Below are 72,089 nucleotides of genomic sequence, written 5' to 3'. Positions count from 1 at the left end.
CTGGGTGGGTGGTTGGCAGGGTGGATGGGTGGCAGAGTGGATAGGTGGCAAGGTGGATGGGTGGCAGGGTGGATGGTTGGTAGGGTGTGTGGGTGTCAGGGTGGATGAGTGGATGGGTGTCAGGGTGGATGGGTGGCAGGGTGGGTGGGTGGCAAGGTCGGTGGGTGTCAGGGTGCATGGGTGGCAGGGTAGATGGGTGGATAGGTGGCAGGGTAGATAGGTGGCATGGTGGATGAGAGGCAGGGTGGGTGGGTGTCAGGGTGGATGGGTGGAAGGGTGGGTGGGTGGCAGGGTTAGTGGCTGGCAGGGTTAGTGACTGGCAGGTCAGTGGGTGACAGTTTTGTTGGGTGGCAGGGTAGGTGGTTGGTTGGTTGGATGGATGGTATGGTGGGTGGGTGGTAGGGTGCGTTTGTGGTAGGGGGATGGGTGGCAGGGTGGATGGGTGGCAGGGTGGTAGGTGGGTGAGTAGATGGGCTGGGTAGGTGGTTGGCAGGGTGGATGGGTGGCAGGGTGGATAGATGGCAAGATGGATGGGTGGCAGGGTGGATGGTTGGTAGGGTGAGTGGGTGGCAGGGTGGATGGTTGGTAAGGTGTGTGGGTGGCAGGGTGGATGAGTGGATGGGTGGCAGGGCGGATGCATAGCAGGGTGGGTGGGTGGCAAGGTCGGTGGGTGTCAGGGTGGATGGGTGGCAGGGTTAGTGGCTGGCAGCTTAGTGGGTGGCAGGGTAGGAGGTTGATTAGTTGGATGGATGGTAGGGTGGGTGGGTGGTAGGGTGCGTTTGTAGTAGGATGGATGGGTGGCAGGGTGGATGGATGGCAGGATGGATGGATGACAGGGTGGGTGAGTGGCAGGGTGGATATGTAGCAGAGTGGATGGGTGGCAGGGTGGATGGATGACAGGGTGGGTGAGTGGCAGGATAGATATGTGGCAGGGTGGATATGTGGCAGGGTGGATATGTGGTAGGGTGGATGGGTGGCAGGGTGGATATGTGGCAGGGTGGATGGGTGGCAGGGTGGATGGGAGGCAGGGTGGATGGGCAGGAGGGTGAATATGTGGCAGGGTGGATGGGTGGATAGGTGGCAGGGTGGGTGGGAGGCAGGGTGGATGGGTGGCATGGTGGACGGCAGGCAGGGTGGGTGGGTGTCAGGGTGGATGGGTGGCAGGGTGGATGGGTGGAAGGGTGGGTGGGTGGCAGGGTTAGTGGCTGCCAGGATTAGTGGCTGGCAGATTAGTGGGTGACAGGGTTGATGGGTAGCAGGGTAGGTGGTTGGTTGGTTGGATGGATGGTAGGGTGGGTGGGTGGTAGGGTGCGTTTGTGGCAGGATGGGTGGGTGGCAGGGTGGGTATGTGGCAGGGTGGATAGGTGGCAAAGTGGATAGGGGCAGGGTGGATGAGTGGCAGGGTGGATGGATGGCAGGGTGGGTGGGTGGCAGGGTGGATATGTGGCAGGGTGGATGGATGGCAGGGTGGATGGCTGGCAGGGTGGATGGCTGGCAGGATAGATGGGTGACAGGGTGGATGGGTGGCAAGGTGGATGGGAGGCAGGGTGGATGGGTGGCAGGGTGGATAGATGGCAGGGTGGATGGATGGCAGGGTGGATGAGTGGCAAGGAGGATGGATGGCAGGGTGGATGAGTGGCATGTTGGATGGGTGGCAGGGTTGATGGGTGGCAGGATGGATGTGGAAGGGTGGGGGGTGGCGGGGTGGGGGGTGGCAGGGTGGATGGGTGGCAGGATGGATAGGTGACAGGGTGGATGGCTGGCAGGGTGGATGGATGGCAGGGTGGATGGGTGGCAGAGTGGATGGTTGGATGGGTGGCAGGGTGGGTGGGTGGCAGGGTGGATGGGTGGCAGGGTGGATGGGAGGCAGGGTGGGTGGGTGGCAAGGTGGATGGGTGGCAGGGAGGATGGGTGGCAGGGAGGATGGGTGGCAGGGTTAATGGGTGGCAGGGTGGATAGATGGCAGGGTGGATGGATGGCAGGGTGGATGGATGGCAGGTTGGATGAGTGGCAGGGTGGATAGATAGCAGGGAGGATGTGCGGAGGGGGAATGGGTGGCAGGGTGGATGGGTGGCATGATGGATGGGTGGCAGGGTTGATGGGTGGCAGGATGGATGTTTGGAAGGGTGGGGGGTGGCGGGGTGGGGGGTGGCAGGGTGGATGGGTGGCAGGATGGATAGGTGACAGGGTGGATGCCTGGCAGGGTGGATGGATGGCAGGGTGGATGGGTGGCAGGGTGGATGGTTGGATGGGTGGCAGGGTGGATGGTTGGATGGGTGGATGGGTGGCATGGTGGATGGGAGGCAGAGTGGGTGGATGTCGGGGTGGATGGGTGGAAGGGTGGGTGGGTGGCAGGATTAGTGGCTGGCAGGTCAGTGGGTGACAGGGTTGATAGGTGGCAGGGTAGGTGGTTGGTTGGTTGGATGGATGGTAGGATGGGGGTGGTAGGGTGCATTTGTGGTAGAGGGGTTGGGTGGCAGGGTGGATAGGTGGCAGGGTGGATGGTTGGTAGGGTGTGTGGGTGGCAGGGTGGATGGGTGGCAAGGTCGGTGGGTGGAAGGGTGGATGGGTGGAAGGGTGGGTGGGTGGCAGGGTTGGTGGCTGGCATGGTTAGTGGCTGGCAGGTTAGTGGGTGGCAGGGTTGATGGGTGGCAGGGCAGGTGGTTGGTTAGTTGGATGGATGGTAGGGTGGGTGTTTGGTAGGGTGCGTTTGTGGTAGGGTGGAGGGGTGGCAGGGTGGATATGTGGCAGGGTGGGTGGGTGGCATAGTGGATGGGTGGCAGGGTGGATGGGTGGCAGGGTGGATGGGTGACAGAGTGGATGGATGACAGGGTGGATGGGTGGCAGGGTGGATGGGTGGCAGGGTGGATGGGAAGCAGGGTGGATGGGAGGCAGGGTTAATATGTGGCAAGGTGGATGGGTGGCAGTGTGGATATGTAGCAGGGTGGATGGGTGGCACGGTGGATGGGTGGAAGAGTGGGTGGGTGGCAGGCTTAGTGGCTGGCAGGGTTAGTGACTGGCAGGTTAGTGGGTGACAGGGTTGATGGGTGGCAGGGTAGATGGTTGGTTGGTAGGATGGATGGTAGGGTGGGTGGGTGGTAGGGTGCATTTGTGGTAGGGTGGATATGTGGCAGGGTGGATAGGTGGCAGAGTGGATGAATGGCAGTGTAGATGGATGGCAGGGTCGGTAGGTGGCAGGATGGATATGTGATAGGGTGGATGGGTGGCAGGGTGGATGGGCAGCAGGGTGAATATATGGCAGGGTGGATGGGCAGCAGGGTGAATATATGGCAGGGTGGATGGATGGCAGGGTGGATGGGTGGCAGGGTGGATGGGTGGAAGGGCGCATGGGTGGTAGGGTGGGTGGGTGGCGGGGAGGACGGGTGGTAGTGTGGTTGGGTGGGAGGGTTGCAGGAACGATGGGTGGCAGGATGGATGGGAGGCAGGGTGGATGAGTGGCAGGGTGGATAGATGGCAGGGAGGATGAGTAGGAGAGTGCATGGGTGGTAGGGTGGATGGGTGGCTGGGTTGATGGGTGGCAGGGTGGATGGGTGGAAGAGTGGGTGGGTGGTGGGGTGGTGGCGTGGCAGGGTGGGTGGGTGGCAGGATGGATAGGTGACAGGGTGGATGGGTGGCAGGGTGGATGGGTGGCAAGGTGGATGGGTGGCTTGGTGGATGGGAGGCAGGGTTGGTGTGTGGATGGGTGGCAGGGTGGCCAGGTGGATGGGTGGGTGGGTGGCAGAGTGGATAGGTGGAAGGGTGGGTGGGTGGCAGGGTTAGTGGCTGGCAGGTTAGTGGGTGACAGGGTTGATGGGCAGCAGGGTAGGTGGTTGGTTGGTTAGATGGATGGTAGGGTGGGTGGGTGGTAGGGTGCATTCGTGGTAGGGGGCTGGTTGGTAGGGTGGGTAGGTGGCAGGGAGGATGGGTGGCAGGGTGGATGGGTGGCAGGTTGGTAGGTGGGTGAGTAGATGGGCTGGGTGGGTGGTTGGCAGGGTGGATAGGTGGCAAGGTGGATGGGTGGCAGGGTGGATGGTTGGTAGGGTGTGTGGGTGGCAGGGTGGATGAGTGGCTGGGTGGCAGGGCGGATGCATAGCAGGGTGGGTGGGTGGCAAGGTCGGTGGGTGTCAGGGTGGATGGGTGGGTGGGTGGCAGAGTTAGTGGCTGGCAGGGTTAGTGGCTGGCAGGTTAGTGGCTGGCTGGGTTGATGGGTGGCAGGGTAGGTCGTTGGTTAGTTGGATGGATGATAGGGTGTGTGTGTGTGGTAGGGTGCGTTTGTGGTTGGGTGGATGGGTGGCAGGGTGGATGGGTGGCAAGGTGTATGGGTGGCAGGGTTCGTGGTTGGCAGGGTGGATATGTGGCAGGGTGGATGGGTGGCAGAGTGGATGGGTGGCAGGGTGGATGGGTGGCAGGGTGGATGAATGACAGGGTGGGTGGGTGGCAGGGTGGATGGGTGGCAGGGTGGATGGGTGGCAGGGAGGATGGAAGGCAGGATGAATATATGGCAGGGTGGATGGGTGGCAGGGTGGGTGGGTGGATGGGTGGCAGGGTGGATATGTTGCAGGGTGGATGGGTGGCAGGGGGGATGGGTGGCAGGGAGGATGGGAGGCAGGGTGGATGGGCAGCAGGGTGAATATATGGCAGGGTGGATGGATGGCAGGTTGGATGGGTAGATGGGTGGCAGGGTGGATGGGTGGCATGGTGGATGGGAGGCAGGGTGGGTGGGTGTCAGGGTGGATGGGTGGCAGAGTAGATGGGTGGAATGGTGGGTGGCTGGCAGGGTTAGTGGCTGGCAGGGTTAGTGGCTGGCAGGGTTAGTGGCTAGCAGGTTAGTGGGTGACAGGGTTGATGGGTGGCAGGGTAGGTGGTTGGTTGATTGGATGGATGGTAGGGTGGATGGGTGGCTGGGTTGATGGGTGGCAGGGTGGATGGGTGGTAGAGTGGGTGGGTGGTAGAGTGGGTGGGTGGTGGGGTGGTGTCGTGGCAGGGTGGGTGGGTGGCAGGATGGATAGGTGACAGGGTGGATGGGTGGCAAGGTGGATGGGAGGCAGGGTGGGTGGGTCTCAAGGTGGATGGGTGGCAGGGTGGGTGGGTCTCAATGAGGATGGGTGGTAGGGTGGCCAGGTGGAAGGGTGGATAGGTTGAAGGGTGGGTGGGTGGCAGGGTTAGCGGCTGGCAGGTTAGTGGGCGACAGGGTTGATGGGCAGCAGGGTAGGTGGTTGGTTGGTTGGATGGATGGTAGGGTGGGTGGGTGGTAGGGTGCATTCGTGGTAGGGGGCTGGGTTGTAGGGTGGGTAGGTGGCAGGGAGGATGGGTGGCAGGGTGGATGGGTGGCAGATTGGTAGGTGGGTGAGTAGATGGGCTGCGTGGGTGGTTGGCAGGGTGGATGGGTGGCAGGGTGGATAGGTGACAAGGTGGATGGGTGGATAGGTGGCAAGGTGGATGGGTGACAGGGTGGATGGTTGGTAGGGTGGATAGGTGACAAGGTGGATGGGTGGATAGGTGGCAAGGTGGATGGGTGACAGGGTGGATGGTTGGTAGGGTGTGTGGGTGGCAGGGTGGATTAGTGGCTGAGTGGCAGGGCGGATGCATAGCAGGGTGGGAGGGTGGCAAGGTCGGTGGGTGTCAGGGTGGATGGGTGGAAGGGTGGGTGGGTGGCACGGTTGGTGGCTGGCAGGGTTAGTGGGTGGCAGGTTAGTGGGTGGCTGGGTTGATGGGTGGCAGGGTAGGTCGTTGGTTAGTTGGATGGATGATAGGGTGTGTGTGTGGTAGGGTGCGTTTGTGGTAAGGTGGATGGGTGGCAGGGTGGATGGGTGGCAGGGTGGATGGGTGGCAAGGTGTATGGGTGACAGGGTTCGTGGGTGGCAGGGTGGATATGTGGCAGGGTGGATGGGTGGCAGAGTGGATGGGTGGCAGAGTGGATGGGTGGCAGGGTGGATGGGTGGCAGGGTGGATGAATGACAGGGTGGGTGGGTGGCAGGGTGGATGGGTGGCAGGGTGGATGGGTGGCAGGGAGGATAGAAGGTAGGGTGGATGGGCAGCAGGGTGGATGGGTGGCAGGGTGGATGGGTGGCAGGGTGGGTGGGTGGATGGGTGGCAGGGTGGATATGTTGCAGGGTGGATGGGTGGCAGGGGGATGGGTGGTAGGGAGGATGGGAGGCAGGGTGGATGGGCAGCAGGGTGAATATATGGCAGGGTGGATGGATGGCAGGGTGGATGGATGGCAGGGTGGATGGGTGGCAGGGTGGATGGGTGGATGGGTGGCATAATGGATGGGAAGCAGGGTGGGTGGGTGTCAGGGTGGATGGGTGGCAGAGTAGATGGGTGGAATGGTGGGTGGCTGGCAGGGTTAGTGGCTAAGAGGTTAGTGGGTGACAGGGTTGATGGGTGGCAGGGTAGGTGGTTGGTTGGTTGGATGGATGGTAGGGTGGATGGGTGGCTGGGTTGATGGGTGGCAGGGTGGATGGGTGGTAGAGTGGGTGGGTGGTAGAGTGGGTGGGTGGTGGGGTGGTGGCGTGGCAGGGTGGGTGGGTGGCAGGATGGATAGGTGACAGGGTGGATGGGTGGCACGGTGGATGGGTGGCAAGGTGGATGGGTGGCTTGGTGGATGGGACGCAGGGTGGGTGGGTCTCAGGCTGCATGGGTGGCAGGGTGGCCAGGTGGAAGGGTGGGTGGGTGGCAGGGTGGATAGGTGGAAGGGTGGGTGGCAGGGTTCGCGGATGGCAGGTTAGTGGGTGACAGGGTTGATGGGCAGCAGGGTAGGTGGTTCGTTGGTTGAATGGATGGTAGGGTGGGTGGGTGGTAGGGTGCATTCGTGGTAGGGGGCTGGGTGGTAGGGTGGGTAGGTGGCAGGGAGGATGGGTGGCAGGGTGGATGGGTGGCAGGTTGGTAGGTGGGTGAGTAGATGGGCTGGGTGGGTGGTTGGCAGGGTGGATGGGTGGCAGGGTGGATGGGTGGCAGGGTGGATGGGTGACAAGGTGGATGGGTGGATAGGTGGCAAGGTGGATGGGTGGCAGGGTGGATGGTTGGTAGGGTGTGTGGGTGGCAGGGTGGATGAGTTCCTGGGTGGCAGGGCGGATGCATAGCAGAGTGGGTGGGTGGCAAGGTCGGTGGGTGTCAGGGTGGATGGGTGGAAGGGTGGATGGGTGGAAGGGTGGGTGGATGGCACGGTTGGTGGCTGGCAGGGTTAGTGGCTGGCAGGTTAGTGGGTGGCTGGGTTGATGGGTGGCAGGGTAGGTCGTTGGTTATTTGGATGGATGATAGGGTGTGTGTGTGGTAGGGTGCGTTTGTGGTAGGGTGGATGGGTGGCAGGGTGGATGGGTGGCAAGGTGGATGGGTGGCAGGGTGGATATGTGGCAGGGTGGATGGGTGGCAGAGTGGATGGGTGGCAGAGTGGATGGGTGGCAGGGTGGATGAATGACAGGGTGGGTGGATGGCAGGGTGGATGGGTGGCAGGGTGGATGGGTGGCAGGGAGGATGGAAGGCAGGGTGGATGGGCAGCAAGGTGAATATATGGCAGGGTGGGTGGGTGGATGGGTGGCAGGGTGGATATGTTGCAGGGTGGATGGGTGGCAGGGGGGATGGGTGGCAGGGAGGATGGGAGGCAGGGTGGATGGGCAGCAAGGTGAATATACGGTAGAGTGGATGGATGGCAGGGTGGATGGGTGGATGGGTGGCAAGGTGGATGGGTGGATGGGTGGCATGGTGGATGGGAGGCTGGGTGGGTGGGCGTTAGGGTGGATGGGTGGCAGAGTAGATGGGTGGAATGGTGGGTGGCTGGCAGGGTTAGTGGCTAGCAGGTTAGTGGGTGACAGGGTTGATGGGTGGCAGGGTAGGTGGTTGGTTGGTTGGATGGATGGTAGGGTGAGTGGGTGGCAGGGTGGATATGTGGCAGGGTGGATGGATGGCAGGGTGGATGGATGGCAGGGTGGATGGATGGCAGGGTGGATGGATGGCAGGGTGAATGGATGGCAGGGTGGGTGGTTGGCGGGGTGGGTGGGTGGCGGGGTGGATGGGTGGCGGGGTGGGTGGGTGGCGGGGTGGATGGGTGGCAGAGTGGATGGGTGGCAAGGTGGATGGGTGGCAGGGTGGATGGGTGGCAAGGTGGATGGGTGGCAGGGTTAATGGGTGGCAGGGTGGATGGATGGCAGGGTGGATGGATGGCAGGGTGGATGGGTGGCAAGGAGGGTGGATGGCAGGGTGGATGGATGGCAGGGTGGATGGATGGCAGGGTGGATGGATGGCAGGGTGGATGAGTGGCAGGGTGGATAGATAGCAGGGAGGATGTGTGGAAGGGTGAATGGGTGGCAGGGTGGATGGATGGCATGATAGATGGGTGGCAGGGTTGATGGGCGGCAGGATGGATGTTTGGAAGGGTGGGGGGTGGCGGGGTGGAGGGTGGCGGGGTGGGGGTGGCGGGGTGGGGGTGGCGGGGTGGGGGGTGGCAGGGTGGATGGGTGGCAGGATGGATAGGTGACAGGGTGGATGGCTGGCAGGGTGGATGGATGGCAGGGTGGATGGGTGGCAGGGTGGATGGTTGGATGGGTGGCAGGGTGGGTGCGTGGCAGGGTGGATGGGTGGCATGGTGGATGGGAGGCAAAGTGGGTGGATATCGGGGTGGATGGGTGGAAGGGTGGGTGGGTGGCAGGATTAGTGGCTGGCAGGGTTAGTGGCTGGCAGGTCAGTGGGTGACAGGGTTGATAGGTGGCAGGGTAGGTGGTTGGTTGGTTGGATGGATGGTAGGATGGGGGTGGTAGGGTGCATTTGTGGTAGAGGGGTTGGGTGGCAGGGTGGATAGGTGGCAGGGTGGATGGTTGGTAGGGTGTGTGGGTGGCAGGGTGGATGGGTGGCAAGGTCGGTGGGTGGAAGGGTGGATGGGTGGAAGGGTGGGTGGGTTGCAGGGTTGGTGGCTGGCATGGTTAGTGGCTGGCAGGTTAGTGGGTGGCAGGGTTGATGGGTGGTAGGGCAGGTGGTTGGTTAGTTGGATGGATGGTAGGGTGGGTGTTTGGTAGGGTGCGTTTGTGGTAGGGTGGATGGGTGGCAGGGTGGATATGTGGCAGGGTGGATGGGTGGCATAGTGGATGGGTGGCAGGGTGGATGGGTGACAGAGTGGATGGATGACAGGGTGGATGGGTGGCAGGGTGGATGGGTGGCAGGGTGGATGGGAAGCAGGGTGGATGGGAGGCAGGGTGAATATGTGGCAAGGTGGATGGGTGGCAGTGTGGATATGTAGCAGAGTGGATGGGTGGCACGGTGGATGGGTGGAAGAGTGGGTGGGTGGCAGGCTTAGTGGCTGGCAGGGTTAGTGACTGGCAGGTTAGTGGGTGACAAGGTTGATAGGTGACAGGGTAGATGGTTGGTTGGTAGGATGGATGGTAGGGTGGGTGGGTGGTAGGGTGCATTTGTGGTAGGGTGGATATGTGGCAGGGTGGATAGGTGGCAGAGTGGATGGGTGGCAGGGTGGATGAATGGCAGGGTAGATGGATGGCAGGGTGGGTAGGTGGCAGGATGGATATGTGGTAGGGTGGATGGGTGGCAGGGTGGATGGGTGGCAGGGTGGATGGGTGGCAGGGTGGATGGGTGGCAGGGTGGATGGGCAGCAGGGTGAATATATGGCAGGGTGGATGGATGGCAGGGTAGATGGGTGGCAGGGTGGATGGGTAGAAGGGCGCATGGGTGGTAGGGTGGGTGGGTGGCTGGGAGGACGGGTGGTAGTGTGGTTGGGTGGGAGGGTTGCAGGGAGGATGGGTGGCGGGATGGATGGGAGGCAGGGTGGATGAGTGGTAGGGTGGATAGATGGCAGGGAGGATGAGTAGGAGAGTACATGGGTGGTAGGGTTGATGGGTGGCAGGGTGGATGGGTGGTAGAGTGGGTGGGTGGTGGGGTGGTGGCGTGGCGGGGTGGGTGGGTGGCAGGATGGATAGGTGACAGGGTGGATGGATGGCAGGGTGGATGGGTGGCAAGGTGGATGGGTGGCTTGGTGGATGGGAGGCAGGGTGGGTGGGTCTCAGAGTGGATGGGTGGCAGGGTGGCCAAGTGGAAGGGTGGGTGGGTGGCAGGGTGGATAGGTGGAAGGGTGGGTGGGTGGCAGGGTTAGTGGCTGGCAGGTTAGTGGGTGACAGGGTTGATGGGCAGCAGGGTAGGTGGTTGGTTGGTTGGATGGATGGTAGGGTGGGTGGGTAGTAGGGTGCATTCGTGGTAGGGGGGTGGGTGGTAGGGTGGGTAGGTGGCAGGGAGGATGGGTGGCAGGGTGGATGGGTGGCAGGTTGGTAGGTAGGTGAGTAGATGGGCTGGGTGGGTGGTTGGCAGGGTGGATGGGTGGCAGGGTGGATAGGTGGCAAGGTGGATGGGTGGATAGGTGGCAAGGTGGATGGTTGGTAGGGTGTGTGGGTGGCAGGGTGGATGAGTGGCTGGGTGGCAGGGCGGATGCATAGCAGGGTGGGTGGATGGCAAGGTCGGTGGGTGTCAGGGTGGATGGGTGGAAGGATGGATGGGTGGAAGGGTGGGTGGGTGGCAGAGTTAGTGGCTGGCAGGGTTAGTGGCTGGCAGGTTAGTGGCTGGCAGGGTTGATGGGTGGCAGGGTAGGTCGTTGGTTAGTTGGATGGATGATAGGGTGTGTGTGTGGTAGGGTGCGTTTGTGGTAGGGTGGATGGGTGGCAAGGTGGATGGGTGGCAGGGTTCGTGGGTGGCAGGGTGGATATGTGGCAGGGTGGATGGGTGGCAGAGTGGATGGGTGGCAGGGTGGATGGGTGGCAGGGTGGATGGATGACAGGGTAGGTGGGTGGCAGGGTGGATGGGTGGCAGGGTGGATGGGTGGCAGGGTGGATGGGTGGCAGGGAGGACGGAAGGAAGGGTGGATGGGCAGCAGGGTGAATATATGGCAGGATGGATGGGCAGCAGGGTGGATGGGTGGCAGGGTGGATGGGTGGCAGGGTGGGTGGTTGGATGTGTATATCAGGGTGGATATGTTGCAGGGTGGTTGTGTGGCAGGGGGGATGGGTGGCAGGGAGGATGGGAGGCAGGGTGGATGGGCAGCAGGGTGAATATATGGCAGGGTGGATGGGTGGCAGGGTGGATGGGTGGCATGGTGGATGGGAGGCAGGGTGGGTGGGTGTCAGGGTGGATGGGTGGTAGAGTAGATGGGTGGAATGGTTGGTGGCTGGCAGGGTTAGTGGCTGGCGGGGTTAGTGGCTAGCAGGTTAGTGGGTGACAGGGTTGATGGGTGGCAGGGTAGATGGTTGGTGGGTTGGATGGATGGCAGGGTGGGTGGGTGGTAGGGTGCGTTTGTGGTAGGGTGAGTGGGTGGCAGGGTGGATATGTGGCATGGTGGATGGATGGCAGGGTGGATGGATGGCAGAATGGATGGATGGCAGGGTGGATGGGTGGCGGGGTGGATGGGTGGCAGGGTGGATGGGTGGCATGGTGGATGGGAGGCAGGGTGGATGGGTGGCAGAGTGGATGGATGGCAAGGTGGATGGATGGCAGGGTGGACGGGTGGTAGGGTGGATGGATGGCAGGGTGGATGGGTGGCAAGGAGGATGGATGGCAGGGTGGATGGATGGCAGGGTGGATGGATGGCAGGGTGGATAGATGGCAGGGTGGATGGATGGCAGGGTGGATAGATGGCAGGGTGGATGGATGGCAGGGTGGATGGGTGGCAAGGAGGATGGATGGCAGGGTGGATGGATGGCAGGGTGGATGAGTGGCAGGGTGGATAGATAGCAGGGAGGATGTGTGAAAGGGTGAATGGGTGGTAGGGTGGGTGGGTGGCAGGATTGATGGGTGGTTGGGTGGCAGGATGGATGGGTAGTTGGGAGGATGGGTGGCAGGGTGGATGGGTGGCAGGGTGGATAGATGGCAGGGTAAATGGACGGCAGGGTTAATGGGTGGCAAGAAGGATGGATGGCAGGGTGGATGGATGGCAGGGTGGATGGATGGCAGGGTGGATGGGTGGCAGGGTGGATGAGTGGCAGGGTAGATAGATGGCAGGGAGGATGCGTGGGAGGGTGGATGGGTGGCAGGGTTGATGGGTGGCAGGATGGATGTGTCGAAGGGTGGGTGGGTGACTGGGTGGTAGGATGGATAGGTGGCAGGGTGGATGGATGGCAGGGTGGATGGGTGGCAAGGTGGATGGGTGTCAGGGTGGATGAGTGGCAGAGAGGATAAATGGCAGGATGGATGCATGGGAGGGTGAATGGGTGGCAGAGTGAATGGGTGGCAGGGTGGATAGGTGGCAGGGTGGATAGGCGGCAGGGTGGATGGGTGGCAGGGTTGATGGGTGGCAGGATGGATGTGTGGAAGGGTGGGTGGGTGGTGGGGTGGTTATGGTGGCAGTATGGATGGTTGGTAGGGTATGTGGGTGGCAGGGTGGATGAGTGGATGGGTGGCAGGGCAGATGCATAGCAGGGTGGGTGGGTGGTAAGGTCGGTGGGCGTAGGTGGATGGGTGGCAGGGTGGTTGGGTGGAAGGGTCAGTGAGTGGAAGGGTGGGTGGGTGGCAGGGCTAAAGGCTGGCAGGGCTAAAGGCTGGCGGGGTAGGTGGGTGGCAGGGAAGGTGGTTGGTTGGTTGGATAGATGGTAGGGTGGTTGGGTGGTGGGGTGGATGGGTGGCAGGGTGGATACGTGGCAGGGTGGATATGTGGCAGGATGGATGGGTGGCAGGGTGGATGGATGGCAGGGTGGACATGTGGCAGGGTGAATGGGTGACAGGGTAGATGGGCAGCAGGGTGAATATGTGGCAGGGTGGATGGGTGGCAGGGTGGATGGGTGGCAGGATGGATGGATGGCAAGGTGGATATGTGGCAGGGTGGATGGGTGGCAGGGTGGGTGGGCAGCAGGGTGGATGGGCAGCAGGGTGAATGTGTGACAGGGTGGATGGGTGACAGGGTGGATGGGTGACAGGGTGGATGGGCGGCAGGGTGGATGGGTGGCAGAGTGGGTGGGTGGCAGGGTGGATGGGTGGCAGGGTTGATGGAATGTAGGATGGAAGGGCGCATGGGTGGTAGGGTGGGTGGGTGGCAGGGTGGATGGGTGGTAGTGTGGTTGGGTGGATGTGTGGCAGGGTGGATGGGTGGCAGGGTGGATGGGTGACAGGGTGGATTGGTGGCAGTGTGAATATGTGGAAGGGTGGATGGATGGCAGGGAGGATGGGTGGCAGGGTGGGTGGGCAGCAGGGTGGATGGGTGGCAGGGTGGGTGGGTGGCCGGGTAGATGGGTGGCCGGGTGGATGGGTGGCAGGGTTGATGAAATGTAGGATGGAAGGGTGCATGGGTGGAAGGGCGCATGGGTGGTAGGGTGGGTGGGTGGCAGGGTAGGTGGGTGGCAGGGTGGATGGGTGGTAGTGTGGTTGGGTGGCAGGGTGGATGGGTGGCAGGGTGGATGGATGGCAGGGTGGACATGTGGCAGGGTGGATGGGTGACAGGGTGGATGGGTGGCAGGGTGGATGGGTGGCAGGGTGGATGAGGGGCAGAGTGGATGGATGGCAGGGTGGATATGTGGGAGGGTGGATGGGTGGCAGGGTGGGTGGGCAGGAGGGTGGATGGGCAGCAGGGTGAATGTGTGGCAGGGTGGATGGGTGACAGGGTGGATGGGCGGCAGGGTGGATGGGTGGCAGGGTGGATGGGTGGCAGGGTGGATGGGTGGCAGGGTTGATGGAATGCAGGGTGGAAGGGCTCATGGGTGGGTGGGTGGCATGGTGGATGGGTGGTAGTGTGGTTGGGTGGCAGGGTGGATGGGTGGCAGGGTTGATGGGTGGCAGGATGGATGTGTGGAAGGGTGGGTGGGTGGCAGGGTGGATGGGTGGCAGGGTGGTTGGGTTGCAGGGTTGATGGGTGGCAGGGTGGATGCATGGGAGGGTGAATGGGCGGCAGGGTGGATGGGTGGCAGGGTGGATGGATGGTAGGGTGGAGGGGTGGCAGGGTGGGTGGGTGGCAAGGTGGGTGGGTGGCAGGCTGAATGGGTGGCAGAGTGGATGGGTGGCAGGGTGGATGGTGGTAGGGTGGTTGGGTGGGTGGTAAAGTGGGTGGGTGGGAGGGTGGATGGGTGGGAAGGTGGGTGGGTGACAGGGTGAATGGGTGACAGGTTGGGTGGGTGGCTTGGTGGATGGTGGTAGGGTGGTTGGGTTGGTGGTAAGTTGGGTGGGTGGCAGGGTGGATGGGTGACAGGTTGGATGGGTGACAGGTTGGGTGGGTGGCAGGGTGGATGAGTGGCAGGATGGATGAGTGGCAGTGTGGATGGGTGGCAGGGTGGATGGGTGGCAGGGTGGGTGTGTGGAAGGGTGGATGCATGGCAGGGTGGATTAGTGGTAGGGTGGTTCGGTGGGTGGTGAGGTGGGTGGGTGGCAGGGTGGATGTGTGGCATGGTGGCACAGTTGATGGGTGGGAGGGTGGGTGGGTGGCAGGGTGGATGGATGGCATGGTGGGTGGGTGGCAAGGTGGATGGGTGGCAGGTTGGGTGGGTGGCAGGGTGGATGGGTGGCAGGGTGGATTGATGGCTGGGTGGATGCGTGGGAGGGTGGATGGATGGCAGGGTGGATGGGTGGCGGGGTTGATGGGTGGCAGGATGGATGTGTGGAAGGGTGGGTGGGTTGCAGGGTTGATGGGTGGCAGAGCGAATGAATGGCAGGGTGGATGGGTGGCAGGGTGGATGGATGGTCGGGTGGCAGGGTGGGTGGGTGGCAAGGTGGATTGGTGGCAAGGTGGGTGGGTCGCAGGCTGAATGGGTGGCAGAGTGGCTGGGTGGCTGGGTGGATGGTGGTAGAGTGGTTGGGTGGGTGGCAGGATGGATGGGTGGCAAGGTGGATGGGTGGCAAGGTGGATGGGTGGCAGGGTTGATGGGTGGCAGGGTTGATGGGTGACAGGTTGGGTGGGTGGCAGGGTGGATGATGGTAGGGTGGTTGGGTGGGTGGTAAGGTGGGTGGGTGGCAGGGTGGATTGGTGGCAGGGTGGATGGGTGGCAGGGTGGATGGGTGGCAGGGTGGATGGGTGGCAGGGTGGATGGGTGGCAGGGTGGATGGGTGGCAGGGTGGGTGTGTGGAAGGGTGGATGCGTGGCTGGGTTGATGGTGGTAGTGTGGTTGGGTGTGTGTTAAGGTGGGTGGGTGGCAGGGTGGATGGGTGGCAGGGTTGATGGGTTGGAGAGTGGATGGGTGGCAGGGTGGATGGGTGGCAGGGTTGATGGGTGGCAGGGTGGATGGATGGCAGGGTGGTTGGGTGGCAGGGTGAATGGGTAGCAGGGTGAATTGGTGGCAGGGTGGATGGGTGGCATGTTGTGTGGGTGGCAGGGTTCATAATTAGCAGGGTGGATAGGTGGAAGTGTTGGTGGGTGGCAGGGTGGATAGGTGGCAGGATTGTTGGGTGGCAGGGTGGATGTGTGGCAGGGTGGATGGGCAGCAGGTTGTGTGGGTGGCAGGCTGTATGGGTGGCAGGGTTGGTGGGTGGCAGGGTAGATGGTCGGCAAGGTGGATGAATGACAGGGTGGATGGGTGGCAGGGTTGACGGGTGGATGGGTGGATGGATGGCAGGGTAATGGTTGGTGGGATGTGTGGGTGACAGGGTGAATGGGTGGCAGTGTGGATGGGCGGCAGGGTGGATGCGTGGCAGATAGGGTGGGTGGCAGGGAGGATGGGTAGCAAAGTGGAATGGGCAGCAGGGTGGGTGGATGTCAGGGTGGGTGGATGGCACGGGGAATGGGTGGCAGGGTGGATTGGTGGCAGAATGTGTGGATGGCAGAGTGGGTGGGTGGCAGGGTGGGTTGATGACAAGGTGGATGGGTGGCAGGGTGGAAGGGTGGCAGGGTGGGTTGATGACAAGGTGGTTGGGTGGCAGGGTGGGTTGGTGACAAGGTGGATGGGTGGCAGTGTGGGTGGGTGGCAGGGTGAATGGGTGGCAGAGTGGATGGGTGGCAGGGTGGGCAGATTGCAAGGTGGGTAGATGGGCATTGTGGGTGAATGGCACGGTGAGTGGGTGGCACGTTGGGTGTGTGGTAGGATGGGTTGGTGGCAGGGTGGGTGGTGGGTGAGTAGATGGGCAGGGTGGATGGGAGGCAGTGTGGATGGATGGCAGGGTGGATGGGTAGCAGGGTGAATGGGATGCAGGATGGGTAGCAGGGTTGATGGGTGGCAGGGTGGGTGGGTGGGTGGCAGGGTGGATGGATGGCTGGGTGGATGGATGGCAGGGTGGATGGGTGACAGGGTGGATGGGTGACAGGGTGAATAAGTGGCAGGGTGGATGGATGACAGGGTGTATGGGTGTCAGGGTGGATTGATGGCAGGGTGGACGGGTGACAGGGTGAGTGAGTGGCAGGGTGGAGGGGTGGCAAGGTGGGAGGGTGGGTGGCAGGGTGGATGGATGGCAGGGTGGATGAGTGGAAGGGCGAGTGGGTGGCAGGGTGAGTGGGTGGCAGGGTGGAGGGCTGGCAGGATGGGAGGGTGGGTGGCAGGGTGGATGGATGGCAGGGTGGATGTGTGGCAGGGTGGAGGGGTGGTAGGGTGGGTGGATGGAAGGCAGGGTGGATGATTGGCAGGGTAGGTGGGTTGCAGGATGGCTCGTGGGTTAGTAAATGGGCAGGGTGGGTGTGTGGCAGGGTGAATGGGTGGCAGGGTGGGTGGTGTGTGTCAGTGGGCAAGGTGGTAGGGTGGCAGGGTGGGTGGTGGATGAGTAAATGGGCAGTTTTGGTTGGTGGCATTGTGGGTGGTGGGGGGATGGTGGCAGGGTGGGTGATGGGTGAACAGATGGGCAGGTTGGGTGAGTGGCAGGGTGAGGGGTGGGTTAATAGTCGGGCAGGGTGGGTAGATGGGCAAGATCGGTGAATGGCAGGGTGGGTGGTGGGTGAAAAGATTGGCAGGGTTGGTGGGTGGCATAGTGGGTGGATGATAGGGTGGATGAGTGGATTGTTGGGTGGGTGGCAGGGAGGGTGGGTGTCAGTGTGGGTGAGTGTTAGGGTGGGTGGTGGGTGAATAGATGGGCAGGGTAGATGGGTGGCAGGGTGGATGGGTGGCAGGGTGGATGGGTGGCAGGGTGAGTGGGTGGCAAGGTGGATGGGTGGCATGGAGGGTGGCGGGTGAGTGAACTGGCAGGGTGGGTGGGTGTCAGGGTGGGTGGTGGATGAGCAGATGGGCGGGGTAGATTGATGTCAGGGTAGGTGGATGGCAGAGTGGGTGATGTATGAGTAGATGGGCAGGGTGGGAGGGTTGTAAGGTGGGTGGATGGTAGGGTGTGTGGGTGGCAGGATGGGTGGGTGGTAGAGTGGGTGGGTTCCAGGGTGGGTAGATGGGCATGGTGGGTGGTGGGTAAGTAGATGGGCAGGATGTATGGGTGACAGGGAGGGTGGTCGTTGAGTAGATGGTTAGGGCGGATGGGTGGCAGGGTGGGCGGATTGCAAGGTGAGTAGATGGGCAATGCGGGTGAATGGCACGGTGAGTGGGTGGCACGTTGGGTGGGTGGGTTGGCAGGGTGGATGTGTGGCAGGGTGGTGGGGTGGTCGGGTGGGTGGATGGAAGGCAGGGTGGGTTGGTGGCAGGGTGGGTGGGTGGGTAGCAGGGTAAGTGGTTGGTGAACAGATGGGCAGGGTTGATGGGAGGCAGGGTGGGTGGTGGATGAATAGATGGGCAGAGTGGATGGGTGGTAGGGTGGATGGTGGGAGAGTAGATGGGCAGGGTGGGTGGGTGGCAAGGAGGGTGGTGGATGAGTACATTTTAGGGGTAGATGGGTGGCAGGGTGACTGGAAGGTGAGTTGAAGGTCAGTGTGGTTGGTTAGTACGGTGGGTGAGTAAATGGGCAGGATGGGTGGGTGGTAGGGAGGGTGGTTGGTAGAGTGGTTTGATGCCAGGGTGGGTGATTAGATGGGCAGGATGGAAGGGTGGCAGGGTGGATAAGGTGGCAGGGTGGGTGGGTGGCAGGGTGGATGAGCAGCAGGGTGGGTGGGTGGGAGGCAAGGTGGATCTGTTTCATAGTGGATGAGTGGCAAGGTGGATGGGTGGCAGGGTGGGTGGTGGATGAGTAGATAGGCAATGTGTTTGGGTGGCCGGGTGAGTAGATGGGCAAGATGGGTGGGTGGCAGGGTAGGTCGGTGGTAGGGTGGGTGGGTTGCAGGATGGTTGGGTGGTGGGTGGCAGGGTGGGTGAGTGGCATGTTGGATGAGTGGTTGGATGGGTGAGTGGCTGAGAGGGAGGGTGGTAGGGTGGATTGTTGTCAGGGTGGGTGAGTGGCAGGGTGGGTGGTGGGTGAAGTGATGAGCTGGGTGGGTGGGTGGCAGGGTGGGTCGTGGGTGAACAGATGGGCAGGTTAGGTAAGTGGCAGGGTGAGTGGTGGGTTAGTAGCCGGGTAGGGTGGGTGGTGAATGAGTAGATGGGCACGGTGTTTGGGTGGCAGGGTGGGTAGATGGGCAAGATGGGTGAGTGGCAGTGTGGGAGGGTGGGTGGATGGAGGGTAAATAGATTGACAGGGTTGGTGGGTGGCACGTTGGGTGGATGGTAGGGTGGGTGGTGGGTGAGTAGATGGGCAGGGTGGGTGGCAGGGTGGGTGGATGGCAAGGAGGGTGGTGGGTGAGTAGATTGGCAGGGTGGGTGGGTGGCTTGGTGGGTGGTGGGTGAGTACATTGGCAGGGTGGGTTGGTGGCAGGGTGGCTGGGTGGGTGGTGAGTGAGTAGATCGGCAGGGAGGTTGATGGGTGAGTGGGTGGGTGGATAGGCAGGGAGGTTTATGGGTGAGTGGCAGGGTGGCTGGATGGGTGGTGGGTGAGTGGATTGGCAGGGAGGTTGGTGAGTGGTGGGAAAGAGGATGGGCAGGGAGGTTGGTGGGTGAGTGGGTGGGTGGATGGACAGGATGGGTGGTGGGTGAGTAGACTGGCAGGGTGGGGGGGTGGCAGGGTGGCTATGTGGATGGTGGGTGAGTAGATTGGCAGGGAGATTGATGGGTGAGTGGGTGGGTGGATGGGCAGGGTGAGTGGGTGGCAGGGTGGGTGGTGGGTGAGTAGATTGGCAGGGAGGTTGATGGGTGGTGGGAGAGAGGATGGGCAGGGAGGTTGGTGGGTGAATGGGTGGGTAGATGGGCAGGGTGGCTGGTGGGTGAGTAGATTGGCAGGGTGGCTGGGTGGGTGGTGGGTGAGTAGATTGGCAGGGTGGCTGGGTAGCTGGTGGGTGAGTAGATTGGCAGGGAGGTTGGTGGGTGGTGGGGGAGAGGATGGGCAGGATGGGTGGGTGTCAGAGTGGGTGGGTGTCAGGACAGGTGGTGGGTAAGTACTGCAGATGGGCAGGGTGGGTTGATGGCAGGGTGGGTGGTGGGTGAATAGATGGGCAGGGTGGATGGCTTCCAGGGAGGGAGAGTGGCAGGGTGGGTGGATGGTAGAGTGAGTGGGTTGCAGAGTGAGTGTGTGGCAGGGTGGGTGGTGGGTTAATAAATGGGCAGGGTTGGTGGGTGTCATGTTGCATGGGTGGTAGGGTGGGTGGGTGGGTTGGTGTCAGGGTGGGCTGGTGGCAGGGTGGGTGGTGGGTGAATAGATGGGCAGATTGGGTGGGTGGAAGGGTGAATGGGTGGAAGGGTGGGTGGTGGATGAGTAGATGGGCAGGGTGGATGGCAGGCAGAGTGGATGGGTGGCCAGGGGGGTGGTGGGTGAATAGATAGATAAGGTGGGTGGGTGGTGGGTAAGTAGATGGGCAGAGTGGGTGGGTGGTAGGGTGGATGGATGGCAGGGTCGGTGGCGGGTAAGTATATGAGCAGTATGGGTGATGGGTGAGGAGGTGGGCAAGGTAAGTGGTGGTGGGTGAGTAGATCGGCAGGGTGGTTGGTGGGTGAGTAGGTGGGCAGGGTGGGTGGTGGGTGAGTGGATGGGCAGGATGGGTGGGTGTCAGAGTGGGTGGGTGTCAGGGTTGGTGGGTGTTGGGGCAGCTGGTGGGCGAGTAGATGGGCAGGGTGGGTGGGTGTCAGGGTGATTGGTGGGTGAGTAGATGGGCAAGGCAGATGGGTGGGAGGGTGGGTAGAAGGGCAAGGTGGGTGGTGGCAGGGTAGGTGGATGGTTGGGTGGGTGAGTTGCAGGATGGGTGGGTGGGTGGATGAGTGCATGGCAGGGTGGGTGGGTGGTTGGTGGTTGGGTGGCAGGGTGGGTGGGTGGTTGGTGGTTGGGTGGCAGGGTGGGTGGTGGGTGATAGATGGGCAGGGCTGGTGGGTGCCATATTGGGTGGGTGGCAGGATGGGTGGTGGTTGAGTAGATGAGCAGGGTGGATGGGTGGTAGGGTGAGTGGGTGTTAGGGTGGGTGGTGGATAAGTAGATAGGCAAGATGAATGATTGGCAGGGTGGGTGTGTGGCAGTGCGGGTGGGTGGGTGCCAGGGTGGGTAGGTGGCAGGTTGGGTGGTGGGTGAATAGATGGGCAGAGTTGGTGGGCAGCAAGGTGGGTGGGTGAGTGGCTGGGTGGGTGGGTGGTAGAGTGGGTTGGTGTCAGGGTGGGTCAATGGCATGGTGGGAGATGGGCAGGGTGGATGGGTAGCAGGATCAGTGGTGGGTGAATAGATGGGCAGGGTGGGTGGGTGGCACACTGAGTGGGTGGTAGGGTGGGTGAGTGGCAGGGTGGGAGGGTGATAGGGTAGGTTGGTGTTAGATTGGGTGGGTGGTAGGGTGGGTGGTGGGTGAGTAGATGGGCAGGGTGAGTGATGGGTGATTATATGGGCAGGGTGGATGGGTGGTGGGTGAACAGATTGGCAGGTTGGGTGAGTGGCGGGGTGGGTGGTTTGTGGGTAGACAGACATGGTGAGTGGGTTGGTGGCTGCATGGACGGCAGGGGTGGTGGGTAAGTGGTTGGGCAGGGTGGGTGATGGATGAGTAGGTGGGCAGGGTGGATGCCAGGTGGGTGGTGGGTGAGTAGATGGACAGGGTGGGTGGAAGACTGGGTGGGCAGTGGGCAAGTAGATGGGCAGGGTGGGTCGGTGGCTGGGTGGGTGGTGGGTGAGTAGATGGGGAGGGTGGGTGGGTGCCAGGGAGGGTGGATGGGTGGGTGGATAGATGGCAGGGTGGATGGGGGCAGGGTGGGTGGTGGATGAGTAGATGAGCTGGGTGGATGGGTGACAGAGTTTGTGGGTGGTATTTTGGGTGGGTTGTAGGGTGGGTGACTGGCTGGGTGGGTTGGTGTCACGGTAGGTGGATTGCAGGGTGGGTGAATAGATGGGCAGGGTGGATGGGTGGCAGGGTGGATAGGTGGCAGGGTGGATAGGTGGCAGGGTGGATAGGTGGCAGGGTGGATAGGTGGCAGGGTGGATAGGTGACAGGGTGGATGGGTGGCAGGGTGGATGGGTGGCAGAGTTAGTGGGTGGCAGGGTGGATGGGTGGCAGGGTGGATGGGTGGCAGGGTGGATGGGTGGCAGGGTGGATGGGTGGCAGGATGGATGGGTGGCAGGGTGGATGGGTGGCAGGATGGATGGGTGGCAGGGTTGGGGATGGCAGGGTGGATGGGTGGCAGGGTTGGGGATGGCAGGGTGGATGGATGGCAGGGTGGATAGGTGGCAGGGTTAATGGGTGGTAGGGTGGATGGGTGGCAGTGTGGATGGGTGGCAGAGTGGATGGGTGGCAAGGTGGATGGGTTGCAGGGTGGATGGGTGGCAAGGTGGATGGGTGGTAGGGTGGATGGGTGGCAAGGTGGATGGGTGGTAGGGTGGATGGGTGGCAGGGTGGGTGGGTGGGTGGTAGGGTGGGTAGATGGGCAAGGTGGGTGAGTGGCAGGGTGGGTGGATGGTAGGGTAGCTGGGTTGCAGGGTGGGTACATGGCAGAGTGGATGAGTGGTAGGGTGGGTTGGTGGCAGGATGGGTAGTGGGTGAGTAGATGGGCAGGTTGGATGGCAGGCAGGGTGGGTGGTGGGTTAGTAGATGGGCATGGTGGATGGGTGGCAGGGTGGGTGGTGGGTGGATGGGTGGCAGGGTGGGTGGATGGGTGGCAGGGTGGGTGGTGGGTGAGTAGATGAGCTGGGTGGGTGGTGGGTGAGTAGATAGGCAGGGAGGGTGGATGGTAGGGTGGGTGGTGGATGAGTAGGTTGTTTGGGTGGATTGGTGGCAGGGTGGGTGGATGGCAGGGTGGGTGGATGGCAGGGTGGGTGGTGGGTGAATAGGTGGACAGGGTGGTTGGTGTGAAAGCAGATGGGCAGGGTGGGTGGGTTGTAGGGTGGGCAGATGGTAGGGTGTGTGAATGGCATTGTGGATGGGTGGCATGGTGAGAGGATGACAGAGAGCATGGTGGGTGAGTAGATGGACAGGGTGGATGGGTGGCAGAGTGGTTGGTGGGTGACCTGATGGGCAGCGTGGGTGGGTGGCAGGGCGGGTGAGTAAATGGTTAAAGGTGGGTGGGTGTCAGTGTGTCAGCGTTTGTGAATGTCAGGGTGGATGGGTGGCAGATTGGGTGGGTGGGAGAGTGGAGGGGTGACAGGGAGGGTGGTGGGTATGTAGATTGGCAGGGTGGCTGTGGTGGGTGAGTAGATAGGCAGGGAAGGTGGGTGACAGGGTGGGTGGTGGGTATGTAGATTGGCAGGGTGGGTGGGTGGCTGTGGTGGGTGAGTAGATAGGCAGGGAAGGTGGGTGACAGGGTGGGTGGTGGATGAGTAGATTGTTTGGGTGGATTGGTGATAGGGTGGGTGGATGGCAGGGTGGGAGATGGGTGGCAGGGTTGGTGGGTGGCAGGGTGGATGGTGGGTGAGTAGATGGGCAGGGTGGGCAGGATGTAGGGTGGGCAGATGGTAGGGTGTACGGGTAGCATGGTGGGTGGGTGGAATGGTGTGGGGGTGGCAGGGCAGGTTGGTGATTGGGTGGGTGATCGGTGAGTACAAGGGCAGGGTGAGTGAGTGGTGGGTAAGTACATGGGCAGAGTGGGTGGGTGTCAGGGTGTGTGGGTTGGTGGTTGTGTGGATGGCAAGTGGGTGGATGGGCTCAGTGGGTGGGAAGGGTGGTCCAGGTGAGTGGATGAGGGTTGATTAGGGTGGGTGGGTAGGCAGATGAGTGGGAAGGTGGGTGGATGGGTTTGTATGGGGTTTGTGTGAGGGTTGGTGGGTGAGCTATGAGGAATGATTGACGGGTGGCAGGGTGGGTGGTGGGGAAGTAGGTGGGCAGGGTGGCTGGATGGGTAGGGGATGGGTGGGGGTAGCGTGGGTGTTAGGTGAGTAGGTGGGCAGGGTAGATGGGTGGCAGGGTGGGGCGTACAATGGGTGGTGGGTGAGTCAGTGGGCAGGGTGGGTGGTGGGTGAGTCGGTGGGCAGGGTGGGTGGTGGGTGAGTAGGTTGGCAGGGTTGGTGGGTGGTAGGGTGGGTAGGGGATGGGTGTGTGTGTGTGTGGTCAGAACTGGTGTATGGGTGGGAGGGCAGAACGGGATTATTGGGTGGATGGGTAAGGTGGGTGAGTGGGTGTATGGGCTGAGTTGGTGTGTGGGTGGGTGGGCTGGACAAGATGGGTGGTTGGGTGGGGGGAGGAGTACTTAATGGGTGGGTGGTATGGGAGGTTAGCCAAAGTGAGTTGGTGGGTAGGTTGGGGTGGGTATGGTGGGAGGGTCAGTGTGAGGTCTGGGTGAGATGATTGATGCATGAGCTAAGTCTGAGGATGGGTGGGTGGGGAGGGCTGGATGGGTGGGTGGATGTGTAGGTGGGGTGGGTGAGGAGGGCTGGATGGGTGAGTGGGTGGCCTTAGGAGTGTGTTAGTGGGTGAAGTTAGATGGTTGGGGTGGGTAGGGCAAGGTGGGATGGTGAGTGAAGGGGCAGGATGGGTGGATGGGTGGGCTGACAGGTTGGTTGTGTGACTATGTGGAAACAGTGAGTGGGTTGCGTGGTGTGTGGGATGGGTAGATAGGTAGGTGACACAGTGCATGGCCATTTGGGAGGGTAGGGTGGGTGAATGGGTGGCTGGATGAGGTGGGTTAGGCAGTGAACAGGATGGGTGGGCTGATGGGTGGCGATGATGAGTAAGTGTGCAGGGTGGATGGGTGAGCAGGGTGATTGGATGGAAAGGGTGAGTGCGTGGGTGGGTGGATGGGTGGGGCCATTATGGATGGGTAGTTTGTTTTGGGTGTGTAGGTTAGTGGGCAGGTTGGGTAGGTAGCTAGGGTGGGGTCAAGGGATGGTGGGGGTGGATAGGTTAGTGAATGGGGCGGTGGGGTGATTAAGTAGGTAGGTGAGTGGAGTGAGTGGGTGGATGGATGGGTAGGCAGTGTGGATGGGCAGGATGGGTTGAGGTAGGCAGCATGGGCTTCTGGGATGGGTAGGGTTAGTGAATACGAGTTTGTACACAGGGTGGGTGGGTTGGTAGGGTGAATGGGTGGGTGGGTGGGTTGGTAGGGTGAATGGGTGGGTGGGTGGGTTGGTGGATGGGTGGCATGGTGGGTGGACAGGGTGGACAAATGGGGGGTGGGGTGAATAGGTGAGTGGAGTGGGTGGACAGCGTGGGTTGACGGGCTGGGCAGAGTGGGTGGGTGGGATGTGTGCAGTGGATGGGTGGGTGTGCTGGGTAGGGCAGTTAGTGGGTGGGCAAGAATGGTGAGGTGTGGATGGATGGGTGGGTGGAAGGATGAGTTGGTTCGTGTGGTGGTTGGGTGGGCTTGGGTCTGCAGGGCAAAAGGGGGGATGGGCAGTGTAGGGGAGTGGGTGGAATGGATGGGTGGGCGAGGCACGTGATCAGGGTGGTTGGGGGAGCATATTGGGTGGGTGGATGGAGTAGATAAGTGAGTGGGTGGCATGGTGGGTGGATGGGTTGTGTAAATGGGTGGACTTTGTAGGTTGGTTGGTGAATGGGCAAAGCAGCCTTATAGGTAGCACTGAAACACTGACTGGTATTCTTTCTGTAATTTATTGTGGATTTCATAGCAAAAAGAACGTCAAAAAAGGCAGTTTATAACAAAAACTTAGCATATTATGCTGAACAATTTTCACGTTACTTTCTCCACTTTTATCTAAGTCATTGACACTCAGATACTTACATTTTACGCTTATGTTGACAAATTTAAGGTTTATATTGTACTAACTTACATCAAGACTAACTAAACTAATACAACTAGCATCTAATCATAATCATAATCATCATCATCATCATCATGGCCTTTTCTTTCACACCCAAAGATGGGGTGAGGTAAGGTCTAATAGGTTAACTAAATCAAGAAGATACTATAGCATACAATAATTCGATCAAAGAAAGTGAAATTACAGTATTGATCATAACAAGACAATTACAGGGACAGTAATTCCTCATTTAAGAGGTTTTCACTTAACACATCCCATTTTACGCTACTGTTATTGCTGCTATTGCAGTTGTTCCTGCTGTTGTTGTCCCAAGCTATTCTTAATAAGAACCTGGTGGACTGAAATCCACCATACTCCTTTTGGGGGTTAGGGAGGGAATTAGAAGTCGTTTGTATACTCGGGCAGCGGAAACGCCAATTAATATAATCAGCAGCCTTGAATATTAGTTTTCAGTATCTGAAATAATCTACCTTGCCGAAACCTAACCCTCTCTTTTACTGGAGTTTCTAAGAATTCGTCTACAGCTTTAGTGTGTTACTTCTTTTCATAAAGATGACAAACAGCTACGTGCAGTTTTCCCTATAATTTAGTGATGGAAAACATCAAGCGTAATAAGAGAAAAACTGTCTGGCATTAGCCAGAATATAAAATGCATACTAGACTTAGCGATTACTGACTAACAACGAAACATTATTACACCTCTGCTGGGCTGATAGCCAATTATTATTTAAAAAAAAAAAAAAAAAGGAACCTTGAAGTCATGTCAGTGATCAATTCTATGGCTGATTTTAAGCTTATGGCAGTTTACAGTTGTGGACAATAATTTCTCTTCAGTTCTGAATCCAATACTTACGTAATATTCTCAAACTTTGTAGGGCTTCCAAGATTTCATAACCGGGATTCAAAAGCCACTTCTCGCAACTGATATGAAATGAATTGATACGCATGGATAAACAGTAGACTGACAGAAAACTTGGAGATGTCACCGATATACAGTAGGCCTTCAGTAACATTCAGTAGAGAAACGTGAGCCGTATAACAAAGGTTTTTATTTAATCAGTTGACAATTTTGTGGTCCATCCCAAGAAACTAATCCCTTTACCAAGATGACACACATTTCTAGTTTAATCTTGCTACCTCCAGACGATTTTACGCAGCTTGGGAAGGACCTGTAGTAGTGTAGTGGCTTATTAAGGGTATATCTAACTCCACTAGTTCAAAAAATATACCCTAAAATATAACTGTTTTGAGCTAACAGGAATACTGTTTAAAAATGTGTTACTGGTCTTGAGGGGTTAAATACAGGGAGGACTCCTTGATGTTAACCCTTTCAGCGAGTTGCAAGTGCTGTGTGTGTGTGTGTGTGTGTGTGTGTGTGTGTGTGTGTGTGTGTGTGTGTGTGTGTGTGTGTGTGTGTGTGTGTGTGAACAAAAAACTCAAACAGATTTTATCTTGTTCATACCAAACTTTGTGGAAGTGTTGAGGGACAGCCCGCGAGAAAACCTGTTATCAGTCAGAACAATAGGTCAAAGGTCAAAGTCACGGCTCTAGGTTAAACGATGACCTAGCAAAATCAACGAACAGTTTTTATCCAATTTTGAACAAACTTGGGGGAAGGGTTGAGGGTAAGGCAGGAGAGAAGTGGTTTAGTTATGAGAGCAATGAGTCTAAGGTTAAGGTCACTGAGGAAATTCAAAGTCCCGTGTTGTGTCTTAAAATAAGTTTTTATCCGATTTTAACCAAACTTAGTGGAATGGTTGAGGGTCAGCTAAGAACTGAATCTCATTTTTTTTTAACACTAAGTCAAACGTCAAGGGCACAGGACACGGCAAAAATAACAGTTTTTATCTGATTTTAATCAAACTTAGTGGAATGGTTGAGGGTCAACTAAGAACTGAGTCTGATTTTTTTTTTTTTTGAACACTAAATGGAACGTCAAGGGCATAGGACACAGCCAAATTAAACAGTTTTCATCCAGTTTAGACCAAACTTAGTGGAATGGTTGAGGGTCAGCTAAGAAATGAATGATTTTTTTTTTTTACAACACTAAGTCAAACATCAAAGGGACAGGACACGGCCAACCAAGCTTTGTCGAAGGGTTGAGGATAAGGCAAGAATAAAAGGATTCGATTTGGAGCACAACCAAAGGTCATGGTCACTAGCAAAGGTCAAAGGCTAAAGTTACAAGGTCAGGTCAACTCAAACAGTACTGATATGCATTGAACCAAACTGCAGAAGTGTTAAAGGTAAGGCAAGAGGAGATTCAATTTTGAAAACAAAGATCAAGGTACAAAGGCAAAGTTCTACCCGTGTGTGTGTGTGTGTGTGTGTGTGTGTGTGTGTGTGTGTGAACGAAATAACTAAAACAATTTTTAATCTATTTCTATCAAACTTGGTGGATGAGATGAGGATAATCCATTTTTTTTTTTTTATCACGTGCCAAGGTCAACTACACAGTTTTTATCCGATGTAAATTGAATATTTAGCGAGAGTTGGGTTAAAACAGGTACAAAGAAATCGGTTTTGAGAACAATCAGCAAGAAAGGTCAAATATCAACTGCTTGGGACTTCTCTGAGGGTGTCTGATACAGCCTTAACAAACCGCTTAGAATATGAGAAGCCTACTTAGGTTTAATAAAGTAATCTGGTTGCAGTAAGAATTAAAAAAAAAAAAAAATCTGGATTCAAGATGTTAACACTGAATACACTGCTGGCGTGTCAAGCACTGAGCTCTATAATATGGCACTCTCCGCCGAGGGCGTGTGACTTTGGAGGCCATATTGAAACACCGACACTCAAATTCAAATACTTTATTTCCACTAAGCAGTGTTTATTAATAAAGAGACACTTTTTGCTTAAATTAAAAAAACATATATGGATTATGAATTTTGTTCTGCCTAGTTCAACGAATTATATCGGGTACATTTAGCCAGTGAGTATAAAGCAACGGCATAGGTTGCTGCAGTGCAGAACTTGCCCTTTATGGCACTATCCGTGTCATGAACCCCACGTCCATATTGATAAAGGCAGGAAGTAACATGGAAATATCTACAAGAGAGTATGGACAGCAGAGAAGAGGACAAGAAGGGAAAGACTGGAGATAAATGGACCCATTTTAGTGGCCTCATTCATGCAGGGATACATACTGGGGAAGAATCTTCCCGCCCCACCCCAGGGAGCAATAATCTTATAGAGTTAGCAACAAGATATATTTCTTACTCGTGAAATGTAATGCCATCTCTGATGAATTCCTGTATCCATTTTTGCATCCAGAAGCTGCACAGTTGACCAGGGCACTATATATTACGGAATCATCGGCTGCTTTCTAAAACCCAACGAACACCTCAGTTCAAAAACCGTAGGCATCAGCCGAGGTGTAACATGGCTGCCGGCCTGCCGCTACACCAGGGCCGCCCTGGCGGCGGCTACATCAGTTACGCTGTATTAGCCATGAGATAGCCACTCCATATTATAGAGCTCATTGGTGTCAAGTAGCCTACAGTAAATTAAGCCTTCGTTTATAGCAGGCTTGTGTTTACATTTTTTCTTTTCCTCTATACAATGGTTATGTAAACTGGGGTAAACTGGCAAATCAGCTTTATAAGTACCGATGAAATTTAAAAGGGAATATTTTTATATATTATATATAATGTAGATTTAAATGGAAAGGACATAAAAATGGCGACTTATAACGAAGACTGTTAACGTGTGAAAGCCTACACTATTTCTTAAGTGAGTATGGGTGAATTTTTCTTAAAATGTACATCTTGGAATGCCGCTGCTTTCACTTGGTTCCTTTTATCTCCCTCAGTGCCTGCCACATACACAGGGCAAACATCATGGAGAAGAACTGGAATTGAGAAAAGTCAGAAATTGTGAAAATCTAGATCATACATGTTCAAAAAAAAAAAAAAAAAAAGTATGGTGACAAATGTTCACATACTGCTCATTGTTTCAGTGCATCGTGTCCGTCACTTTCCTCCCTTACGCTTCATACCAGAGGACATCACCTTTGAGCAAAGACACATACCATACAGTTCTCTCTGCTTAGGGGTATGTGCCAGCAAAGGAAGGCAAGAAGTAGACGAGGCGAAACACTGGGCGAAATTTTGTCCCCAATTGTTGCCTACAGAGTTGCAGTGCTATTAGGAAAAATTCAGATCCTTTAAAAATAAGTTTAATTTTGCCTCTGCCAAGTTACTCATAGCTTTAGGAAAGTATAGTGCAAGTATATTAGCCATATACAACTGCTGATATTTTTTTTATGCATCCGACAATGGCATAGGGTTCAAAGTTTGTTTCCTGACGCCCAGCAATCCTACGAACTATCCATTCTCTACTTGTCACCATTCCGGCGCTAACACCCACCGTCCACACTGAACACATGCCAGGCCTGTCTCATACAGGACCGGTGTATTAATATCAGCGGGGGCACTTTGTGGTATGTCGGCGGGTCTTATGATAGATTGGTAAAGTCTGCTTTAACGAAATTCAAATCCTTAAGCCGTTCCCTGCTCCAACCGGTATTTGAACCCACGTCCATTAGGATTGCCAGCGACTTCTCTACCGATTCTGTCACCGTCTGCTCCATATTTGAATGTATTATACCCACACACAGAAATATTACTGGGAGAAAGCAATTTCCTTTCAGTTCTAGTTAGACCAACTTCAAGTCAGACCAAATGCTGGGCGTGCTACAATGTGTTAATGAGTAGCTGCTGATGTTTGTAAGGGCCTGGATGCCTTGTTGTCCTAAAGGTTTCAGGAGAAGGCTGCTGATGCCATGTAGTCCTGTGCTTGTAGAATTCGTTGTTTCCTTGATAATGTTACGTGTCTGTTCTGGAGTGAAGGAGGTCCCACTGTGACTGAGTGGAAAAAGACTGCCTATGTTGTGAGGGTTGTTTGTCAGACTTAGTGCATGTTGGTGTTCGGTGACTAAGTTTATGTAGTGGTTCATGAATTTATTTGCTTGTTCACTGTACAAAAGAATGTGTTGGGTTCTTGAGGTGATGGCGGTTCAGGTCTTGCTTTAGCAGGTTTGTGATTTAGTGATAATGTATTCTTCTGAACCACGAAGGGTCCTTGGCATGGTTAAGTACTGTTGCAGAGACGCTCCACTTTTCCGTTCTCACTGTATTAATTTTGTTTTTGATCTCACTGCTTAGTTCTTGGAGCCTTCTGATGGTGTTTTGTGTGTGTGTGTGTGGGGGGGGGAGTTGTGTTTAAGTTTGTCGCATTGTCATATGAGGCAGGCAATCTCCCGTGTAAAGTTTGGTTGTTGTCAGATGAAGTGGTGTAGGCTGTAGCGAGAATGATAGAGAATGACCTGAGAGGAGCAGTGAAAGTGAGAATTGAGTTATCCAGGCAGTGCTAAATAAAACAGCTTGGACTTAGCCAGAACTGAATGCTAGAGATGTTAATAATAATGAGTGGTAGGTGGGGGCGCTCACCATCCACTCACTCAATGTAGTGCTGCTTTGGGTGTCTGCCCTTTCCTCTCTCCCTTCCTCTTCTGTCTTTCTTGCCTTCATTCTTTCCTCTTCCTTCTGCCTACGGGTGACTTTACATTTCCTCTTCTGTCTTTCATTCCTTCATTCTTTCCTCTTCCTTCTGCCTACGGGTGACTTTACACTCCCTCTTCTGTCTTTCCTTTCTTCATTCTTTCCTCTTCCTTCTGTCTAAGGGTGACTTTACACTCCCTCTTCTGTCTTTCATTCCTTCATTCTTTCCTCTTCCTTCTGCCTACGGGTGACTTTACACTCCCTCTTCTGTCTTTCCTTCCTTCATTCTTTCCTCTTCCTTCTGCCTACGGGTGACTACAATGAAACCTATCTCGTAAAGGTGGTAGATGAGACTGACCTGACAGAAGCAGAGTGAGAGTGAGAGACCCGTGATCCAGCCAGTGCGCACCTCGATGTACTGGGAAAAGATCTCGGCACAGGAATCCCCGTACTGGTTACCGGTGACCTGCCGGGGAGAGGGAGAAGGCTTGAAATTACTGCCTATCCACTGTACGAAACCCACTGAGGCAGGCAGTCAATTTTTTCTAAACCACAATCTTCCCATTGAATTCGACACGCAGAAATGAATGTCTAGCCTGGTCCCCGAAGGTGCCGGTGGGTGAACAGGGGCAACTCTGGAACTGTCTCCCTCTGTCTGTATTTCCTACTTACTATGATCTCCAGTCTTTCAAAGTGTGTCCAGGCATCTCGAAATGAACGGATCTTGAATTTGGCTCTCTTTTGTATTGTTTTTGTTTTTTCATGGAAGGAACTGTTTCCGGGCTCCTGGCCTTTGGTTCCTTCTTCATTGCATAAAAAGTGTGTGCGTGTGTGTGTGTGTGTGTGTGTGTGTGTGTGTGTGTGTGTGTGTGTGTGTGTGTGTGTGTGTGCTGCTACCTGTATAGTTCCCGTACCTAATAACTCACCTGGTTGCGGCATGTGTCAGGTATGGGCATGTGGATGTTGGTGTAATCAGAAGAAGAGAACCCGCCACAGCACCCAACCTGCAACACAACACATTATACTGAGGAGGAGGAGCAGGAAGAGGAGAGAAAAGAAAATGCTACTTCTAATACTACTACTATTGCTACTACTACTACTACTACTATTATTATTATTACTACTACTACTACTACTGTTAATATTACTACTACTATTACTGTTATTACTACTACTGCTACTATTATTACTACTACTACTACTATTACTACTACTACTACTACTGTTACTACTACTACTACTACTACTATTACTTATACTACTATTACTATTACTACTATTATTATTATTACTACTACTACTATTATTATTACTACTACTATCATTATGTAAGTGGTCTGGGAATAAGTGGTTGGGGAATGGCTGGGAGAAGAAGAGATGAGTGGAGGGAGGAAGAGATCAGTAGGGAGGAAGTAGTGGAAGCAATGAAGAAGATCAAGATGGGAAAGGCCCCAGGAATTGACGGAGTGTGTGGTGAAATGCTGAGGTATGGGGGTGAGATTGTTGTGGAGTGGATATGGAAGTTGTGTAGATTGGCTTGGGAAGAGGGAAGGGTTCCAGAGGACTGGAAATCAGGTATAATTGTTCCTTTATACAAAGGAAATGCGGAGAGGGAAGTATGTGGTAACCATAGAGGTATTTGCCTTCTTTGTGTGACTGGAAAAATATATGGTAGAATACTCATTGATAGGGTTAGGCATATGACAAAGGAGCTAGTTGGAGAAGAACAAAGGGGATTTAGGAAGGGAAAAGGGTGTGTAGATCAGATATTTGTTCTAAGATGTTTAGTGGAGAAGTATCTAGAGAAGGGAAAGAAAGTGTATGCTGCCTACATGGACTTGGAGAAAGCTTATGACAATAGATAGGCAAGGTATGTGGAAGGTATTAAGAATATAATTATAGTGGAGGGGAAATTGTTGAGTGCTGTGAAGAGTATGTATGAAGGAGCTAGGGCTATGGTGCGAGTGGATGGTGAGCTGAGTGAGTTCTTTGATCTCAATGTGGGACTAAAACAGGGTTGTGTGATGTCTCCATGGCTGTTTAATATATACATGGATGGGGTTGTAAAAGATGTGCAAGGTAGGGATGTGGGGGTGGTCCTAATGAATGATGGTGAGATTTGGAAGATTTCGGTGTTGCTGTTTGCTGATGATACAGTATTGCTGATTGAAGATGAATGGGAGTTGCAAAGTTTGGTGAATGAATTTGGGACAGTGTATAGGAAGAGGAATCTGAAATTTAATGTAAACAAGAGTAAAGTCATGGTGTTTGAGAGGAATGAAGTCACAGAATGTACAGTGAGGTTGGATGGTGAGGATATGGAGAATGTGAGTGCATTCAAGTACTTGGGTAGTGTGATGAGTAAGGATGGAACTTTGGGGGATGAAGTGCGTGAAAGGGTACAGCAGGGAAGGAAGGTTGTTGGTTCACTGAAAGCAGTGATGAGAAATAGGGAGGTGAGTATGGAAGTTAAGAAGTCACTGCATGATAGTACTGTGATCCCTACCCTGACGTATGGAAGCGAGGCGTGGACCTTGAAAGAGGGGAACAAGTCAAGAGTGAGAGCAGTGGAAACGAGCTACTTGAGAGGAGCATATGGAGTGACATGGAGGGACAGGTTGACGAATGAAGAAATGAAGGAACGTTGTGGGGTGGATGTGGATGTGCTTGAGAAGATTAGGAGAAATACACTGAGCTGGTTTGGACATGTGGAGAGAATGGAGAATGAGAGACTGACTAAGAGGGTGTATGTAGGTGAGGTGGAGGGAGGGAGAGGGAGGGGTAGACCGAGGATGAGGTGGAGGGATGGAGTTGAGAGGTATATAAGGGAGGGGGGAGTGAGTTAAGGGGAGGGTAGTCAAATGGTGGGGACAGCGACTTGGAGGCGTTTTGTCTGTGGCCATCCTTTGCGGGATTAGGGCGTCGGGCTATAGATAGATAGACAGACTATCATTACCTCTACTACTACTGTTATTATTATTACTACTACTACTATTGTTATTATTATTACTACTAATAATACTATTACTACTACTACTACTATTATTACTGCTATTACTACTACTGCTACTATTACTACTACTACAACTAGTACTATTACTACTACTACTACTATTACTACCACTACTATTACTACTACTACTACTGCTACCACTACTACTATTATTATTATTATTACTACTACTACTATTATTACTACTACTACTACTATTAATATTACTACTCCTACTAATAAAGTACATGTGCAGTTCTTCCTGTGCATTCAGAGAAAACATGGTCACTGTATACCTAATCCTACAATATTCCTGCCGACCTGAAAGAACTACAAAATAATATTACTGAGTTATAATAAAAGATGTTAGTGTACCGATGTAAAGGCAACATCGCAATGGTGGCGTATGTGAAGGAGTGATATCTCAGTATGCACTCAGTGGGTGGTGGTAGTAGTAGTAGCAGTAGTTGTTTTTGTTGCTGTAGTTGTAGTAGTAGTAGTAGTTGCTGTTGTTGTTGTTGTAGTCAGCTGATGGAAGCCTCGTTCTACAATATTCACTAAGATATCAAAGCAATATCTGTCCTCTCTTCCACAATTTTGTATCCCTTTTTAAGTTTTGGAGGGGGGCTGACCCACTTGAAAATAAAGGTGAAAAATTTTATATACTGAACAGAATTTTAAGTAACCAGATGAACTCAGCTGGGAATTTCATTAAATCATGTGCTGTCTTTCTCCTGTTTCTGAACTTTTTTATTTTTGAGAGAGGGGCTGACCCCCCATGAATCACTAAGGGTCACGTTCCTCAATATCACATTACGGATGAGTCCATTGTACAACACATACTAAGATATCAAAATCATATCTGCCATCCTTTCACTATTTCTGATAATTTTTAATATGGTGAGGGGAGGCTGACCCTCCCAAAAATCATGACTGGAAAACTGCATACAGTGAAATACCTTAGGAGTAACCGAACGAACTCACCTGGGAAGTTTCAGTCAAATCCATCTTCTAGCCTGGGAGGAGTTAAGGCACAGACACACGGAAAGGCTGAATCTCGCACAACGGTATAGGGCGAGTGGCCGACAATGATACGCTACAATCCAGTTTCGCAGGATCGATAATGGTTCTATGTTTGCCTACAGAATGGACGATGGCCATTATCCCCTATATACACAGAGTAGCTGACCCCCACGCACAGTACCTCCCCACCCTCTCTGAACGCCAACCCAGCTGAACCGTAGCACTTTTCTGCCAAACACAGCACTGGGTGGGTGCGTTGGTGAATGGATAAGTAGACTGGTAGATGGGTAGCAGGTAGGTGGGTAGGCACTATATGGGTCTGTTTATATTAGTAGACTTACAGGGTAGTTTTTGCTGCTCTTTCAACAGCTCTTATGCACTGCTGATTGGAACACGCCTGATAAACATGTCCTCAGCTTCATATGCTTATCACTCCGACCCCTCTTGGAAACACACACACACACACACACACACACACACACACACACACACACACACACACACACTACCGAATGAAAGTGTGCCAAAACTATTCACAAATTTAAAAACATGTATGATAACAGTGGTTCAACACACGGGACAGTACGAGTCTGACTCATTCCTGTAATGATACAACTAGGTAAGAAAACACACACACACACACACACACACACACACACACACACACACACATTTTGCATTAACTATTTTGCCTGCTGCACGAAGATTCAATATTTCCAAGCATATATTGTCGACCCAAAGTATAAATCCAGTGCCGGAGTCGGGCTTATATTGCTAGTAACTAACAAAAGAAAATAAGGTGCAAAATGGAATATAAACAATAAAGGAAGAAGCACTCTGAAGTCTCGTACGATATGAGACGGTAAAATTATCGTTTAAGTCTCTAACTTTTTTTTTTTTTTTTTAACCTACCCTAACCAAACCAATCCAACCTAACCTATATGAGGCTGTGCTGTATTAACTGAAGTAACTGGTACTCAAAATTATTGTCGTTAGGAGAACTTTCCATTAGAGAACAGAAAAATAATGAATTCCGTTAGGGGTTGAAACGATAATAGAACCAGACTTACATATTCCTGTACAATGTCTACGATACGCCTTGAAGCCACGTCCCACTGGTACTGGTTAATAAGCTCCCTCATGCGCACTTGCACCCACGGGAACAGCTTAGAGTCCTCCAGCCCGTTGGCCAGTACGTAGGCAGACCCGCCCAGCAAGAGCAGGAACGAGATCACGGAGAACACCTTATACTGTGAGAGGTGTGAGGGTGGGGTTATACGGTTAGTTTACTCTCTTCCCTAACCTTCAAATACAACGGGGGAAAGGTTATTTATGTAGCCTACAAATTGGGAGTAATAAAATCCACTACTCAGTTTTCCTCTCCTAAGCAATATTCGTATGCTAAGGGAGGATATGTTCCTCTGAAAGTGACATACATGCCCTACATGTAAAACAGACGCAGTGGAATAACAGGCAAACTTTGAGACCAGACTGTCCAGTGCTTACAGTGGCCTCATTACTTTATCAGTCTCTGATGCTGACAACGGATGAAATTTTGAAATATTCTCAGTAATATATGTATGTTTATGCCTATTTTGTTTTTAGTATAACATAATGATGAAACTTAATAATATATGCATTAGTTTACACGTTCAGAAATGTTTGGAAAAAGCTGTAAAACAGCAACAGTTCTCACTGTGAAACCATCGAGCACCTGGAAAACAATTTTTGTAGGCACTGGTGAGTGAATTTTTAAAAATCGAAATTTTGCTTTACATTATGAAACAGAGCGGACAGCTTTAAAATACTCCATTGTACGTCTTTGCTCAATAGCCATACATTATATTAAGCAGTGTAACATTAAAATACAAGAATATAATTTGACACAAACCTTAATTTTCAGTACCCCATAATTACCAAATACTCCATGACGTAACGAGAAACCCCAAAATTTCAATGCGCTCAGCAATAAAATAATTATGATTAATTTCAAACGAAAGCATTATAATCAACAAAGAATCTGCATGGACAAGCTGTAGTGGCGTGTTAAGATTAGGAATTCAATAATTTTACGGGAAAATAGGAGTTCTAATGGTGGTCTCCGAAGTGTTTAAGAGTTAACAGGTGTATTATCATGCCGATTGCACATGCATGGCTCAGCTCGTTCTGTGTAACAGTGATTTTGTGTCGAAGGAAATTTTGCATCAATTAGCACATGAACTTTCAGAATCCAGTGTACAATATCTTAGAGGAGTCGTTTTCGTGTGTGTGTGTGTACATATATATATATATATATTATATATATATATATATATATATATATATATATATATATATATATATATATATATATATATATATGCATCAGAACCACAGAAGAGGATACAGAAGTGTTACAGGTTAAATACATTGCTGGAGAAGAGGTGCTGCAAAATCTCCTTAGCCAGAGAAAATATGACGTGCTATTGAGCAAAGAATGCATTACCATGAACATGAACGAAAATACACCTATTCGATGTCATGAAGAGTAAGACACTGGATAAGTAGTGACTGGACTGGAATAGTATGTAAAAAACATACAGTACAGTATAGAAGAATCAATGACAATTTAATATCACACAGATGTTCCTAATACAGTACAATAGATAAGAATGGACTCTTTCACTGGTATCATGGCGTTACCGACATTCTATTCTGGTCAGAGCTACATGATATTATTATTAGAAACCCCTTACATTGAAATTATATTGTCGCATGGAAGATTTAACCACATATCAAAGCTGTTTACTGTCACAAGATACAATAGTTTGGGCTCGACTATATTCAGAATACCGAAACGGATTCCTGTCGGTCCTAAACTATTCTACGCCCAGAATAAACATTGTTGTACATGGACATAATTCTTACATTTAAAAAGTTTACAGCATAGAGAAATCAAGACATGATTATTGTCGTACAAATAATAGTATACTAAGTGGCTTTGGAGATCTTGTACCACCTCCCTTCAGCTAATTATTCTGCATATTACACCCCCAAATTCTCTTATATATTATTATTAAAGGAAACTACTTCGACATTTAAAGAAATAAATAGCATACGCGAGATTGTTAGGGTGTAGGCTGTTACGCAAAATAAGTCGCTAAGGAAAAGGTGTTACGAAGCCTCCAATGGCACTTGACCAGTCCTATTTAATCCTGAATAACATCACAGCTTCATTGATGCCAGTCAAAGGATTAACCATATGTAATTTTTTTTTTTTTCACTTCATTGTGATCACATATTTTGAATTTTATTTTTGCTATATTCAGGCAGTTTTATACAGCTTGGGAGACTGTTTTAACTGGAGGGGCTGGATTAGCCTTCATTAACTCTTCAATACTAGGTCTGTAGGCTACTGATTTGAAATAACCTGGAGGAAGCGAGAATAAACTGAAATATGCCACATCGAAGTGAAGGGTTTAAATTATTACATATGATTTACATTGCAGTCAGATCAATATATTTTGTATAAGCAGTCCATCAAGCTAATAATTCTTCCGTCAAATTAACACTGTTGTATGCTGTCACACACAGTAAATAAGTAGACATACAAACAGGAACGTATGAACACAAATTCTGGCAACACATATACTGTACAGTAGCTCCCAAAAGTATCTTTAAAAATAAGTACTATACATTCTGACACAATGGACGATGTATCTGACACGTGTTGCGTGAAGCGGCAACAAAATTGGTAGACCTGCATGCTGGGGAGTGGTTGCCATACACCTGCATATGCCCTGGGTTTGTATAAACCGTTTTCTAACTGATGTAATACTAATCACTTTGTCATATGTAGATATATTTGATGTTATTATGGTGACAACTAGTTCGTTTTAACATAGGCACGGTTCCTCTTTCTGTGGTTCATCTGTAATGCTTTCACGAGTGCCAGCACAAGGTTATCAGCACTCTAGATAAATAGTATACAGTACAAGCTTTCCCACAACTGATATATTTTGAGAAAGTGTTTATATAATATCTGTGATTATGACAGGGAGACATATGACACCCAGTGTAATGTGAACGGCACAAAAATATTAGAAAGACAAGTAGAGGTAAACGAAATGTAAAGACAGTAAATTAACTTATCTGAAACTAATCCCCAGAGCAGCGTAAACCCATTTGTCACTGATACACCAGCCGTATTGTGGAGGTGACATGCGAGATTCATTCTTATATTGGACATTATATGTAAAATAAATACAAGTTAAGGTTAAACACACTTTGGGGGGCTCCTTTTATTCATTTAATAACCACTGTATCCACCTCCTGGATCCAGACCTCTGTTCAATCGACGCGACACCTACTATGAAGCTGTGCCATTCACCTAACGAAACACTACACCTCAATACCTTCCGACACCGAGATATTGCCACATTCGGGTAGTATGTAAAAATAATGATGTGTGGTTAAAATTGTCCGACATGCAGACCCTATTGGCTGTTATTAACCTCTGCATTGTTAATCTATTTGTAGTTGTGACAACGAAAGAATTGTGATGGGTATTTTTCTCATGCTGTTTAATAATCTGAGTTTCACTTATATTCATGGGAGGCTGGGTGACTCAATGGTGGCGTGCGTAGCTCAAGACCGTGAGGTAGTGAGTTCGTGCCCCACCTGAGTAGCTACTCAGCTGAAAGTTAGCGCTCTCATCACCCTATCAGGGCTATATGGTCTAATATAGGCCTAGCTCGGAGAATTCATTCCTTCACTTATATTCGAACATGACAACTCAGTCCATCGCAGTCAGTTTTCGAACATGGCAACTCTGCCCGTCGCAGTTACTATGTTTCCCAAGATACATTTATCACAGTATAATGTGTGTAATGGGTTATATTCTTTAACACAGAGGTATAAATATCGCTGAACTGTTACCATTTACAAGTCGATGGATGTTTGCAGTCACACAGTGGCGTTGATGTGTTTATTAGCAGTACCACCCACGATACCTAACCATGCGTACCAACCGTACCGAGACGACACGTGCCCGGGAATAATGTTTCATTCTGTTCATTCTGCCATTCTTCGCACCACACTTTAAAGATACTTCTGGGAGCTACTGTACATCCACAGACTTTCATTCTGATAGACTTATAGTGCTAAATATCTACGGTATATCCTGTTAGTTCAGAGGGAAGATATACATACATGAAGGCAACATAAGAAAGACAATATGTATTCCTTTGGTCTGTTTATGCTGGAAATTTCGAAGTCCGTCGTACCCAGTACTATTGGCAATTGAGTCGGCAGTCTGTCTACACGCCATGAGTCAATTATATGATCATGGAATGGAAAGGAGGTGGGGGTTGCGGAGCCTCTCCTCCCTCAAATCTTGAACCCATAATGGTTGTCTGCCTTAACGTCCCTTGTGTATTCAACAGACATGAGTTTTGCTTCATTAACTAACGTTTAAGCTTGCTCAGTCAGGTTCACTTCTGAGCTGAGCACAGAAATGTGTTGGATTACTGGGCTCAATTGTTAGCCATCACTACTATTTTGATGTGTGCATTAACGTGCACCACTTCATTAATACACAGGCATCGTATCAGTCAAGAATTACCATCTTAATATCCAGTGAACCCTGTGGGATGGTACCTGGAGGGTTCTGAACTTCTCGGCCTAGTTTTAACTCGACCATCAAACAATGCTTGGCCGTGCGATGAACTGTGAGGTTCAGAGCTGTGATGCCCACACTAAATTTTAGAGAATGTTTGTATGACTAACGAGATGTTCACGCCAATCAACTAGTTTTGGCAATCGCGATAATCCCTGCATTCCTCTCGCTGCAGCAATTGATTCTACCGAACAAGGCAGTCGTCTGGCTACTTTGAAAAATTCGATTTGCGTAAGCGTTCGTTTTAGAGGGTAGTACTATCCACAGTCTTTGTACAGTAATTGCTGCATAAAAACCTAGAAGGGAGACACCTCTTCATACATTTCGATTCCAAGAATATATAGAAAATAAAGTAAAGAGGAAGAGGCACTCACGAGGTGTAACACTAGCATACTACAACTAAAGGCCGAACACTTGACATTGCCCTGTGAATTTGGCCTTCAACATAGTGTTTTAAAAGCCGAACAACTTCCTTCTGCCTGTCCCTTAAGTTTTCCATCACGTTTGGTTCAGACGGGTTTGACCTATTCAGGCTGACCTTGTAATGTAATTTGACTTTTGACATAGCCTCATGACCTTGGCCTTTGATTCTCAAAATTGGATCTCTTTATCCTTGCCTTACCCTGAGCCCTTCCACCAAGTCTGGTTTATATCGGATATGTTTAAGTTGATCTTGCCATATGACCATTGACTTAATGTTCATTGAAACAATAAGCCAAGACCTTGGCTGACCCTCAATCATTGCAACAAGTTTGGTCAAAATAAGGTCAACACTTTTGGCTACTTTGTTCACACATACTCACAGACCGAAATTTGACCTTGGCCTCTTGACTGGTTGTTTTCAAACTCTAATCCCTTCGATCTTGACTCATCCTCAACCTTTCCACAGTTTGGTCGAAATTGGATATGAAATGCTTATGCTGCCCTTGCTTGGCCAAAATTTTACCTAGCTCTGTGACCTTGTCCTTTGACCAATTGCTCTCAGTAACAATATGTCATCCTCTTGGCTGACCTTCAATGCTTCCACCAAATTACAGTAGGCTTAAACCAATTAAAAACTCTGATTAAACTTGTTCATACACAGCCACGCAAAGGTTGAAAATGGCCCCTGTCTTGTAACCTTGGCCCTTGTCTGATTGTTTTCAAACTCTAATCCCTTTATTCTTCGCTACCCTTCATCCGTTCCACCTAGTTGGCCTAAACTGGACCCTGTGACCTTGACTTTTGAACCACTGTTCTAAAAAACAAAATAGGTCATCCTTTTGTCTGAACTTCAAGCCATCCACAAAGTTTGCCTGAAATTGGTTTAAAACTGAGTTATTCTTCATGCGCGCGCGCGCGCGCGCACACACACACACACACACACACACACACACACACACACACACACACACACACACACACACACCAATTATGTTTTTAGTGTATATAAATGATATAAACAGTAACACTGGAAATGAGAGCTATCTGAATATGTTTGCAGATGATGCAAAAATACAAAGGAGAATTACTAACGCAGACTCTTGTAAAGAGCTACAAGAGGAATTAAATAAACTTCATGAATGGAGTAGTACATGGCAAATGGAATTCAATGTGGACAAGTGTCATGTAATCAAGTTTGGTAAAAGTGGAAAAAGACCTGATTGGGATTATAAGTTAGGAAATAAAACCCTATACACATCAGAAAGAGAGAAAGACCTACGTGTGATTATCAATAACAGACTATCTCCGGCTGACCACATCAGCGAGAAGGTACGGAACATGTATACACTGCTTGCAAATATGAGAATAGCATTCACATACATAAATGAAGACATGCTAAGAAGGATAATAACATCATTCATTAGACAAACCCTGGAATATGCATCAGTAGTCTGGAGTCCTCATCTCAAAAAGCACATAGACAAGATTGAAAAGTTCAAAGGGCTGCTACAAGATGGATACCAAGCTTAAGGGACCTAAGCTACGAAGAAAGACTAAATAAACTGAATCTACCAACACTACAGGAGAGAAGGAAAAGAGGTGACATGATAATGCTATATAAGTGCATATCAGGGAAGGAGAAAATAGACATAAATGATTACTTAACATATGGAGAAGCATCAGCAAGACACCGCAAAAAACTGCATAAGAAGAGAGGTGATAAAGACGTAAGGAAATTCAGTTTCCCAAACAGAGCAATTGATCAATGGAATGCACTACCGAATGAAATAGTGTGTGCCAAAACAATTCACAAATTAAAGGATATGTACGATAAATATGGTTTAAGACACGGGACAGTACCAGCTTGACTCATTCCTGTAAAGATACAATTAGGTAAGAACACACACACACACACACACACACACACACACACACACACACACACACACACACACATGTATGCACACGCAGGCTCAGATCATGCCCCCTTCCCCCTCTTTCAAGTTAAGAACCTCTGTTTTATTAAGTGGGTTGTGAAGACACCTTTTATATATGGGAGTTCAGTTTGAGTCCACATGGGTAGAAGGCTTGCAGAATCAAATCTACACCGCCACAGTAAAAACTTTCCCAGAAAACTTTTGGCTCTTCCAGAGTATAACAAACGGTGGCAGCAGTGGGATGTGCTTCCTGGTGGTGACAGCCAATAATAGGCATTCTTCAAAAACTGAAACTGACATGTTTTCCAGTATGAAACACTAATATAACTCTGGATTCTGTGCAAAAAAGTTGTTACAATCACTCACATCAGTAGCAGCAAACACCGCCATGAGAAAAATCTGGTGGAGTGTGGTAAATATTTCAAGAACTTTCTCCTTTAATCGTTTGTTCGTTTAAAGATTTCCTGCACCTACAGTGCAGGCCGTGCCATACATTAGCCTGGTCAGTGGGGTGTGGGTTGCCTTAAATAATAGTAAGGGGGAATACAGGGCCTGGGGATTGCCAAGCACACACTCCCTGTCTCCTGGCTGGCTTTGTGGTGTCTCTCTCTCCTTTCCTGGTAGCGTATCCTTTTTATGCCTTCTGTGATGTTTCCTTTTGCATATTTTGTATAACATTAATGGTAGGAGCAAACAGGGACTTGTGTGTTTTATTGAAAGGAAAGTTGTTTTTTACTTGCTTAATATATTGCAGATAAAGGTCATGAGAATCATGGAATTTACTCGTGTACGGTCAGTTTTGAAAGAGAATATATAGATTAAATGGCTGAAAACAATTTACACAAGAACAATGAATTCAAAGCAATTTTTCACCTGAAATACACGAACACAGGACAGGAACAAAAATATTGTAAGTGGCAGATGAGTTCATAATTGTTCCCATGACTGAAGAGTGCAAATTAAGTTTAATAAAAGCACATCCCACACATCAACATTAAAGCTTGCATATAAAATCTCACATTAACTATTTCAGTTTACAGTCTATATCTTTCCCACTACCAGCACATGGCACTAAATAACGAAATAAACAGTAAACCTACTCTCTTTCTACTGACACGAAGAGGGAGAAGACGTGAAGGGAGCTGAACAGAGATAAGAAGGAAAAAGATGCCCTTAGACAATACTACTGGTGAATATCATAAGTACCAAAGGCAAGTTATTACACAGTTACAAAAATGAATACAGAAATATCAGTCTATGGGCAATCCACGTATGGGTACAATGCGTAAATACATTAAAAGTACACGTAAGTGTACTTACGAAATATATGGTAAGATGTGCTTGACTGGATAAGGTCAAAATACATAATGTTTGTAAGGCTATAAAACTGAATGTTTCTTAAAGGATTTGGTTGACAGTTCGTGACAAAAGCCAGCTTGGAGGGTGAAAGTATTCTCACAGTAATCTGTTATGTTAAAAATGACGGTTTACAGAAGATTCATCGTATGTTTTTACATCACAGAACAATGTAACAAAATGTATTTTTCCTCTATAAAATCAGTGGAGCAACACCGATTGACAATATGACATAACCTTCATGACCTGATGCCAATTAAAAGTGACATGACGCTTAACACCCCTGACATAATGTAGGCTAACATGACAACAGTACTACCATGACTCAACATGCCACGACATAACACTGATATGACACCACTGATATTCAGTTATAAGGTGAAAAATATATCTTATTAATGGACAAACAACTAAACATTTGTTGGTGATACAGTGTGAAACAGCATACATTAAACTAATTCGTAAATTGTGACAAACCTTAGAGATACACCGAGGGCGCAAGAAAAATGCATCCCTCGTCTGGGCAGAAATCGATCGATTTGTGTACTAACGATGGATCCATGTCGGGCGCAGCGCTATCCATCGATAGCGATGATCCATCGTCAGCGCGTGACAAATGCTTTCCAGTTTTGTATTTTGCCTGTCGCAGAAAGGGGTCAGGACATGGAAATGGTGTCTTGAAAACAGAGAGAAAAAGGTTATAAATCTTACCCGAGTTGAGGTTTGCTAAATTCTAGCTGCGCCCCGAACTTAAGCAAAGATAAGTCACTACGAAAAATACAGTCTGTATCGTCTGAGTAACTTGAGTTCATCTTGACTTTCGGCATAAAAACCCTCTTGCTCGGGCACAGAAAGTCAAGGTGAAGCCATGATATAAATTAAGAATTTTAATAAAATTCAAGATCGTTCTACAGGTATTTTGACGTTAATTTGACTTCCACCTGCTTTTCAATTTTGGATTTCTTGTCCCATCCTTGTGCTTGAGTATTACCAGTATGTTGAATTTCATTCTATTCGTGTGTGACTTGCAACAGGGCAATACCCGTACACACTAATTATACCGTTTTAGCTAAATCACCTCAAAGCTCGTGCACAAATTAAGACGAAACATCCTCAAATTTCGCAAAAACACAGCACTACTCACCACCACCCATCAGCAGACACTTTGTGGAGGTCATTTTCACTTGGAAAACTTACCACCAAGCAACCACTTACCCAGACGAACGAATACACAATACTTTTTCAAATCATCCATTCCCGCTCGTAGTGAAAGTTATAAAAATCTTTGTTCTCTCTTTCTCGTTTTTTTTTTTCAAATTTGTCCTTGTTCGTCAAGAGATCGTCTGCTTTCATGTACATATTTCTACAATATAAAACTAGAGCAGTGCATTAGTTTATCACAGTAGAAAGCGTTTAGTAGTAACAGGTAGACTAGTACTGTACCAAGCTCTGGTCAAATATGAAAAAACTAACTCCTTACTTGCAGTGGTGAAGTCTTGATAACAGTAAAAAATCCACACGCAATTGTTACATAGTGCAAAGAAAATATCGGACTGGTTTGGTTGGGTTACATTTTTTTTTTTTTCACTTACAATTGTTTCATAACTGTGACACGTTATTCTGTTGTTAATGTGTTTACTGATGAGTTCAAAATAACAGAAAACTGGCACACCCACTGATCCTTTCGTTCTTCTTAGTATGAAGTGAAATAGCTCCCTTGGAAATTATTTACTGAAAGAATGTGAAGAAAGTGTGTTGATGCAGTGAATTACTAAAAAAAATCAGCAATTATGAGCCAGTGACTCCAAGTAAATGCAGACTATAGGCCGTATGCTTAAAACAAACTAAAAAGTGGACGGCAAATCTCAAAATATTGGCAATAATTTCTGAAGCACGGGACGAATTTAGAACGTGTCTGATCTTTCTGCATCGATGTTGACTGCACACTGTCATGCCAGTGTGGCCTGATCAGATCTCATAACCAAGTGTCCCATAAATGCCCATCAGAAACTGTGGCCTTGCCTTCTTCTTCTTCTTCTTTTTTTTTTTTTCATTAAAATTGTAAGCATACGAGTGTAAAAGTCGTGTTGCTTGAGGACAAAGAGTTGATGTTCTGGTGCTGGTAGTGTATGGCTCTACTAAGTGTTAGCTAAACTTTCATTTGACAGGATATGGAAGAAAGTGTGGAAAGGGACAGAAAGTCGAAGAATAAATAAATATTCCGTGTGCATAAAGTGGAGAGGAGAGTTTCTAAAGATAGATTTCTAGAAGAAACATGTGTCAGACTAAGGACGTCACATGAACAAACGATGCGCACTGGTCACATTTCTGTGTTCGTTCGAGTTTCCAGTCTGTACTCAGCTGGTCTTTCAGACACTGGCACCAGTCCGTGTATGTGTTGCTTACTCACGGTAAGGATCAATTTTCGACTTTTGAAGAAGGCGCCACAGCAGGCCAAGAAGGAGTTGACCATGACAACTGTGGCGCCCACCATGATCACAGTGGCGCCATTCCAATAGAAGTACATGCCCAGGCTGTTTATGTACTCGTCCATGTCCTTGTTGAAGCGGATCCACAGTCCCAAGGCGAAGATGGTCGCCCCTGCGCACTTCACCGACACAAAAAAAGAAAGAAAACAAACACATTATTTATAAAGCCAGACAGAGAGATAGACAGGTTGGAGATAAAAACGTACAGCGAGCAAAAGCTTTCTGCTCCTCATGTAGGTACCGCAGCAGGCGAGGAAGCTGTTGACCATGGCGATGGAGGAGGAGACCATGAGGACGTAGATGCCGCTCCAGTAGTGGTACATACCCAGCCCCGTCACGTAGTCTACCATGTACTCGTCGAACCGCGTCCACAGGGCCACGGCGAAGATCATTGCACCGATGATCTGAGAGGGTAATGTCTATCCATGGAGTCTGGGCAGGGCTGGACAGGTTAGGTCAGGCAAGGGCAGGGTTGGGCATGGGAGAAGGGAAGGGTGGCGTGGGACGGGCAAGGACGGTGGGGCTAAGGGCAGAGCATGAGATGAGCAAGGTAGGGCAGGGCAGGGGCTGGGTATGGGAAAAAGGAAAGGAAGGGCAGGGGAGAGCAGGGGCTGGGAAAGAAAGAAAAGGGAAGGGAAGGGATGAGAAAGGGAGGGCACGGAGTGAGTAAGGGCCAAAGGACAGAGCAGGACAAAGGCAGGGAAGGACGGGAGCTGGGCAGGGGGCGGGCATAGGGCAGGGCAGGGCAAGGCGGGGAAGGAACTGGCTACTGGAGAAGGAAAGGGCAAGGGTAGGGGTCGGGCACTGGGGGAGGGAAAGGAAAGAGTGGGCAAGGTCATATCGGGCTGGGTAAGGTTAGGATAGGTTAGATCGGCTAGTCAGGCTGGGTCAAATTGGGTCAGTTTGGGTAGGGTTAGGTTAAATTTAAGAAAGGGTTATGTTAGACGGGTTAGTTAGGTTAGGTTTGGGTTGGTTTTATTTCGCTTGGTTAGCCCAGGTTTGTTTAGGTTTGGTTTGGTTAGGTTGGGGTAGGTTACGTGTGGTTAGATTGGGATGGGTTGGCTGGACTTTGGGTAGGTTAGGTAACATTAGAATAGGTTAGTTTACACGAAAAAAAAAAGAGGACTTGATTAATAAAGGGAAAAGGTAAAGCTGAAAGGCTGGGAACATGCATTAAAAACAGTGAATTAACACCTGCAGGCCGGAGGTGCGTTTTTGCGTTTGTTTTCATCAAATCTGAGGCATTACAAATTTTTTTCAGCTTACGAAACGCCCCGGACCTTCAGGAGTCTGTGTTACCGTACGTTATCAGTCTCTCTCTCTCTCTCTTTCTTTCTCTCTCTCTCTCTCTCTCTCTTACAATTTCAAACCTTTACCATCTAAATGAACACACGTTTCAGAAGTTACACATAAACAATATAACAGAATCTACATTTAAATCAATATTAACCGTGTACCTGCGTCGTGCTGGTGTGATATTCGATTGAGGTGACATAATCATCCAAACATCAATCAAAATGGCCCATGAAATCTCTGTATAAATTAGGCTTTGCTCGCTCTCACTTCCCAGATTTTCCTCCTACATGCAGCTTGTGTCCCGTAGCTAAGTGGTTTAATAGGCAGTGAAACAGTTCTATATCCACAGCATTTTTTCTAATATACAGTACTATAGCACTAGCCGTGTGTGTGTGTGTGTGTGTGTGTGTGTGTGTGTGTGTGTGTGTGTATTTTGGGCAGCCGAAACTACACATTCAAATCACACCAAAATTGGCACAAAAATCGCAAAAAATGCGCTGATGTGAAAAAACCTGGTCCCATCACGATTGAAAAACTTTTACTATATTTTAATGAGCGATCACATTTTGACCAAAAAACGCCGCTCCCGGCGCCCGGGATAGGATCTCCACAGAATTTTCTGCCCACAGCTGTAACTAAAATATATTATAGCAACGCGAGAGCCCTCTGCAGGGGCAAGTGCGAGGGTCCCGAAGGGCCCACGAGCACTTGTCATGACTATAGTCATGGCGCACATCTGAAGATGTTATTATCATTCCCTGGCAACCTTCCCATCAACAGTACGTCTGATTTCAAGTATGATACACGTGTGATTCGTGCATAATATGTTCGTGTATAATAATATTCGTGTATAATATATTCGTGTATAATATGATTCATGTATAATATGATATGAAATCGGACGCTTTGTTTACAGGTAGGTTCCCAGGGTACGATAATGACAACCTCAGAGTCGTGCACTGAGCCTGGAGCATCATATACTATTAAAAAAAAGAAAAAAGAAAAAAAAAAGAGTAAAGCGGTAATCCCTTGCTGCAGCTCAGTGGCAGAGTAAGACAGTATCACGTCTCCACATCCATTTCATAACACTTTTTCGTGACTAGCGCCATGTTCTCGTGTTAATCTCTTGTCACAGTTCAGCATTCAAGAGAGAGAGACAGTAAAATGAGGACAGTATAACTAAGAACAAATTACCCCATTAGTCCAGTGGGTAATTATAATCACTAAAGGTGTTCTAGTTCATATTAAACTGAGAGTCACAGTCAAATTTAAGTTAGGTCAAGGGTAAGTTGTGACTTATTAAGGTCAGTTTGGGGGTTATAGGTCAAAGAGTAGGTAGGAAGTGTATCTATCTATCTGTCTATAGCCCGACTCCCTAATCCCACAAAGGGTGGCCACAGACAAAACGCCTCCAAGTCGCTCTGTCACTCACCATTTGACTGCCCTCCCCCCAACTCACTCACTCCCTCATCTAAGCCATTTATTATTCACTGAGGTCCTTCACTCTCAACAAACGTAGATGATTTAAGGTGTATTGTGGCCATGTTAGATTTGTTAGGATGTAATTAGATCCACTCAGGTCCGTCAGTACTATGGTTAGCTTACTTTGCCCTTGCCCAGATTTTCGCCCGTTTTCATATTATTTCACGCAGCTCAGTGTAAAAGGCAACAATACGGCAGAGAAGAGACGGCTGGACGGAAAGTGATTGTGACGAGCGTTTAAGTTGAGCAGTAAGGACGTGACCAAAATTTAATTCATAATGTCCTCCCAAGTAGAACGAAAACGGGAACCGAATGCCCCTGAAACGGAGGCCAACCACCGTCTTGGAGTATATTTCTCTTTGGGTTTTGATCAACAACATAGTGGAACATGGTGTACAGACGGTCAATAGGAATAAGCCAAACTACAATAACTCTTCCTTCTGCTTTATGCCTTCCAAGAGATGAAGCCCGGTCAAACAGATGTTATTCAAATATTTCCAACGCTCCCTGCTCCGTGACCGTTATCGGGAAATTAAGTATGCGACGCTGTAGTGCTCGTTGCGTAAAAAAATGTAAGGATTCAGAGGGCAGTTGGCGTGACATGATCTCATTACTTCCTAGGTGAGAGGGGGAAGGGGTGGTGGGGGGAGGGTGACGTGTCTTTGTTAGGGTTATCGTGTTTATCGTGTTATCGTCATGCTCTGCACCTGACACACAGTCTCTACAGTACACTCATCATCACTTACAACCTGAAGCACGAAAGTAAAACGCACACACACACACACACACACACACACACACACACACACACACACACACACACACACACAAGGCTTTCTTAATGATTTTATCAACCATTAACATCTCGCTACTGCTTGGGTAAATTTTGCGTGTTGAAAATTGGTCTATATATTTCACTGACGTTCTCCTAATTCATCTTTCTGTCTTTCTGATAGCCAGACACTTAATCCTAGCAGGGGTGGCCACAAACAAATCGCCTCCATGTCTCCCGTCCTCTACCATCAGGGTGCCCCCTTTGCATCTCAAACACACCTTCACTCACACTTCTGCACCCCATCCCTTCATCTCATTCACCTCAGTCACGTATACTCTCCTCGTCAGTCTCTTATTCTCCAGTCTCTCCACATGGCTAAATCATCAAGATATTTCGAAGGGTTTCCAGCACACCACAACGCTCCTTCACCCCCTCATTTGTACTGTATGTGTCTGCATCTAATATAATTCAGTTAGTTGTTACCTCATCATTTTGAAAAAAAAAAACAACATCCGTACCAACATTAGTATGATTAATTAGTTGTGATGTTTTACAACACGCTGTTGTTAGTAGTTCCGTATTTTTCCTGTCGATTAGGAGCATAATAGATGAGGAAGGAAGAGGCAGGAGACGTTAGGCATATTATTGCTGATACTGGAGATTTCGCCTCACCTTTAGTCGGCATATTACACCTTTTTAATATCATACATGTAAATGATGGAAATTATTGTCTATACTATGCAGGCAAACAGAACATAAGGGAATAAGGCATAGTATACAAAATTAGTCGATTAGAAGAGGTGCCAGGAAGTCTCCTACACAACGAGAATACCTATCTATCTATCTATTGCCAGACGCCATAATCCCATAACAGGTGGCCATTTGACTTTGATTTATTTGTTTTACGGGGAGGGGCACTAACCCTCCACCAACCCACTTGCTGACACGTAGGAAGCACGTATGGTTTGGTTATATGGTTACCATCCAGCGTTGTAAATGGTTTCTTGGCTTACAGGAAACCATTTGGCTTGTCATTCAATGTAAAGCCACCTGTAAAGGAAAGAAGAGCAATAAGAAGTGACTGGAAAGATGGGAGAAATAGGAAGAGAGGAAGGCAGGCACAGAAAAAGAATGATAAAGGCTAAGGAAGAAGTAGGCAGCACTACATCATGTGAGTGGATGATGGTCGCCACCACCTACCGCTAAACATTAGTGTAGCAGAGAGTAGTTTACGAATGGCGGGAAAAGCTGAAACAATCAGGATCATCTGTACCGTAATTTGTTGTGGCAAGAAGTGCAGAATTTTCCCGTCTCTTCTTCCTTCTGCTAAAACAAATCTTGGGAACGAGGAGAATCAAACGTATCTAGCCTATATATCTATTTGTGTCTATCATCTATCAATATATCTATAATTCTATCTTTCGAAGGACAAACGGGAAAGTGGCTTGACGATAATGATGATAAGGAAAAGAGTACAGAAATTTCCCATGTCTTTTGTTCTTCCTACCTTCGAGTCAGGAGAGGGAAGAGATCGTAACTTTGAAAGAGTTATACGCAGATATGGAAATAAATGTTTACTGGGAAGCTACAAAAAAGTCAGTCCGACGTATGAGGGTGCAAGTCGGGCAAAAGCTGTTGTATCTAAAAAATAAAAAAATCATATATGGGTGAAATTCCTTCTTTTGAACAGTTCACAGCACTAACATACTTAACGGTTTTGTTGTCGTCGGTTAAGGAAGCTCCCTAACGCCTGCTCTTTAGCGGTTTATTGTCATTTATGCCATTTACACCATTTCAACACAACAATGTTCTAAAAATAATGGAGACTATTAATGTGCCATATGCAGAAATAAATAAGTCAGGAAAATGTGTTACGGGGAGCCTCCTTGACTAACCAAAATATACGGACTCGGGACACGAATTTAGAGAGAGAGAATTCTACACTTCTCTTATCCTTCCTGCTCACACGATTCAGAATTACGAAAGGAAATGAAGGTCGTAGTTATTCTGTCTGTGATTTTAAGTCCAGGATGTTTTGACGTAGCGGGCAGAGGGTGAGGACACACACAGATACCGGTAATCTGTTATCTTATCTCACCCAACCACCAATACTCACTCACTCACCCCACCCGGATGTCGCAGTGCTAGGCTAATGGACAAGCATACATCAAATCACGCACTTCGCAGTTTAGTGGTTTTGGTTAAGTTTGAGTATTGACATTTGGGCCACCTTGGTTGTACTTATCAAGTATTTTAGTCAGTTCGTCACACTCTCCATAGCAGTTACTTATTATCAGGAATCATTTAGTTTATCGTATTTTTCACTTAATTTTACTCGTCAAAATGAAAAATGCATGCCACTCATATGAGAGTGAATGTGGAAGTATAAAAAATTTACACACATTCACAGCTTAAACAAAAAAACGTTTGTATATCTGGAACTTGGGGTGTTTGATAAGGTTCAGTTAAATTAAACGGCATATTTAGATTCCTTTAGATTATGGTAAATGAGTTAGGTCAGGTAACTCGGGCTAAACAATGATAAGGTGAGATCGTGCATACAGGTCAGGGCAGAAGGCAAAGCTGGATTACACTACCGTCACTGAATATGAATTTACAGATAGGCCTACATTTGTGGAAAATGCTCAAACGAAGCTGCATCCATTTTGCCACCTTTCACGCCTTCCCCCGTGCTAAATGGGTATCTGTTGGTGCTCCTGACTTGTTTGTTGTATACTCATAGATATAAATAAGTCTAGATGCCGCATGACACTACTTTCGATGCGTCTGCGCAGCGGCCATCTTGGAACAGTCAAGGCAGACGATGTCGTGCTCCTGGCAATGGGCAAAGTTGACCACTATTTACCTAGAAATGCAGCACCAGTGTGCTGCTTTTGGGTGTAGAAAGAGTCGGAATATATCTACGGTGGCACTGATAGCATGAGTGGCCCAACTGTCTGGTTATGCAAACGTCCCTCAGCTACTTCACTATCTCCCGAAAGGAGGATGGTGGGTTGCAGAAGGGAAACTAAAGCCTGCAGTCCACCGAGTTCACGTTTCAGTTGAACCAGGAGCCACAACCACCACCACCACAACAAGAGCAACAACAGTCACAATCACCACCACAAACAACTCATCATCACAACAGTAACAACAACCACAACCATCACCACAAGAACCACCATCACCACAACCACCATCACAAATCATCACCATCACAACAATAACCACTACCACAACCACCATCAAAACATCAACCATCACCACAACAAGAATCACCACCATTACCATCACAACAACGACCACCACAGTAACAACCACAATAACCACCACCACAACCACAACAATCACAACCACAACAACAACAACCACAGCAACAACCAACACAAGCATCACAGCAACAACAACCAATACAACCACCACCATCACCACAACAGCAACAATCACAACTACCACCACAACAACCACCACCACCACTACAACAGCAACAACAGCCACCACCATCACCACAACCATCACCACCACCACAACAGCAACAACCACAATCACCTTCACAACAACAACCATCACCATCACAACATCAGCCACAACAACCACCACCACCACCACATCAACCACAGCCACCATCACCACCAACAAAACAGCAACAGCAACCACCATAATAACCATCACCACCAAAACAACCACAACAACAACCACCACCATCACAGCAACCACCACCACCACAATGATAACCACCATCACCACCACCACCACAGCAATAACCACCACCACAACCACAGCAATAACCACCACTACCACTAAATGCTCTCAACTCTCCAACTCGAATTCTTCCCGCTCATTCTGGCACCTTGCCAAAAATCTGTCTAACAACTTTACCTCATCATCCTTCCCTCCTCTTTTCTACTCTGATGGTTCTGTAGCTATTTCTTCTACTGATAAAGCAGATCTCTTCGCACAGACTTTCTCCTCCAATTCCACCTTAGACGATTCCGGTGCTGTTCCTCCATCACTTCCCCCCTCTGACTTCCTCATGGCTGACATTAAAATTTCTTCAGTTGATGTATTTTCTGCCATCACTGGCCTCAGTACTAACAAGGCATATGGGCCTGATGGGGTCCCTCCTGTTGTTCTCAAGAACTGTGCTTCTGTGCTTACACCCTGCCTAGGCAAACTTTTTCGCCTTTGTCTGTCAACTTGTACCTTTCCTTCTTGCTGGAAGTTTGCTCTCATTCAGCCAGTCCCAAAGAAGGGTGACCACTCCCAACCCTCCAACTATCGTCCAATTGCTTTAATGTCCTGTATTTCAAAAGTTTTCGAGTCAATTCTCAATAGAAAAATTTTAAGGCATCTTTCCTATCACAACCTTCTTTCCGATCGTCAGTATGGGTTCCGTCAGGGACGCTCCACTGGCGATCTTCTCACCTACCTTTCAGACTCCTGGTCATCCTCCTTTCGGGACTTTGGCAAAAGCTTTGCCATTGCACTTGATATCTCAAAGGCTTTCGATCGAGTCTGGCATAAATCTTTAATTTCCAAACTGCCCTCCTACGGTTTCTATCCTTCTATCTGTGCCTTCATCGCTAGCTTCCTTTCTGGTCGTTCTATAGCCGCTGTTGTAGACGGCCATCGTTCTTCTCCTAGATCTATCAACAGTGGTGTTCCTCAGGGCTCTGTCCTATCACCAACTCTCTTCCTTTTATTCATCAATGATCTTCTAAGCTGTACATCTAACCCTATCCACTCATACGCTGATGACTCCACCCTTCACCTTTCCATTCGGTTCCCGCAACGCCCATCTCAACAGTTACTTCAACAAACAAGGGATGAGGCTATGGCACACCTAATGTCTGACTTGGCTCGTATCTCTGACTGGGGTAAAAATAATATGGTTGTCTTTAATGCATCTAAGACTCAGTTCTTACACCTATCAACCCGACAAAATCTTCCACAGGTATACCCACTAATGTTTAATAATATTCAGCTTAATCCTGCATCATCCTTGAACATGCTTGGGGTTTCATTTACTCGGGACTTATCTTGGAAAAATCATATTACATCTCTTGTAAAATCTGCTTCCAAGAGATTGGGTGTGCTAAGCCGACTCCGCTCTTTCTTTACCCCTGCACAATTGTTGACTCTATACAGGGGTTTTATCCACCCCTGTGTGGCGTACAACTCTCATGTGTGGGGTGGCTCCCCACATACAGCTCTTCTCAATAGGGTGGAGTCAAAGGATTTTCGTCTCAACTCTCCTCCTCTTACTGACTCCCTTCAACCTCTGTTTCTTCGCCGCTCTGTTGCATCTTTATCTCTTTTCTATCGCTACTTTAATGGTCATTGCTCCTCTGAACTGTCTGCTTGCATTCCTCCACCTCTACGACGGGCGCGTAGCACCCGTCTGGCAGGAAACTCTCATCCCTTTTCTGTCCAACTCTCTAATGCAAGAGTTAACCGTTACTCCCAGTCTTTTATTTATGCAACAGGTCAGCTCTGGAACTGTCTCCCTCTGTCTGTATTTCCTGCTGCCTATGATCTCCAGTCTTTCAAACGCAGTGTGTCCAGGCATCTCAAAATGATCGGATCTTGAATTTGGCTCTCTATTGTATTTTGTTTTTCTCTTGGAGGGAACTGTTACTGCGGGCTCATGGCCTTTGGTTCCTTCTTCCTCGCATAAAAAAAAAAATAAATAAATAAAATAACCATCACAATTACCGCAACAATAACCACCATCACCACCACCACCACAACAATAACCACCATCACCATCTCCACCACCACAACATTCACTTTTATTGCCTAGTCTGAATTCACTCTAAAACAAGCCTCACTATTACATGCCTGACCGCTCCAAGATGGCGGCCGCACAGACGCATCGCCGCTGTACTGAAGAATGGACGATGCGGCATCTGTTCTTATTTATATCTATGGGTACACTGCCATATGGCAAACCTTATGCCTATAAGAATTCCTTTATTCCCCGAGGTGCTACTTTTTGGAACTCACTGCCCCAGATTAATTTCCCCCTAAACTTTAACCGACAGCAGGTCATGCCCAACTGTTACAGATTTGTGTGTGTGTGTGTGTGTGTGTGTGTGTGTGTGTGTGTGTGTGTGTGTGTGTGTGTGTGTTCTTACCTAATTGTTCTTACCTAATTGTATCTTTACAGGAATGAGTCAAGCTCGTACTGTCCCGTGTCTTAAACCATATTTATCGTACATATCCTTAAATTTGTGAATTGTTTTGGCACACACTATTTCATTCGGTAGTGCATTCCATTGATCAATTGCTCTGTTTGGGAAACTGAATTTCCTTACGTCTTTATCACCTCTCTTCTTGTGCAGTTTTTTGCAGTGTCCTCTTGCTGATGCTTCTCCATATGTTAAGTAATCATTTATGTCTATTTTCTCCTTCCCTGATATGCATTTATATAGCATTATCATGTCACCTCTTTTCCTTCTCTCCTGTAGTGTTGGTAGATTCAGTTTATTTAGTCTTTCTTCGTAGCTTAGGTCCCTTAAGCTTGGTATCCATCTTGTAGCGGCCCTTTGAACTTTTTCAATCTTGTCTATGTGCTTTTTGAGATGTGTGTGTGTGTGTGTGTGTGAATGGAGGACACCTGTCACCTGGTGAATGAAATTTTTGAAAATTTAATTTGTTTTTCTTTCCTCTGTTCATCTTCCCTATAGAGAAAATAGTTTAGTTGTATTTGTTATCTACAGCGTGAGACACCTAAAAGCGGCGCGTGCTTTCACGTTGTTATTCTTCTAGGAGAAAACTGTGAATTAAACCATCCACAGGAGTCCATGACCATACCAGCCTAACCAACACTGCCCATTTTCGCGGGGTGTACTACTCCGCCATGTCTTAATATCCGGCCCACTCTTTCCCAACCCATTTTCTACAGTCCATACTGAAATTTCAAGAAAAATCTGTTCCCACTGCCAGTCCTGCTTGTCATACAATGCCCAGCTTCACAGGGTTCGTTTATCTTGTCTTTTTTGTTTCTCTACTGCTTACCACTGACTTCGGTCATCTCACTCTTCCCCACCGAGTCCCTGCAGGCCACGCCATCTATTTTTTCATCTACCACCTTTAACTTGCACCTTGCCAGTCTATCAACAACACCCATCTCCACACCAAATTGTCACCAGCATGCCCCCCCATCCATACCAGCCCATCCAACCACGTTCTCCCCACCCACCCCACCCATGTCTGCTGATATGTAGCTAATATAACAATGACTGTATCACCTAAAACCAAACCTTCATCACCCATATCCTCAGTGTATGCTTCTCTCTCATCGTTCCGCACCACCCACCATCATAAAAGGTCACACCACCCACTTTTTCGCTTACCTCATCCAGTCGTGAAAGACGTAAATTAAAGTTGATTAAAAAAAAAAAAATACTGATGGGGTTGATAAGAGACACACACTTCCACATCCATACTCTGATAAGACCTGCAATGATTTAAATCGATCTGATGGACCAACGTATAAAGGGAGCTGAAAGATCTGAGCTGTTTTATCTTACGAAATACAAATTGCACTGACAGGACACTTTCATACGCACGACCTGAATCCATCTACACTGATCTAATTTTTTTGACGTGATGGGTCTAACACTCTAAAGCGACCCAAACGGACCTAAACTAACTGACAGTCTTGAAATGATGTACTCTGATTTGAAAATGGTAGCAATGGCGGCTTTTTCATTTTTTTCCGAATTAGGTTACGCTGAAACATCTTTGGCCATTTCGACTCTTTCAGGTACGCGGTAGATTAACGTGCATGCTTTGGTTAAGAAGGGTACTGTATAATAAGAATGGATTTTGACAAATTGTGATGAATACCCTTACTACGAGGGAGACGTGTGCAGTAAATTTTGGTGGCGACTAGGCTACCCATATACTCGCTCACCACAACCTCTATCCTACACACGACGGAGGGTGATTTTGTGTCTTTATTCTTGCTTACTCTTTTAAATAGGCATGGTTAGGTTACGGCAAGTTAGCCTCATTTAGGTGAACTGTATTGTGGTGACGTGAAGCCATACTTAGTACTAAATTTATCAAACGGTAAATCAATACCAGTTCATTGCGAAAGTGACAAGAAAACTATACAGATAGTTCCCTAGATTCAACACGATTTGAATGTATACAGAAAAGATACCTGCCCACGCCAGATGTGAACGAGCATAGAATAAACACGAAACAGCTGCATTACAGTCCAAGCGTCTTCTTCAGCTCAAGGAAGAACCAGACTGGAGCAAATATCCCAGAGTCACCCAGGAATTGTAAAGATATAGAAGACAGCGTGAAAGGAGGGAGGATGAAAGATGATTTAGTCTGTAGTTCGTCGATATGTACTGATGCGTGTGATGCAGCCAAACAGAGGGACTGATAACTGGCATGTAGACTCAGTGTTTCCCTCAGGCCTTATTACGAGTCTATAGCACACCATTTGCCTGCATCTTTAAGTACAGTGGTTGTTTAAACAGTTTTATTATTATTATTATTATTATTATTATTATTAATGTTTATTTGTTTATTACTGTTAATTACCGGAACTGCAAGAGGAAGGATTTGGCTGAAGATTATCGGGACTAAATCCAACATGCCAGTGTATGTGAATGGGAATATTAAGTGGAGGAAACATACACTAATGGATGATGACGGGAAACTGATACAGGGGGAGGGGGAGAGGTAAAGTCAGGGATTGGAAGATGCGTTTTTTCGGGTCACGCACGCACGCACGCACACACACTAGATGCAGGCAATAATACAAATGACATCCTCTGGAGCCTGAGTAAGAATGCTGTTTTTGTTGTTGTTGCTTTTTTTTTCACAGCCTCTTATTCCTCTGCCACTTAACATAATCCCATAACCCACCTCGCCACCACACCGCCACCAGCCCCGTGCTCCCTGTTATCATCCTGCGTGACAGTATGAAGACAGATGCGTACACTATGATAAAGCGTTGAATTATCACTACACTGAACAGCTTAAGTGGCGGTAGTGGCGGTAGTGATGAACATTTAAGTACTTCAATGTGATGTGTTTTGTGTTTCTTGCTTCTCTGAGATTCTGTTATTTTACTTTACCTCTAAACCCCGGAGACATTATTCTTGTTAGTGCTAGATGGTTTTATGCTGCTTGGGGAGACGTCTTGACTAAGGGGTCGCACGGAAACAAACACACATAAATGAGAAAAGTTACGGAACATGTACTGTATACACTGCTTGCAACTATGAGAATGACATTCACATATGTAAATGAAGACATGCTGAGAAGATAATAACATCATACATCAGACCAACCCTGGAGTATGCGTCAGTAGTCTGGAGTCCTCATCTCAAAAAACACAGACAAGATTGAAAAAGTACAAAGGGCCGCTACAAGATGGGTACCAAGCTTAAGGGACCTAAGCCACGAAGAAAGACTAGAGAAACTAATCTACAAACACAACAGGAGAGAAGGAAAAGAGGAGACATGATTATGCTATATAAATGCATCTCAGGGAAAGAGAAAATAGACATAAATGAATATATAACCTATGGGAAAGAATCAGCAAGAGGACACTGCAAAAAAAAAAAAAAAAAAAAACTACACAGAGGCGATAAACATAAGGAAATTCCGTTTCCCAAATAGAGGAATTGATCAGTGGAATGCACTAGCGAATGAAATAGAGTGTGCCAAAACAATTTATAAATTTAAGGATACGTAAGATAAAAATGGTTTAATACACAGGACAGTACGAGCTTGACTCATTCCTGTAAAGATACAATTAGGTAAGAGCACACACACACACACACACACACACACACACACACACACACACACACACACACACACACACATACAGGTTGCGAAAAGTTTCACTGACGAAGTGGGTGGTTACTGTCCCCCTTGAGCAAGGGGACGGGTGTGTGGGTGTGTGAAGGTCACAGCCTTGCCCTTAGATCGGACTATATGAGCTCTCAGCTCCCTTCCGGGAAGGTAAAATGCTGACGATCACGACCATCAAGTGATCCTGACCGACCCGGTGAATTACACACGGGACAGTACGAGCTTGACTCATTCCTGTAAAGATACAATTAGGTAAGAACACACACACACACACACAAAGGGTACAACGTGCCTTTGACAGCTAGCACTATTTTCACCCTTCTTTCTCGCGGTACTGCAGTGATTAATATTTTTACCTCTGTCACTGAACTGGCTATGGCGCCGAATGTGGCAAAAATCTCAGGGTTCCAATATCCTGTATGAGAGAGATGGCAGATGTACCCCTCCAACCAACACCCTCTCAAGCCTGGGTCATATTTAGTTTATTCTCAGTTTTATGTGATTTTCTTAACGTTTATATTGGCCGTTTGTAGTGAAGGCATTAGAAACAATCTCCATTAACTTTATCACACCTTCTTGCCTCTATAAACTGAAGAAACACGCCTGAAGGTAGCAAAAATTACATCGAGCTAAAGATTAAGAAAAAGTCATGTGTTGTCATATCTAAGATGGCGATAGAGAAAGAAATAGCACTGTACCTCACAGTACAGTCACTATTTACAACCCTGCTCCTAATTCCGTAAAGGTTGTTATTTCAAGCCGTGAGATAGAGGGAGGGGAAGGGCGAGGATGAGATGGAGGGATGGAGCGTAGAGGTATAGGAGAGAGGGGGGTGTGAGCTGGGAGCAGGGCAGTGAATTGGCGGGCGACATGGAGGCGATTTGTTTGTGGTCACCCCTTACGGAATTGAGGCGTCTGGCAATAGATAAATAGATGGAGATAGAGAATGGATGACAGAACAATGCTGAAATGTGGGGATGATCTCTAGAAGTTTCTGAAAACTTTAAAATCTCACGAGCCTTCCTGTAGTGATGAGATCTGTCGGGGTACAGTTCGAAAAGGCTCTACTGACCTAAATAAATAGTCTGAAAGCAACAAGAATGGTACAGAATAGACGTCAGGAAACTGGGCCTCTCCCACAACTTAAATGCTAACTCCTGCGTGCATGACATTCCACCAGCCCGAGTTGTGAGGAGGCAATGAATCTTCTTAATTGTTCAGTCTACCCTCATATGTCCATCTGTCTATCTCTCTATCTATGTGTCTGTCTATCTATCTATATATATAGCCAAGTAGCTAGCTTGCTATCTAGATATTTATGTGTGTATGCATATCACAGATATCATAGACAAGTACATACATACATATACATATGGTACATCCTATAACAGGATCAATCTGAATTTGTATTAACAGCCACCATTTAAAAAATGACGATCTTAAGAGACAATGACTAAAAACAACTAAAAATTCGTAATAATGGTAAAACCGTAAAACATGCCACAGAACTTGCCTCACCAGTCACCGTGTCTACCCCAGCTCCGTAGTCGGTGCAGTGAAGCTCCTGCCACTAAGAACAGCAACGACACAAAACTTCAGATCCCAGAAATACCTAAGTCCTGAACCACTGAAGTAAAAGCAACGAAGTAACATAAACAAATCATTATCATTGTCTCTGACACTTGATCGAAGGGATGAAGTAGCCTGTGTTTTAGGATGAACATGACAAGAGTTACATTACTTTTTTTTTGTAAATCCCTTCAGCCTAAGGACATAATTGCTTTATTTTAGCTATTAAAACAACAGTTATTATTCAACTAAAATCAGATTTGCGGAACTGGCCGAGTTAGATTTAGAATTCATCAATGAACCCTTTCACTACCAGAGGGCTTTCGTATAAGCTAAGTGAAACTGGCTGATGGTAGAAAAAAATTTACTACAATAATACTTCATCGTGCTGTGGAGGTCAACCGGACAGTCAACGAAATGACCAACCCACAGAGGTTTGTGAAGCATACTTTATTATAAAAGAGAAAAAAGAAAAGTGACGTGGAACCGAGATTTCAGGGCCTGAGATGGGAGGAGAGTTAGGAAATTTCGCAAAATGGTTATAATTATCGATGCCGCCACAAAAAGTGTCCCTCTCTGCACAGTACTGAGCCTTAACAAACGTGACGACCTGAAATGTGAAAATATAACTGATCCAATTACAGCTGACTGGTACTGAGATTCATACTTTCAAAAATTTCCTGTCGTAACCAAGCTATGTTTTGCAAGGAAGTACAAGGAAAGGGGAGTGTAAAATTTTCCCATTCCTCTTGTCCTTCGTGTAAAAGCAAATCCTAACTTACGTCAAGGACAGATGGTGAATTTGCTACAGTTCCTTCACCTCAGCTTGGTCCAGATTTTCGTCCTTTTGCAGCTTATTTCAGGTAGCTCAGTGGCGGAAAAAGACAGTGCTACGACTCAAAAACAGGGAGTGCTTGAATTGTCCTGAAATAATTTAAGTTTACCCTGTCCACATTAACACTACTGTATATGAGACTGACATCTACTTATCTTAACCTATGAGCTGTATGAAGATATTAACAGTAAAATATGATGCTAGTCACGAAGAAGAGCTATGGAAAGGATGTAACGTCATAATAGTGTCTTATTCCCTCACTGAGCTACGGAAAATAAGCTGACAAGAAAATTTCCGCTAAGTTAAAGCGAAACCTGTGAGCTGTATGAAGATATGATGCTAGTCACGAACAAGTGGTATGGGAAGGATGTAAAGCTACAGTATCGTCTTATCTCTCACTGAGCTACGGAAAATAAGCTGAAAAGGGATGAAATTTTCCGCTAAACTAAAGCGTACATTAATGCTGATCCACTTCATAACGATATATAAGAGGAAACTGAACGATGACTTTTGAGACCTAGTGATGTTAGCATCGGAGTCCGACATTTTTTCAGAATATTACGTATCATAGAGTTTTATGATCGTTCGCGTAAGAGCATAGCGATTTTACTGTTTGTACCTGCATTGAGGTGACTTGAAAGGACCGTAATTCTGTCTGTCTGTCTCTCTCATCAAGCTGTCTTTCCTCCAACTCACACCGCCCCCATTCATATACCTCTCCATCCCATCCCTCCACCTCATCCTCGGTCTACCCCTTCCTCGTTTCCCATGAACAAGGACTGGATGTAAAGTTCCTAAATAAAGACCCTTCTGGTCCTGAATAGACTTGAAGTGGTCTGAACCTGAACACTGGACTAAATTGTTCGTAACATCTGTATGCTGTTATGACTGATCTTTAGCTGAATACAGTGTCTGGCGTTAGCTGGGTATACGTAAGGGTTTAATGGTACCGTGAGATTATATTTACGATGCTATGACACTATCTGCCTATCTATTGCCACACGCCTTAATCCCGTAAGGGTGGCCACAAACAGATCGCCTCCACGGCACCCCGTCTATTGCCACTTTGCTGCTTTCACTCCAACTCACATTCCCCTCTCTCTTATGTATCTCTCAAAGCCATCTCTTCACCTCATCCTTGGTCTCCCCCTCCTCCTCTCCCTCTCCACCTTTACATTTCTGGCCAGTCTCTCATTCTTCCTCCTCTTCAAATGGCCAAACAGTACTAAGTGAATAAAATCGTCTTCCTTTTACTTGAGATATTTCTACCATAAGAGGGTGAATGGTGCCAATATTATCACTTCCAGGCTCCTGTAACTCACTTTCAGCTGAATAAAATCGTCTGACCAACTGGAATAGAATACGAGATGTGCCGACCATGAGAGGGTAAATTAGGAGAGGCGGAATGATGGGAGGCAATGGTGAATGTTTTGTTGTGATGATTAGGGAGGTTGATGGTTTTGCTGGCACGATGCAGGTACACGGCAAACGAACCCTCTTCACTGAAATCTCTTGTGCCGAAGCTCTCTCTCTCTCTCTCTCTCTCTCTCTCTCTCTCAGTATACTCACGAAGAAGACCGTGTTGAAGATATACAGTAAGTATTGCAGAAGCTCAATATGATCTGAATAGCTTCCCCCTTTCGCCATCTTTGTTGTTTACTTTCCTCGTCAGATGTTCCCTGGTTTTAAAATAATCTTCTCTTTTTCACTCTCTGCTGCCCCTTAGTTTTCTCTTATATTTTATTTTATTTTTTACCCCCTTGCTCTTTATTGTCTTTCCTTGGCCGGTGAGTTATTTTAAATTTAATCTTCCCCTTTGTAAGCGCTTTCGTCTCTTCCTTCGTTTTCCAAATATCACTTTCTTTTTTTTTTCCCCTGGAGAATCTAAGTTTTTATTTGCCTTTTCAGTGTACTTCCGTTGTTTTCCACTCGCTCCGTTTACACTTTTCTTTTTCTGAGTTGCTTTCTATGTTATGCTATAGGTGTTTCTTTGCGCGTTATATTTCCTCTCCGGATTATTTCTTTCTTTGGTTCGTTTTTCTGTTACGACTAGTTCTTTTCGTTTAATTCTAGTTTCACCACTATCTTTCCCAGTTCCCTTTTCCTGTTATGCGTATTGTCTCCAGTTTTTCCGTCTCTCACTCTCAAACCTTGCCGTCAGTAAACGACCACACTGTCTAAATCCATGCGCTTGTTCTTCAACGTATCCTTGCCAATTTGCATTCGAAGTAGGCCACAAAATTCCCTCCTGCACTTTTTCCTGCGTTTGTATCCGTCCTGAATCAGTGAGTCTCCGGGTATAACTGGACACGGGAACGCACTGAAATGGACATGAGGAGAGGATGAGTGTTGGGAGGGAGTGGGGGGGAGGAGTGGTATGGACGGTGAGTGGCTTCTATCAGTGTATAGATAAGATTTTGGACTATCTGCACTGAGTGAAATGTAGGTTAGAGGCCGGGCAGGAGGGTAGAGGAACACTTTGTTTAAGAAATCACATTATAAAGAAAATAAACACCGAAATAAATTGTATATGTTCTCTATTGCAAATGTAGAAATGAAACGAAACATACAGTAGTTACATTTCTGACCTGTGTACCCTGTCAGGTAACTCTCTTGGCTTATTTGATAGTTACGTGTGTTTGTGTGTGTGTGTGTGTGTGTGTGTGTGTGTGTGTGTGTGTGTGTGTGTGTGATTTATAGTTTATGTAACAGGTAACTTAGGCCTAACTAAGTGTATTTTTTAGAATGATGATAGGGCTCTTGCACAGTCACTTTGAGATAGAAATATGTGTGTTGTTAAGATGAGAAACTGGCTATCAGGTTCCCACACAGTTCGGTTATCTGTGCTATGTGTCACTTATCTGTGGGATGATAGCATGACAGACACTCCTTCACCATTATTAATATCACCACTTACACCACCGTTCCTACAACTGTCGCCATGTCCACCACCATCACTACTGCGTCACCATGTCTACCACCATCATGCTACCATCTTTGCTGCCACTACTACTACCACCATTGCCACCACTATCGCCCTAATAATACCCATTACACTATTCCACCAACTGCAAACGTTTTGTAAATAGGCATACAGTGCAGAATGAAGTAATGGGTACAGAAAGTTGAATCTCCTCCCATCGCAAAGGCATCTCTTTTTCTGTTTTATTTATATCTCGTTTTGCACTTTTTTTTAATCCCTATATCCTTAACAGTTTCAGATTTGGTTTTATGGTAGTACCGGTAGTGTCTGGTGTCAGCTGTAACAATTTACCAGAGTTGTCACTACTTGAATGTTGTGCCTTGAGCGGACCCACCATGTGAGTGAGGGCTACAGTTCAATACACTTCCCACCACCCCATTTAGGACACCACCACCATCACGCCACGCCCTCAAAATATTACTGAACAAAGAGAAAGCCAGATACGTTCATTTTGAGATGCCTGGACACATTGCATTTAAAAGGTGAACGTCATCGGAAGTAGGAACGACAGGCTGAGGAAGTCAGTTCCAGAGTCAACCAGATGCATTCATAAAGGACAGAGTACCTGTTAATTTTTGCATTAAAGCTGAAAAAAAACGAAAAAAAAAAACGGACGAGTGTATAGCTAGGCAGGCTCATCCACTAGTACCAACTCATGGACAATTCATCTCATTCCCGGTCTATATATATATCCGATTTATTTTCAAGCCACTCAGCTAAGTGTCCTTGTAATTCTACACTTTCATTTCATTCAATTTGTTTCGTTTCATTTATGAAGGCTCCATCATGCTTGCATGTGTTGACCTTGATCACCAAATGGCAGCTTTCCACGCTGCTCGATCTCTGGCAGACACGCTGTTCTGTCTTTTATCCCTGAGGCCACATTCTATTACCTCGATCCAGGTCTATTTCGGTATGCCACTCGCAACCCAACCCCAAACATTAACACTTCTCACTTTCTGTACCCAGTTGTCATCTCCCATCATCTCCACACGCCCAAACCATCTCAGTCTACCTCCCCTCACCACAACACCAGTACACTCCAGTCCCATCCTACCTCTTAACTCTTCCAATGTAAACCTAGCCACCCCCCCCCCCCAGGCTTCGCATTGTCATTTTGGTACATTTGAGCCTGGGAATGTCCTCTTCTTTTACTGTCCAGGTCTCACTACCATAAAGCATTACACTCCTAACACATGCTGCATACAGGGATCCCTTAGCACAGAGGGACAGCCCTCTAAATGTCAGGAGAGGCAACAGCTCCCTGAACTTCTTCCAACCACTCTTCACTCTAGCCGCAGAGCTAGCCCCAGCACACAACGTGTCTCCCAAGTAAAAGAACTTTTCCACACTCTCAAGAGACTCACCAGCGGGATCAATCCTTTCATGACTGACAATCTCCACATGCTCTCCTCGACACACTGCACATATGGTACCAGTATAATCTCACAGTTTACCTTTAATACCATTACATCTCTAATGCACCCACTTATCACAAACACTGCACAAGATGGAATTACTTCCCATGCCCTTGTGACAAATCGCACATGGCCACTGTCCCTCTTCTTTGACAGTACCGCCACCAACCCTAGATACCAGGAAGAGGAGGACAGCATGGGGGCCAAACCACCGCAAACCCCTCCGGCTCCTCAGGGGGTCCGAGAACCTAGGAGTGGCTTTGGTTGCCTGGGCAAGTACCACATCTCCCAACACAACAACACCGTTTTTCTGCACCGCGAAATGACTCGCCGGGTGTCATTTCTCGACGACTTCTTCTGGCCGGGGACATTGAGAGCAATCCACGACCCACCAACAAATACATATGTCCAACATGCACAAAACCTATCACGTCGAGCCGACAGACAAAGGGTTCAGTTCACTTCAATTCCTTCAAGAACTGGACCCAGTACACCTGCACAACACTTGCATCCAGAAAACATTACACAAACACGTGGACCTACTCCTTATGTTCCTTCCCCTCACCCACTAACCCCCCCACCAACCCTACTCCTACTTCCTCCACATCTCAGCCAAACCCACCGATCCTTCCCACACCATCCAATCCTCCAACCCCTCCCATTCCAACCCATCCTAATCCACTCCAACCCATACCTTCATCACAACCTTCTCCTACCTCTTCCCCTCCACCCACACCACCACCTTCCCCCCCGTGCTGCAGCAGCCAACACACATCGTACGCACAACATAAATTGCCATCTTGCAAGAAACAAAACTACACAGAGCACAGAAAACATTAACATTTTATAGCTTCACCACCAGTCGACGAGACCGGGCCGACGGCATTGGTGGTGGACTCATCACCCTGGTACACAAATCCATCAACTTCAGATACCAGTGCACACACAAAGTCACTTCTCCCCCCACATGACACCACAACAGAAATACAATCAGTTTAAATACGCACTGGTAACAAATCACATAACAATCGCCATCTCATACATTCCCCCCCCCCCCCAGTACCACACAAATACACATCACTAACATATACCCAACATCATCCTGGGTGGTGATTTCAACGCCGAGGCGTTGCCCTGGCATGTCAACAACCCTGACACAGACAGAGGTCTGGTACTACAGTCCGAAACAGATCATCTTTTCATACTGAATAATCTCCATCGACATACCCATATCACACACCAAGCCCTCTTCCTCCCATCATCCCCAGACATCACCTTTTGCTTCCCAACCCTCGCCCCCACATCATGGAGAGTGGTCAAAACCCTTGGATCTGACCACCTCCCAAACATCACTAACTAAACCAGAATCACCCCATCTGGCCACAGACACACATGCACTAATTATAAGAAAGCCTTCACAACTGAAACAGAGCAACACTTTGAAACATTAAACAGTACATCCATCACAAACATCAACACCGCTATGCACACTTCCAATACAATTATACAAAACGCAGACAAAAGACGTCCCTATAAGCACCAGAAAGAGACACAACCCCAACTTCACACCAGAAATTCAAGGCCTCATCAGTCAACGGGACACACTACGACACTCCCCAGCACCCCATACACAAGACAGCATACAACAAATACAAGAACTCAACACTCAAATCACAATAAAATATCAGAACAGCAAACACTAAACTAGAATAATTATCTCCAAACACTTGACCACAAAACAAACACCAGCAAACTCTACAAAACACTAAACAGCATCACACTCTCCAGTAGCAACTAGCAACACTACACAATCACACGCTGCCATCACAACAACAGACACCATACCTTCAAACAAACAACAAGCAAACACTCTAATCAATCACGTTTCACATGTCAGCCATCTAAACCCCCATCGCGACGACCGACGTATCATCCGACGGAAGAGACAGTTCCCCACAGACCCAGACTATGCACCTTTCACTTACAACCAGACGAAGCACATCATTAGCAACCTTAAGTAGTCATCTGCCTGTGGACCAGACATCATAAGCAACATACACCTTAAACACCTTGGACCACAAGGCATACAAGCACTCACCAACATTTCAAACTACAGCTACGCACACAACATAATACCCAACATCTGGAAGCATGGCATTATCATCACTATCCCTAAACCCAACAAAGACCCCACGTTACCTTCCTCACACATCCCCATCACACGCCTCTGCACCCCCTCCAAAGTCAATGAACGACTGGTATTACAACTAGTTACACCCCCCCCCTCCTAGCCCCATCACAACATGGTTTTAGGCCACTGCACTCTACAAACACTCTTCTTACAGACCTTACATAGAGAATTATTTATGGCATGAATTCAGCTAGGCCACCACACAGAACACAGTCGGACTCGCGCCCGTTTGCGGCTGTGGTGTGGCCCGCACCTGTGTACAATGGTGCCACGTTTCCCCAACTTGCGATGTGAAACGGAAGCTATTTATGTACAAGGCATCACAAATTCGATAAATTCAGATGAATAAAACTTACACTTGTGTATTTTGATGGATGAATCAACAGTAATCTTATTATGCATAAAATATTTATACAGTAACACAGAAACATGGCATACATATTGTACAGTGTTGCTCAAAGAAATTGTAGTCACTTTTAATGTTTTTTAGCGTAGTTTTAGGGTGGGTAATAATATTACAGTTATGGATATAAGAGAATGAGCCTGAAAAAAAAAGAAATATGCCAATATCCAAAGTAAAAGAAATAATTCATATAATTCTTGTGAGTGGCAGCACTGACACACACAGTCTGGCTTAAGATAAAGTACGTACCCCTCCGTAAACACAAGGATAGCTTGTACAGGTGTTGCTAGGGAAAAATGCTCACATTTACTGGCTTTTACCGTAATTTTAAGGGCGAGGAATAATCACATTTATAATCATAAGCTAATATGTAGGACAAAATAGTAGGCATATGCCAATACTGAAGTAAAAAAAAAAAAAAAACATTATTCACTCGCGAGCGGCAACACTTCCACACCCAGTCGGTGGCCTTGACCTCAGGGGTGGTGTGGAGAGAGAGATGGAGGAAGGGGAAAGAGAATGAATGAATGAAAATCAATCATGGTACTGCAATAACGGGTCATCTGTCGCCGTATACAAAAAATGATATCATTAAATATAACAAAACCAAAATAACAAATGAAAGCACAATTATAAACAACTTATAAAAGAATCAAAAGTACTCAGGGTGGCTCACATCTCCCGCCAGGAGAGAGAGAGAGAGAGAGATAACGGTATAGAAAACGTGGCAACACTGTACACAGGTGCGGCCCACACCACAGCCGCAAACGGGCGCGAGTCCTACTATAGTCACACTAGACATTAGCAAACCTTTTGATGCCCACAACCTCACAAAATATTCAACACAAACATGCACAATAACACAAAAAGATGGCTGGCAAACTACTTACCAGGCAGATGTGCACATGGAACATTTGCCGATCAGTCTTCAAACATCAGAAACTTCACAAATGGCGTCCCCCAAGGATCTGTTTTGTCCCCTACACTCTTTAACCTATACATGCACGACATACCCACACCCCACACACCACAGATACACATAGCTTCCTATGCAGATAACATTTTTTTATTTTTTAATGTGTCTGACTCTGGGCATAGACTTCGCAGCCTGCTCTCAAGGCCCAGTAGTCCTCCTACATACCATACACCTCTCTACATGTCACTTACATGTACAAACCAAAATGCAAACACAGCTGCACACATCCTCCAACCTTACCTCAACGCACTACACGAATGGTTCACCACAAACAGGCTCAAAATAGCCCCCAGCCAAATCTACAGTGACCCTTCTCACAAACTGGACAGCAGAACACAGTCACATTCCACACCTCACCATAAACAACACTCCCCTACCACACACACACACACACACACACACACACACACACACACACAAAATCCTTGGTGTAACATACAATACATCAATGTCATTTTAATAACACATCACAAGCATTAAAAATAAAATAACACCAAGACTCAATGCCTTGAGGTCACTTGCCTATACAACATTTGGACACAAGAAACAACCACCACAGTATACAAACAATATATACGTTCAGTGATGAATTATGCAAGCCCTGCTTGGGCTCCTAACCTCACTAAAACACACTACAACACTCTACAGACCATATAGAACAAGGCCCTAAAAATAATCACAGGCTGCACAGCTACTACACCCACAGACCACCTACATCAAGAAACCAAAGTCCTCAAAGTCAAGGATCACCTAGGCATGAGAGGCACCTAAATTCTCGCTGCAGCCTCCACAAACCCTACCTATCCACTACAGTACATGGCAGCACATCCACACACACCAAGGAACATCAAAACAACACCCAGCACACGATATCATACACAAATACTGTCATCTCTCCCCCCTCACCCGCCCCAGACGAGCTTCCAGAAGCATATCCATTCTCAAATCACTCGCCGCTTCATTCAGTCACTTAAAGACAACACACAGCTGCATGCATGGCCTCCTGATATCCACCCTTCTGAATCCTATCTTCCTCATGAGGTCAGGGTCCACCTGGTCAGGCTGAGATGTGGGCATCATCCAGCCCTCTTCAGTTATCAGAAGAGGCTGGATGACTCTGTCGCTGATGGCTGTCCAAAATGTAACACAGCACCCCATACTATTAAGCACATTATGGAAAACTGCATTGCACACAATCACCTACACCAACAACACAACATACACTCCTTGAGATCTCTGTGGGAAAGCCCGGTCTGGGCCGTGGCCTTCCTTAGGGATTCGGGGCTCTTTGGCCAGACTGCCTAGGGAACAACAACTACTACTACTACCCTAGAAACCATCAATTTTGTTTTATCTGCATTAACTCTTAAGCCCTTGTGCCCCATACCATCTATCCACTCCCTAAATCTTTCCTCTGCCTCCCTTTCATTATATGTAATCAACATCAAATCATCAGCATACAACATCTCCCATGGAAGTCCTTTTCTGAAGTCACATGAGAGAGCTTCAAGCACCATGATAAACAATAAAGGGCTCAAGACTGACCCCTGATGCACACCAACATTCATGGAAAACTCATCACTCAAATCTCCATTCACTCTCACCTGGGTGTAAGCACCCACATACATGGCCATAACCACCCTAACCAGCCACTCCTCGATCCCAAGCTTTCTCATTGCCCACTTCACTACTATACCTCCCCTAAGGACTCTGTCGAAGGCCTTCTCCAAATCAACAAAAACAAAGTACAGATCCCTTTTCTTCCCTATATATTTTTCCTGAAGCTGTCGAACAATGAATATGGCATCAGTGGTCCCTTTGCCTGGCATAAAACCAAACTGCATCTCATCAATATTCACTTTTTCTCTAATCATACCTTCTACAACTCTCTCCATTACCTTCATTATCTGGTCCAAAAGTCTTATCCATCTATAATTTCCTCCTTCCAGGGCATCACCCTTCCTCTTGT

At 48.7% G+C, this 72,089-nt stretch overlaps 1 protein-coding gene across 1 annotated transcript; it reads right to left on the bottom strand.

Moving 5' to 3' along the window:
- Positions 1–28,750: 28,750 nt before the first annotated feature.
- On the bottom strand, positions 28,751–48,366 carry LOC145403090 (tetraspanin-2A-like). The gene is made up of 7 exons (XM_080274922.1): positions 48,295–48,366; positions 46,550–46,747; positions 46,265–46,462; positions 35,553–35,732; positions 31,394–31,471; positions 30,826–30,933; positions 28,751–28,816 (listed from the first exon to the last, which is right to left on the bottom strand). Exons 1-7 carry the CDS (start codon positions 48,364–48,366, stop codon positions 28,751–28,753), a joined length of 900 nt encoding a protein of 299 aa, XP_080131048.1.
- Between the last annotated feature and the right edge of the window lie 23,723 nt (positions 48,367–72,089).

The sequence above is a fragment of the Coenobita brevimanus genome, chromosome 60, assembly GCF_032717465.1.
Source record: "Coenobita brevimanus isolate Jiangsu-jjx chromosome 60, ASM3271746v2, whole genome shotgun sequence".
In the NCBI taxonomy this organism is placed as follows: domain Eukaryota; kingdom Metazoa; phylum Arthropoda; class Malacostraca; order Decapoda; family Coenobitidae; genus Coenobita; species Coenobita brevimanus.
This window is presented reverse-complemented; position numbering and strand designations above follow the sequence as displayed.

Coding starts and splice junctions, on each gene's coding strand:
- LOC145403090 (XM_080274922.1), bottom strand. CDS start 48,366: ATGACTATAGTCATGACAAGTGCTCGTGGGCCCTTCGGGACCCTCGCA. Junction 46,463..46,549: donor GCAGAAAGCTTTTGCTCGCT/GTACGTTTTTAT, acceptor GTGTCGGTGAAG/TGCGCAGGGGCGACCATCTT. Junction 30,934..31,393: donor CTGACACATGCCGCAACCAG/GTGAGTTATTAG, acceptor TCTCCCCGGCAG/GTCACCGGTAACCAGTACGG.